Raw genomic sequence first — 72,089 nt, 5'->3', positions numbered from 1 at the left:
CGCTTTCTTCAGCACTCGAGGAAAAAAATAATCTAGGAATGCTCTTTCGAACTCATCCTAAATAATAGAGGACTCTCCTCCCCATTGATTGTACATCTTTGAGCTAATATGAAATAATCTTAACTCCATTTATCTCATTCACATGCATATCTTTTAGAATCGTCCACATCTTATCTATAATGTTCTGGGATCCTCCTAAACTCTGGATGCGGTGAACATTGGTGGGTTTTTCTGCAGAAAGTCCCTAATTCTAGTAACAGGTGGCTCTTCAGTACAAGAGCTATGGAATGGACTATTCTGATGACTAGACTAAGCATCCATCAACTAGGTGAGCATTGTGATCAGTCCTCTAAACTTGGCCTTAGAAGTCAGAGTAGGCTGAGCATTTTGTGGAACTTCCTGAGTTCCATTCTAATTTTCTTATTCTGCTATTCTAGCTTGGTTTCTTGTCTACATTCCAAATGGTGGAGGCATGGAAGTCTGTGTGACCTCACTGTCAGCAACATTTCTCTGACGAAGAGAGCATAAGTGTCTCTTATAAGTATGTTATCAAATCATGATATGTTGAAAGAACCTACTCTTATAATTTTTAGTGTGTTATGAGGAACTTGATATTATTAGTTTTTTAGCATTTTCAAAGACTATAATATGTTTATACATGATATTCCATTGAGAGTTTACTTAGCACCTAGTGGACTTTGGGATGAAGGCCCACTCGTTAGTAGAGGCAGAGTTCTTTAGAAGCAATTCCCTAGTTCCATAACTATATGGCCCCATAGGAATTAGTTTTAATTGATGCTAGCTAGTGGATTGTAAAACCCCAGAAGTTTAAAAGTCAGAACAAGAAAGATTTGGGGAAAGATTTCTTCACTGTGTCAGTCTACGAATAGACCTACAACTCATAGAAGTTCCTACGGATCGTAGGATGGATCTGTAGAAATGGAACTAAGGAAGGAATTATGGTTAATTATGAGAGGGGTTTACAAGTCAAGTTGATGACTCGTAGAATTTGGAAAACCTATGGAAGTGATCCTAAGGAAGGTTCAGTGACTCAGGTTTTGCAGGTTTTCAGAGTAGCTAGTTAAATGGGTCTTATAACCCGTAGATACTTCGATGAATCATAAAATGGACTCGTAAGAAAAGTCCTAAGGCATGATTTTTGGGCTAAGTACCATGACTCGTAGAAGGGTTGATGACTCGTAGAAGGGTTGATGACTCGTAGACCTGAGTCGTAGGATCTTCTGGGAAATTTAGAGCCTATAACTACCCCATTCTTCAAACTTCCCTTCTATTTCCTCATTCTCTCAAATTCCTCAACTCACCTTCTCCAAATTCTCTCTCAAGGACAAAGAAAGAAAAGATAGGATTTCAATATTCAAGTTCTTCAAGCTTCACCATTGTTAGGGATTTGATAGCCAAGGTATATGTGTATTGATTCATGAATCCTTTCATCCATGAAGCCCAATCAATTTCTCAAGTTTTCTATTAAAGTCAAGTATTGGATTTTATGGGTTCCATGATTTTTTTCCAATTTCATGAATTAAGTTTTATTACATGATTCGCTACTCAAATATTCTATGATTTTCCAATAAATTTCCTTACATGCTATGTAGGGTTCATGATCTCATTATGGTTTTTTTTATTATCATTCAAATGCATGAATTAAGATTATATTATTGTTTATTACTCAATTAAATTATAAGATTTCTATAAAGTATTACCTAGACACATGGATAATGCTAACTTCAAGTATGAATCTATGAATGTCTTTATGGGTTCTTTCAATTATGATTTCAATTGACCTAATTTGATATGATTTTGTATGATTCATGTTAAATCACATGATTTTAAGTCAATTACATGATTTTTAAAATGATTCCGTATAAATTCATGTATGAGACTATATTTTTCAAGGACAAGCTTTATGTTATGATCATGTATTTACAAGGCTTTCAAGCAATTCTTATAAAAAGAAGGAAATAAGCTTTTATGATGAAATTTATGTCAAGTATGAATGATGGTGAGTTTTCTCTCCTGAGTATGAATGTGTAATGAAGAAAGTCCTACACTCACATTAAATGAGATACGATTAAAGAGCTATTCTATGATTATGTTTCTATGAATGGTTGATGGGTAGTAGTTATGGCCCTTTCCACATGATGTTGACTTTATGACTTATGATTTGTCTATTCAATTGAGATCTTACCTAGACTGAGTGGACCTTGGGAAATTCACTTTCTCCCATAGTTAAGGAACAAGACCCGTAGTAAGATCCTATTATCCCATAACTATATGCCACCGTAGGATAAAGGATCACCCGTAGTAGAGGCTCGATTCCTTAAGGGTCACCTGTAGTTGAAGCTCGATCCTTCATGTAGCTTAGTGAATCTACTTTGGTATATAATTGTCTATCTTGGAAAGTAGTCTCTCCCTTTCCTCTGGTGTATGGGTAAACATCAGGACTCCATGTTATGGCTTACATAGTTTATGTCAGTTAACGGTATCTCTCACAAAGTAAAGTATGTGCTCTCACAAGGTTAAAGGTTTAGCTCAAAAGATTTATGGTATACTTCATTGAGATTAATGGTATTTTCAAAGTATATGGTTTCCAATAATGATCATGATTACCATAATAGTGCTTAAGTTCTTTTATGATTCATGATGGTTCCTATATTTCCTTGTCCAAGTTTCATGATTCCAAATAGTAATCCGAATGATTTCATGGTCTTACCATGGTTTATTGTATCACTTTATTTTATCGTGACATATTGCATTACATGCTCACATATTTAGTACATTTGAAATACTAACGTATACTTCTTTTGTTTGCCTACATTGTCTTGTAATAAAGAGTTTGGAAATCATCCTACACACTCTCGTGGCTAGATAGAAGACTTATTCACTTGATTTGGTAAGTCCTCATGCTTCGTGGACTACCTATCGAGCTTATATTTTCTTGCTACCTCTAGACTATGTTGTTATTTTGAGAACGTTTCTTTTCTTGTTTGGATGAGCTAGTGGCTTGTTCTATGCTCCCACCTATGTTAGTATAGTATAGGCATGTTTAGACAAAGAAAATGTGTAAGTTTGTTTAATCGAGCCTAAGCTTCATCTTTATCTTTAGATTTTATTTTGAGACTTACCCATTACGTTACTTTCTATTGTTGTTTTACTTGACCTTATGAATGCAATCTATGCTAAGAGGCTTGGTTGGGATTTCCTTGGGAATCTTAATCATTGTGTCACAGCTAGGCCCTAGTCCTGATTATGACATGGATCCATAGTAGCTCATGTTAATGGTCCTTACCTTGGCAAGTAAGAAAATCTCTTTTCGTTATGGAAAAGACACTAGACTCCATGTTATAGCTCACATGATTTATATCGGTTAACGGTATATCTCACAAAGACTTTTGATTGTCTCTTATGTTATGTTAAGCTTATGATTTTCTTACGAGTATTGCATTGACTATGTATTATGTTTTAACTCAAATTTCTCAAATTATGTCATATTTAAGCCTGATCATTGTATTATCATATTTTATTTCAAGCATTGTATATTCTTAATACTTAGTATATTCCATAGTACTGACTGCATACTTCTAGCTATATTGTTTCATAATATAGTTTCTGACGCTTCATCTTACTTCCGCGGCTAGTAATGAATCTTATCAGCTTAGCACAACTTGGTGAGTCCTGATGGTTTAGAGACATGCTGCTTATGATTTCTTATGATCATTTTAGACTAAGATTTTAGTTTCAGATTTTTGAGTTACCTAGGGACATGTCCTAACAACTAAGCTATATTTGTATAGGCTTATGTTAGAAATTAGACTTCGCGTTATGTCTTTTGTTCAGATTTTCTATGCTATGTTCAGATTGTCATTTGAGATTTATATCTTGCTTTTTCGATTCATATGACTACGTTTGATTATCTTAATGTCATTCTTAAGTCAATTGGCTTGTTTAAGATCTCTCGGGATTCTATTTGTCATGTCACACCTATAGGATAGTTTGGGTCATGAAAATGATCAATACTTAAAGACTAGCGACCAAGTGTGCTTTACAAAAAAGATTTTATATATTGCACTCTCAATATCTACGCAATAATATTTGATTGCCTCCTTATTATATATTTGATAAACTTTTAATATGGATACTAAATTGTGAATGTCTGCCAACTTTGTCACGACCCAACCCTGTAGGTCGTGACGAGTGTCCAAACTGGACACTCGTGTACACCTATGGTAATCATAGGTAAACCTATCGCCTATTTGGGTCACAACATATCAATAGGTAACACAACTTATAAGACAATGAGTCTATCATAGCATGTGGGATCATCCCATTATAAACATATACGCGAGCCGACAAGGCTGCCATGACAAAGAGTACGTCCCAAAGCATAAGTCATAGAGACATAACTGAACACACATATATAAACAACCCACACACGTATCTACAAACCTGTAAGATTATTAGTGATAGCATATGGCAGGACAGGGCCCCCGCCATACCCCTGAATAAATAAATATATACACTAAAAGAGCAGTACCAAAAAACTAGGCTCCGATATAATGGAGATTTTCCCAAACCACTAGGTGGAGTCCTAGGCTGGCGGATCTCCAAAGTATGCATCTGTACCTGCGGGCATGAAACACATCCCCCAAAGAAAGGGTGTCAGTAGGATACATGTACTGAGTATATAAATCATAACATAGCATAAGTGAGATTGCAACAAAATTAGAGATGCAGGAAGTAAGTATAACATTTAATAACTTACTGCACCTGCATCTTATAAAATAAAGGCATGTATATCATGCTCCCATATCATACCCGGCCCACTGTGGGACTCGATGTTATCATATCCTCATATACGGAATCATACCATCGTATGCGGCATCATCTAATATGTGACAAATACATCATTATATTTTCATATGTATGCCTATATACTGTATTCGGCCCTTTAGTGAGGGACTCGGTGAAGAGAGTAGTGTACATATAGCGTATAGTTATACTGTATTCGGCCCATCATGACACTCTGTGTCACAAATGTTGCGTTAGGTCATCCTATACATATATGTGCCATACCCGACCCTCTAGTGAGGGACTCGGTAAATAATCATACTATCATAATAATTATACCATCATATATCATACCCGGCCCTTTATGGGACTCGGTCGTACCCAGTTTTTTATGGGACTCGGTGAGTGCTTATATCATCATATATCATACCCGTCCCTTTATGAGACTTGGTCATACCTGGCCCTTCATGGGACTCACTGAATAATCATGTCATCATTTATCATACCCAGCCCTTTATGGGACTCGGTCATACCCGGCCCTTTATGGGACTCGGTCATACCCGGCCCTTTATGGGACTCGGTGGAAGATGTATTAACATCATGCACGAGTAGAGTAGTGAGTCACCATATACAATTTGCTTATCATCTAAGACTCGGTATAACAATCATCATGAACTACCATTTGAGGATCAAAATGGTCATCATCTTAAGTATCCTCTAAATGCCATTAGGGGCCATATCAAATGGAGTCTCAACAATCATAGACTTGCATCAAGATAATGCTACACATCTTATGCAATCAGAGACATTTATCATCACAGAGTCTTTAGAAATAGGAGCATACGTACTTAGTCACTACTCAATATATAGATGGCTCGAGGGTAGTAGTTCAACTACTTTAGGACTTCTAGTATTCAGGAGTGAACACGAGTCTTGAGTTATGTCCGAAACTTATGAATGGAACTCCCTCCAAACTCATATCATATATCAATTTACTTACATTTAAGACATTCTAAAAGAAAGGAGAGATAGGCTTTAGGTATACTACCCTTCATCATATAGAAGCCTTAAAAGGCAATAACTCGATTATTATAGGAGTTCTAATACCAAGAAGTGGGTAAGAATTACGAGTCATGCCTGGAGTTTTATGAATGGCATTATCCCCACATTTCATATACAACCCACTTATGGCTAAGATATTCTAAGATAAAAGAAGGATAGCCTCACACACTCATCACTTCCTAACATATGGAAGGCTTGAAAAGCCCTAGTTCAATTACTGTAAAAGTGCTTTCATCAAGAAGTAAGTAAGGACCGTGGATTTCGCCTGGCATTTATGAGTAGATTTACCCTAAAGCTCATATCATTCATTACTTAACTTGAAGACATGCCAAAAGAAGAGAAAGATAGCTTTACATACCTGTTATGGATTACTCATATCCAAGCTCGCTTTGTTACTCCTTTAACCTATTTAACACAAAATTAATACTAATATTAATAACCTTTCACTTTCCAATTTCCAAACCTACAACCAAGTACCCATAGGAATCATTTCCTTATCCATTTCCTTCGACTAGTTCATTACTAGTTTCGAAGTTAGCAGAAATCGGGCAGCATCTCCCCTATAACTTGCCCTATCTAAATTCTAATCTTAGAATACATATTACCAACAACAACCAGCAGCTATATACAATCAAATCTGTAACATCCCCTAAAAACGTTGTATACGGTGTTTCAATTCTCTCCTAAAAATAATACAACCTCTGTATTTTGGGCATAACATTTTATAGAATTGTTCAAATTGGGTGATTCAAATTTCTGAGTAACCACAATATCATTACCTACAATGTTTGTGAAGACTATAATTTAATTTTCATAGGTTAAGTAGATAAAATAAATTTATTATTATAAGATAGTGTGTTGTGATGAAATAGAGTATTTATAGAATAAAATTCATATCTCACTGTAGGATGCTCCAAATTGGTTGATTCTTGAATGACATAAAACTAGACTTCTATATCTAAAATTCTTATGAAGACACTAAATCCTAATAAGGAATTTATCTTGTTCAAAAGCATCTCCAAAAAGGAGTATTCTGTCAAAGATAACTCATTTCACCTACCATGGAAAGATCTAGATACATTTGACATCACTCATTATATAAATTGTCCTCCAATTAACATCATCCATGACATCATAATTTTCTATTAAATTTTCAGATTTTTCTTTATAATTATTTTATTTATTGTTAGGTCCCTCTTTCCCACCTATAAATACCCACCTTATTTCCTCATTTTATTCATCAAGCTTTCTCAAATAAGTCTTCTCTCTATACACTTCTTTACTCATTCTAAAATATAGTTTTAGTTCTTAGTAGTGAAGAAATACTATTCCGGTAATTCATATACTCCGAGTAGTACACAAAACATTCCGGCGAGGAAAAAAGTTAGGACTCAAGAGTGTTCATTAAGTCCTTCGGTTCCGACTAAAGCTCGGATTCCAGGTATGTAAGGCTTCAATGAGAGTATTTCTTCCACTCTCATGCCTAAAGTATTTTAATTATATGATAAATTATATTTATTTTCTTTAAGCTTTACTCTAAGTTATGTAGGTTTTTATCCATGGGTTCTTCCACCCATGTAGTCCAAAAACTCCTTCAATTAAATCTCTTAATTTTAAGTAATATTTTCTTATGGTAATTCTTATTTTTACTTAATAGTATGAATCATGGTTAAATTAGTGATTATTGATCTATTTTGATGCAACATAATTTCATATGTATGAATTGATGGTTTGCAAGTAATTCCTCTATTTATCTATTTAAAAGTTCTTGAAATTCATGGTGGGTTGTTTAAAGCATGATTTTTAATTAATAAATTTTAAAGTATTTATGTATATTTATTTACATACATATTTGTAAGTTGAAGTAATTTGAACCCACCAAGTCTTACTATGTTTTTAATAAAGTTTGACTTGAAAGCTTTGACTCCAAATAAATGTTTATAAAAGCAATATCTATGATCAAAAGGGAGTCTTATGAAATGAAAGAATGATGAAATGATATGAATAATGGATTCTTTATGCAAAAAGGACAATTCTTGCATATTTGAATTATCAAATGTTTTAATGAGCTATTCTACCGAATATGATGTTTGAATTCTCAAGTTATATGCTATGAATATTTTGAAGTATTAAACTATTCTGTGGGATTAACTTAGCACCGAATGAGGCATTGAGGTGGGATTCGGTAAGGAAATCCTAGTAGCAACCCCTTGTCTCATTAACTATGTGCCAACATAGGAGCCCTTGTAGGCTTAGGCTAATGGATCCATAAATAGCCCTTAAAGTTAAAGTTAAAGAAATGAATGAAGTTGACAGAGTTCTACCAGGCAAGTAGTCTCTCCGGCCAATGTAGGGGGTTATGTTGGATTCCATGTAATAGCTCGCATGGTCTTAAATGTCGGTTATGGTTATTTTCCTACAAAATGAATGTTTTAAAGGATATCTATATGATTTATTATGCATGCATTACATTATGTTCCATATTACATAAATATTATAATGTTTCCTCAATGTTCATGCATCCTTACATACTTAGTACATTCAAAGTACTAACGCATACTCTTTTGCCTACATGATATCACCATGTAGGGACCAGTGCTCCTTCTTATTCTCCTCCACGTGGCTAGTTGAGATTTTGTTGAAGACTACTTTTGGTGAGTTCCCATATTCCGGGAACAATACTCCTTTACCTTTCTAGCTTATGATATGTTAAGAAATTTTACTATGGTATTTCTTCTATTATGATTGAGGGTGAGCTAGGGACTTGTCTTAGCCCCGTTAAATCTAATAGTTAGAGGTATTGTTGGACATATGTAAGTTGAAGATTTACTATTATGATTTTCGCTTGTTTATTTATCATAATTACCTAGGAAAGGCTAAAAGAATGCTAAGAGGCTTGTTTGAGGTACTTTCGGGTTCCTTATTCGCCATGTCACTTCTAGGCCCTAGGCTTGGATCATGACAAAATCACTCCAATATGATGCAATACAAGTTCTACAAAACTCATCCAAAACCACGATACCAAGATAAGGTTTTCTATCTCTCTTTCGTAAAACCTTTAACCACACTAATCAAAGGGCTATGTGGCTGAAACCAGCAGCACCCACACCCCTTTTAGAACACTTTCCAGCCCTGCAATGCATAACCAAACTACCTCCAATCTGCAGCACCACAATCACACCACACTATGCGACTTCGATTTAACTTAGAACGACTTCAATTTAGTTTGTTTCTAATGTCAAGCATCTTTATGCATTTTTTCTTACCTCCAGCTTCTTTTAAGACATGTAATACACTTCATAACAACATTATTAAATCCACTTTGAAAGGGAAGTCCTTACCTTGTCCAAGACTTGCCAAAATTTGCCTCGAAAGTCCTTTTAACGTGGCTGAAACTTTGTGGCTGTTTGTTATCCTTTTGGTGCTGCTCCAAACCATAAATTTACATTATTAAGACCTTCATTTTATCATGGTACACTGTAGATAATTAATTCACGGAACGAAATCGGAAGACTTACCTCTTTTCCTCTCTTGGTCGCCACTACTCTTTCTAGCTCTCTAGGGTTTCTTTTCTTTTATCAAAGTGTAATTGCTGCTAAGAACTGCAGTATTAGTCATCTTACATACATATATAGGCTGGATTAGAAGGTGACATGTGTCATCCCCTTAGGATGACACGTGTCCAGCCCTTATTGGGCCAATGTATCTATGCAGCCAATCCGGGGCTGCCACGTGGCAGGTGGGGTCCATCCCAAGCAGGTGCATCACGTTATTCCATGTGTCAGCTTCCTCGGCTTCCATGTGTCATTCCCTCTTGCTTCCATGTGTCACTCTTTTCTCCTCCTCGTGGGTTCATAATCTCGTCTTACTTTAAGAGCTTGTGTATTCCTTGCTACTTAAGCTCGACGTGTTCTCAAGTAGGTTAATTACGTAGGACATCCAAGTTTGTAGCTTATGCAAGTAGGTGGAGTACCACGACTCCTTATTTGTCCTCCAACTCCTTCCAAAGCCTTCTAGACCTATTTTCAACCGTCACTACTCACGTAAAACTTCATAGATAACATGGATCACATGGCAATCTTTTAGCAAAAAACAAGATATCCTCCAATGTACAAAGGTGCGGGGTATAACAAATTTATGGTTGAACTAATTATTGAAACTTGAAGGAAATATGATACATCTCGCTTGTTTTTTATTTGATGTGTATTTTTTTATTGTGTAAACTAAGAAATATGATCTGTTACTAAATGATGGATGTTGTGTTTTTGAAATTATGGTTATTTTAAAGTGTTTATTGCTATGTATGATCTTGAACATATTTCTTAAGTAGATCAAAACACAAATAAAATTATATCAGAATTTAACATGTTGGGTGTTGAGACCCATCTAGTGTGTATGTGTATGAGTGTGTGTATATATATATATAAATTAAATTTTGGAGGTTATGAACATGAAAATTATGAGAGTTATGATATTATTAAAAGTAAAAACATTAAAGAGGTGTACTAAGTCATGGGTAATTCTCCTTGTAAATAAATTAATAATAAAGACAAAAATACTTACAATATTAAAATATATTGTTATTTTATAATTGAAAAAATAACCAAATGCTCCTCCAACCTATTATCATATTTTCAACTACATACTTATATTTTGCGGGAGTCCTATATCATTCCTAAACTATTCTAAGTTGAAATAAATTACTCCTTAAATGCTGAGTTGGCACAAAGAGTGCATTTCACTCTCTTTGAGAAAGTGAGAAGCAAAAAAATATATAAAAAATATTTTATTACATTTCTTTATAGTTAAATATTCTAAATTTTGTTTTTCTATTTATTTATTTTTTAAACAAAATGACCACTTTAATGGAAGTAATTACTTTCCCTCATCACTTTCATGGTAAAGAAGAAAGCCAAAATACTTCTATCTCTGATGGATTGACTATGCTGGTGATGGCGAGAAAATAATCGATGCAGAAGAGGAAGCCAAAAAACTAAGAAGATGAATTTGTCGGTAATTTTTCCGATAGATTTTTCATCTTAGTTTACCTCACTTTTTATCTTTTTCATATATACAAATCAATATTTTAAGTTGCTCAAAAACAAACATTAGATCTGTAACTTTATTTACACACAGTTTACTATCAGAAAAGAAATAAAATAAACCCAATTTCTTGTTCATCCTTTGCAAAAATGTTGATTTTTTTTCTTCAACCCATTTGATGAATTTGTATTTTCAGCAATACCCATTAATAATTTTTGTTCGAATTCATCATTAGAAGAAGATTCTTGTTAAGATTTTAAAGAAAAATATTTTATTTATAAACTCAAATTTTTTTGAATCTTACTACAAGATCTCTCTTGAGTATATTCTGTATTTTTCTGTATATTTTAATATATTGAAAATAACATAGCAATATCACTATTTATGATATTAGAAACTAAATAAAACTAGTACTAGAAAACATGTTCTTATATGAACTAGGACAAGCAAATTCTAACTAGACATTAATTAAATAAATATCAAAAATAACAAATCCTAAACAACTTAGGATTCCTACTCCAACTTTGAATTATTATTTTAACATTCTCTCGTAATTTAAAGTTATATACTCCTGTCCTTTTCTTCTTGTCATTGTTGTTGTATTGGAAAACATTTTTCTTTAATCTTCAATTTCATTCTTCTTGTTGTTGTTGTATTGAAGAACTTCTCTTCAATCTTCAATTGTTGGAGTACTTCTTTTCAATTCGTATTTCTTTTCTTGGTTGTATTGGAACACTTTCTCTCCAACTTTCAAGTGTTCCAGCACTCTGTCTCCAACTCACAATATTTTTTCTCTTGGTTGTATTTGTCATGACCCAACCCCGTAGGCGTGACTAGTGCCCGTACTGGACACTTGCACACACCTTTTAGCTATAATCCATTCGAACTGAACATAATATGGAAATTCTTAGGAACAATATGTCATCTCAGAACTGCCACACAAATATATATATATACCAAGGCAACATGTCTCCAATAGAGTCACACTATCAACTGATAACATTGTACATAAGTCGACAAGGCTATCATAACATATGAGAACGTCTCAACCATACACATACGCAAGCCGACAGGTCCGCCACTATATACAACATCCCAAAACATATATATACGCAAGCCAACAAGACTGTCACTACGAATGGGGATGTCCCAAAACACAAGTCATACAAACACAACTAAATAATATCTATATACAGTCCACACATATGTCTACAGAACTCTAAGAGTATCAATAGTAATATATGACGGGACAAGGCCCCGTCGTACCCCTGAATGAACATATACATATATCAGTAGATTTGTGCCAAAAGTCTAGACTCTGAAACAATGGAGCACTCTAAGACAGCTGAGTAGAAGTCCTAAGCTGGAGGGTTACCAAATCAAGTATCTGTACCTGCGGGCATGAACTCAACTCCCCGAAGAAAGGGGGAGTCAGTACAAGATATGGATTATGTATGTAAGGCATGAAATACAATAAGAAATATCATATCTCAAGTAGAGAGTCCAGGAGACAAGTATGATAATCAGAACTCACTATACCTGTGCCTTACGAAACAAATCATGCATATCATTATAGTATACCGTACATGACCCATTATGGGATTCGGCTCCATAATCGTGTCATCATATTATCATATCATCATATACATATACTATACAATACCCGAGCCTCTAATAAGGGACTCGGTGAATAAAGTCATGTACACATATATCGTACCTGGCTCATCATGGGACTCAGTGCAATAACCATATAATTGCATCATCATATCATCATATAGCGTACCCGGCCCTCTAGTGAGGGACTCGGTGGATAATATAGTAAAATGTATATAATAAGATACCTGGCCCATTATGGGACTCGGTGAAAGATGTAATAAAGCTGTACATAATAACATACCCGGCCTGGGACTCGGTGAAAGATGTAATAACAGTATACATGAGCAGAGTAGTGAGTAACTATATATATTTAGGTCATTGTTTGAGACTTAATAGTAAGTAGGTTCAATACTCCTTAAATGTCATTATGAACTATATTAAATAAATCTTCGGGGATCATAGACATTTATCAAGATAATGCGAGACTGCTTATGAAAGTTAAGAACATAATCATTATCGAGTCTTTAAGAATAGGGACTTTCACAAATCAACTACTGTCCAACGTATAGAAAACTCAAGGAAAGTAGCTCAACTACTTTAAGAGTTTTAACGTCCAAAAGTGAATAAGAGTCATGAATCATACTCGAATCTTATGAACGAAATTACCTCAAAGATCATATCATATATCACTTATAGCTAGGAAATGCCAAAAGAAAAAAGAGATAGCTTTATATACCTTTAGCGCTTATTCACAACACAACACGTATACGCTGCCCGAAGCATCTCAACCTATATTAAGACATCAAGAACTATGATTAAGTTACGTGAAGGTCCAAAATGTATTCTAATGTTAGTAACTCCTTTCTAGAAAATTAGGCGACGTTTCCCTTATATTCAAATCAACTTCATAAAAACTAAGCCAACATCAATACCCGCACGTTCATGTATTATATCATATCGAGGCTATTCAAGACGAGACTCAATAATACCCCAAACAGCCTGCACAATATTCCAAATAGCCCACATTCACAACACTCGATAACAATCCACATACGGCTACTACATATTCAAGTTATCCGTAATAATCCATAGCCTTAACATTTTCATCAAACGATCTTCTAACAGCCCAACCAACATAATACCATAATGTATAATCTTAACTATACTTGATCTTTAAACTCAACAAGAATAAAAAAATACTCAAAACAGCGCCTAACTAGCAATGTAAGGATGTCTGATAACCTCACGAATGTCTACGGACATGCCAACAAACCATTTACGTTTATTATACATTCCTTAACACATTCTTTACATCCAATTTCATGAACTATACCAGTGACCACATGTTAACAACATCACTCTCTTATATGCAAGAAAATTACACTAACATCATATTAACTTCTACAACAACCCACAAACAATTATAAATTCAACTTTAACCATTTAATTCTTTTATTCTCATCCATAATCTATAACAACAACAACCAAAATATTAATTCAAATTAGTTCACCAATTTCAAATAAAATGGCCCCTTTACACGGCCTAACAACACTTCAACATCAACATACATAATTCCATGGATTCAATTCATATTTACCAAGTTACAGCAAGTTCAAACCGCTTCTAAATCACATAGGAAAGGATTAAATCGTACCTTAACAAGTTGACTCCTTAATTTGTTGAATTTAGTAAATTAAAATCACAAGTGTTCTTGATGCCCCAAATGATCAATTCACGTTACCATGACCTTCAAAATCCGCTTTCAAAGACATGAACAACTTCCTTAAAATGGAGTATACTAATTGGATTTGGTTGCTGCCAATGTTTTCTTGCTTCAAAGCAAATTTGTTGCTGCTCAACAATGGAGTTCATATATTGTTGCCCCCTTCCTCTCAAGATAACCCTCTTCCTTGTTCATTTAGGATTGATGGAGGAAACCACGGCCATGAGCTTGATGTTGCTGCTATGGCCATGGCTGAGAGTATCTCTCTTATCTTTCTAATTCCATAAATTATAGAAGTTGAATTATGAAACATGAATCATCCATTTAACTTATATATATTGTCCATGGGGTTGACACATGTTCAGCACCTGACATGCGTCCCACTATCATCCATGAGCCAACCATATTCAGCCACATATTATGGGACCCATTTAATGGTCTACTTAACTTAATTAATCATAATTAATCACTAATCCCTACTTAATAATCTAATCATAGTAAATTAATCTCAAATTTCCATTAATATTTCTATACCAATTAAAATTTATAAGTAATTCACGTATTAATTAAAATCGGGAATAAAAATCTCTATCTCGTATCCCAGAATAATCTTGTCCATTACTTTAAGAAGTAGGTGCATCACCTCATTAATTCTATCACAAGTTTATAAATAGTTGCATCATCTACTTGACCTTTTTATTTAAAATGCAGTCCACATATTCTAAGTAGGTGTATTACCTACTTGTTCTTTTTAGTAAGTTAGCAATTAGTATTACCTTCAGAACCTGTGTGATCCTTGATACTTAAGCTAGATGTGAAATTAAGTAGATTAATTATGTAAGATATCCAAACCAGTAGCTTAAGCAAGTAAGTTGATTACTATAACAAATTATTTGGCCTCGAATCCTTTTCAAATCCTTTCCAACCCTATTTCAATCCATCACTACTCACTTAGAACTAGTCTATGAAAAATATGGCGCATTGCATCCTCCCCTCCTTAGGATTATTTGATAATATCATTCGATAATATCATGGATAACATGGATCATATGGCAGCTTTAGAGGAGCTTAAAAATGTTCCAATGTACAAAAGTACAGAATATAACATCCTTCCTTCCTTTAAAACATTCTTCCTTTAATGTTAACTAGCCTCATAAAGTCTTACAAGGATTCTGGGAAGTGTCTATAATAGCTGTCACATATAGTTTTCTTATTAATCAATATAACCAATTTTTGGGGTTGAAAATACCTGTTGGTATAGGGAACAAGTGAGGATACTTGTTCTTCATCTCCTTTTCATCTTCCCAGGTTATCTTTACTCTATTCTTGTTTTACCACAATACTTCGACGGAAGCCACATACTTGGTACGTAACCTTCTGACTTGGCGATCAAGTATAGTTATAGGGTTTTTATCATAAGATAACTCCTTCGTCACTTGGACATCATCCATGGGGAATACTTTAGAGGGATCACCAATACATTTGCGAAGCATCAATACATGAAAGACTAGGTGCACCACTTCCAAATCAGATGGTAGGTCCAACTTATAGGCAACCTTGTCTACCCTACGAATGATCTGATAAGAACCAATATATCTCGAGCTAAGATTCCCACTCTTGCTGAATCTCATTACCCCCTTCATGGGTGACACCTTCAAGAATACCCAATCATAAACTTGAAACTCTAAGGGTCAACGTTGATTATCTGCATATGATTTCTATCGACTTTAGGCTACTAACAATCTCTCTTGAATGAGCTTTACTTTATCCACAGCTTGTTGAATCATGTCTGGGCCTATTAGTTTAGTCTCACCAACATCAAATCAACCAATAGGTGACCTACACTTCCTGCCATACAAAGCCTCATACGATGCCATGTGAATACTAGAATGGTAGTTATTATTATAAGAAAACTCAATAAGTGGAAAATAATTATCCCATCTACCTTTGAAGCTAATAATATAGGCTCGCAACATATGTTCTAGCATCTGAATAGTACGCTTAGTCTATTTGTTAATATGAGGGTGAAATATTGTGCTGAGACTCACCTGTGTCTCCAATCCCTTCTAGAATGATCTCTAAAAGTTATCTATAAACTGAGCTCCTCCATCCGACATAATAGATTATGGGAACTTCATGAAGTTTCACTATCTCTTTAATATATAACTTCGCATAGTTCTCAGCTGAATAGGTAGTCTTGACTGGAAGAAAATGGGTTAATTTTGTCAGCCTATCCATAATAACCCATTTAGAGTCATACTTCTGTGAAGTGCGAGGTAAGCCTATAATGAAGTCCATATTCTAGGATCTTCAGCCTCATATATTACTTTTTGACTTCTTAAAAGACTTTAACTGGTATTCTACCTTTTGGCATTTGATCTCAATCCTTTGAGTTGACTACCGAGTAGTGATGAAGTTCCCCCATATAATAACTCTACATAGTTGTTCTGTTCTTTAACTATCTTTAATTGGTATCATTCCAAAAGAATTTTGATTCCACATATAAGTTTACTGTTGTCTAGTAACGAACTTGTTCTGATCATCTTGCTTAAATCATTTCACAATCTTTCTTAATCTAACTTGTAATACTTTAGGCATATTATCTCATGTCGTTTCTTTATTTTTAATTTAAACCCTTCTATTGTCTCTTTACTCAGATTTTTCTCTTAGTTTTTTTGTCACTTATTATGTTGCAGTCTTTATAAGAATATGCGGAGATACTTAAATTAGCTAAAATATACCTTAGTGTCATTTCACTAATCTTTATGCTTTACCTTGCATTCTCCTCTCGTATCTTACAATCAGTATTGTAATAAATATTCGGCTCAATCATGGCCATGTCCTATTTTCCCTCTGTACCAATTCTATTTTGGTAATTTAGCTTAAACCATCTTTATATCTTTCATTAATGTAGTTAAAATGTCACAACTACGTTGTTATTACTGAATCCTTACTCTTCTCATCAAGTATTCAATTGGTCTCATTCTTAACATACAAACATTCGTAGGTTGAAAAACCTTTCTGAGTTTTATTTATTTATCGCTGGCTTCCAGATCTTACTAACCTATTTTAGTAAGGAATCTCACTTGAAGTTTAAGCATCCATATTAAATATATTGCAGTGTCGATTGTCTCCATCTTATACTTGCATTTCTCACACCCGCTTCCCCCCTTAAGGGTGTACTTATCCATTATCCGTTTATACTTTGCTCTATGTCCCATTTCAGATCTCCAATTCATCTAATTTCTTTTTCCAATCCACTTGGTATTGTACCATATCTATATCTTTCTTTATAATTTATAACTTGATTATCCACATACGAAACCTTGACTAAATCATGAAGTGACAAGAACCTTTTCATATATAGTGCGAAATTTCATCTGATAATCCGTACTCGAGTGATGCGACCAATCTAACCGCTTATCCAAGGCCACATTCCACTCATTCCAATCAATAGTTAATTAGTAATTGTAGTCGTTCCAATCTCAATTAGGCAAAACTTATATTCTGACGATAAGTGTTCAAAGTTCTCTTAAAATAGTATCTTTATCCCAACCTATATCATCTGTTTCTTTTGATGAATTTATATTGCACCATTTGTTCCTCAAGCCTACCGTCTTTGTCCCTTAAAGATTCTACTATTTTTGAGGTGAGTTTGTGTGCACATAGTACCCCTTTATGCCTTATGCCTTTTTACCCCTATTGTGTACCCAACACAGGCTTCTAACTTACTTAACAACATACCAAGTTCGCCTAAATAATGGTCTTACCTTATAACCATGTCGTCATACTACACCTTTAAGTTCGTAACTATATATTCCCTTTTCTTCCCATACTCGTACTCAATTAATTACAGTTATCTTGGGTACTTCCGTTAGAATTCCCTTGTCATTTCTCCCGTCTATGTCTATCTTTTATTCTGCACATAAGGAATCTTATGCTACCCCTGTATCATTTGGAGAGAATTGCTTCTGGATGGCTCCTTTCTTATTTTCAAAATGTATTTCATTCCCTATTTGTTCTTATCATATTAGTTATTCTCTAGCACTCACTCTACCCCGTTGCTCATCTTCCTATCACTGGGTCTTTCACAGTTCCGAAACTTATAGTACTCGTGTCCTTAGTTACACATGTCATGATCTATTACAACACTGTTATCTCGCTCTCTTCATATTTCCTTCTTTCAATTAACTCCTTCTTTTATAGTGCTCGCTGTCATTCCCGTCATATCATAATCTTTATTCCAAACATTCCCTATAGAAGAACTTTATAAATCTTCCTTATTCGTTCTATAGCTCGCTTGTACACTTTAGTCACATAGGTCACATCATATCCTTTAGTCACTTTCCCACGATCCTCATTATATTCACATTATATCTTGTTCGTATTCAATCCCATAGTATAACACTTCTTAACCTTATTCACGATTCTTACTATAGGTTAATTATACTCGGTAGAATAAGCGTACTTAACCTTTTACCCTTTCTAGTCAATCTTATCCTTAATATCTCACAAGCTGTCTTATTAATACATTCATATCCGTCATAATTCTTTTTCCTCTATACTTTTATGGCAATCATACTATTACTTCTTTTAACTATAGCTCGTCACAATTTATCTCTACTTATCAATTTAGTTAGTACTTTAATGTAATACTCTATCAAGATTTGCCAGCCTTTTCTAAATCATCTCTTAGTATTACAAACCCTTTCCAAATTCCTTTTTACCCTATTGATATCGACTTACTATTACCATTTATTCAGCAGTTAACTTATTTCTTGAGGTTAGCCATACTCGCAGCTTAATCAAATCTTATCATTACTATTGGCATGACCTTTCAAGATATATTACAAACCTATATCTCGTTCTCTTTCATTCTAGGAAAATTTTGATAGAATTTCCTCTATATTACTTACTATCTCAGAACCTGCACGTAGAAAATACCAACAATGCCTCACAGGACCAACATATATATATATATATATATATATCATATCACAGCCACACAAGGCTCCTAATATCAACCACAGTATGAAAATAATGAACTTACCTCTTATGTCCAACTCGAACTGCATCTGTTACACTTTCCTATTTACTTTTCCTTTCAATTTTCATCTTTACATTTCAGTCATGCTTTCAAATACCTTTCCTGACATACATCTTTTGTACTGTTGCTTACCTGCATACTCTTGTAACCCCCAATATCATTAGTCGCTTTCTTCTATAAATGTCATTCTTTTGCAGAAATCAAGGGTTAGTATAAGGAATCTCATTTCCTATGGCTTGGCTTATCGCACGATCTTAAATATGAAAGAAAAGTAACATCATACATGTACTGTAGCCTTCTGTTTATAGATGAGGTGCACAACACACCGATAAAAAAGACTCTACCAGAGATGGTTTGTAGACACTCTGAGGATGAACTGCTCTGATACCACTTTTGTCACGATCTAACCTCGTAGGCCGTGACTAGTGCCTGTGCTAGACACTGCACACACCTTTTAGCTATAATCCATTCGAACTGAACATAATATGAAAATTCTTAGGAACAATATGTCATCTCAAAACTGCCACACAAATATATATATACCAAGGCAACCTGTCTCCTGTGGAGTCACACTATCAATGGATAACATCATACATAAGTCGACAAGGCTATCATAATATATGGGAATGTCCCAACCATATACATACGCAAGTTGACAGGGCCGCCACTACATACAACATCCCAAAATATATATATACGCAAGTCAACAAGGCACGAATGGGGACGTCCCAAAATACAAGTCATGCTAACACAACTGAACGACATCTATATATAACCCATACATATGTCTACAGACCTCTAAGAGTATCAAAAGTAACATATAATAGGACAGGGTTATTTCATACCCCTGAATGAGCATATACATATATTAGTAGATTTGTGCCAAAAGTTTAGGCTCCAGAACAATGAAGCACTCCAAGATAGCTGAGTAGAAGTCCTAAGCTGGAGGATCACCAAATCAAGTATCTATACCTGCAAGCAGGAATGCAGCCCCCCAAAGAAAGAGGGAGTCAGTACAAGATATGTACTGTGTATGTAAGGCATGAAATACAATAAGAAAGATCATATCTGAAGTAGAGAGTGCAGGAGACAGGTATGATAATCAAAACTCACTATACCTGTGCCTTACGAAATAAATCATGCATATCATTATCATATACCATACCCAGAATATTATGGGACACGGTTCCATAATCTCATTATTATATTATCATATCATTATATATATATATATACTATACCATACCCGGCTCTCTAATAAGGGACTCAGTGAATAAAGTTGTGTACAGGTATACCGTACCCGGTCCATCATGGGACTCAATGACATAACCATATCATTGCATCATTATATAGTGTATGTAATGACCCAACTCCGTAGGCCGTGACTGGGGTCTGACCTGGACCCCCGTATACATAAATCTCAACTATAAAAACTATAAACAAGAATCCAGAGGGTGATAGCAAATTCGTCTGCATATAGCCTCTTTCATTTACACCATGTTATGTAAGGGCCGACAAGGCTGACTTAACATAATAACATTTATAATATGTCATATAGGCACAACTGAATCAAACTCGTAAATAACCCACCTACATATGTCTACCGACCTCTAAGAATATTAATAGTGACATATGACTGCACAGGGCCCTGCCGTACCCCTAAATAAACAACTATATACATTATACGATCAGTACCAAAAGCTAGGCTCTGGAATAGTAGAGCACTTCTGACATAGCTGAGTGAGAGTCCTAAATAGCGGATCTCCAAAGTAAGTACATGTACCTGCTGGCACATAGTAAAATATACTAAGAAACATTCGGCCCGATCTATAATTTAAAACAATAATGAGGAACGTATGGCTCGATCCATATTTTCATCATCTCATCATATATATATATATATCCGGTCCGAGACTCGGTGAATAACTTCATCGCATACGATATCATTGTATGCTTCAACTTCATCGGATACGGCATTTCATCATCGTATACTTCATATATACATATACATAGCTGGCCCGAGACTTGGTGAAGGAGTAATAGAGCTGTGCACAATAACATTCCCAGCCCATCATGGGACTCAGTGAAAGAAGGGTTACCATATATACGAGTAGAGTAGTGAGAAACCATATGGATGGTGACACTTGTCAAGCCCTAAATGGTGACACTTGTCAAGCCCACATTAGACCAACACATCCCTTCCTCCTACCATAGGCTGCCACATGGAAGGTGGGGGTCCACCCCTTTCTCCAGCTGTTGCCATATGTCACTCTCCCTTTCTGCCATGTGGCACTCTCTCATGCTTCAACGTGTTACTCTCTTTTCCTCCTTGTGGATTCATAATCTCATCTTACTTTATGAACCTATGTAATCCTTGCTACGTAAGTTTGGTATGAGATGTAGCTTAAGTATGTAAGATTTCCAAGTTGGTAGCTTACGTAAGTAAGTCGAGTCCTATGACTCATTATTTGGTCTCCAACTTCTTTTGGATTCTTACACCGCTATTTCCAATTTTCCCTATCATGAGGTGTCACATTCTCCCTTTCTTAGAGTTGTTTGATAGCGTTATGGACTATCCATCTCCCATGGTAACTTCTAAAAAGCTTGAGAAGCTTTAAAAAGCTTTAAGAAACTTAAGAATCCTTCCAAAAACTTAAGAACCTTTCAAGATACTTAAGAAGATTAAGAACCTTCCAAGGTACAAAAGTACGGGGTGTAACATCCTTCCCCCTTTAGAACATTCATCCTCGAATGTGAACCACAACCCTCATCAAGATCTTATACCGACTATATAGAGAGTTTATATGTTCTATCGCAATAACACATACTTTCACCGAGGAATCAATATCAGAGTTTCAAAGGTTGGGATTACTTGTAGATATAGAGAATAGGTACGGATACTTGTGCTTCATTTCCCTTTTAGCTCCCCAGGTCATTTTTTCGTGACTCTCATTTTGCCATAACACCTTGGCAGAAGCTACGTCCTTAATTCACTACTCCCTACTCCACTAATCCAGGATGGCGACCAGTTGCTTCTTATAGGATAACTCCTCAGTGAACTGGATATCCTCTATGGAATATACTTGGGATGGATCAACAACACACTTGTGAAGCATCGATACTTGGAAGACTAGATGTACTGCTTCTGGATCCACCGATAAGTCCAACTCGTAGGCAACCTTGCCTATTCGGTGGAGGGTCTGATAAGAGCCGATATATCTCGAACTAAGGTCCTCTCTCTTGCTATCTCTCATAACTTTCTCTGTGGATGATACTTTTGAGAGTGCTTAGTTATGACTTGAAACTCTACATATCGACATTAATTATCCGCGTATGACTTCTGTCGACTCAGAGCTGCTAATAATCTCTTCCGAATAAGCTTCACTTTCTATACCTCTTATTGAACCACATCTGGGCGTATTAGTCGTGTTTTACTACCATCAAACGAATCAATTGGCGACCTACACTATCTGCCATACCAAGTCTCATACGGGTCTATCTAGATACTACAATAATAGTTAATATCATAAGTACTTTTGGCAGGTGGTAGGCAATTATCCGAGCTACCTTTGGAGTCAACCATATAGGACCGCAACATATCATCTAATGTTTAGCTAGTAAGCTTAGTCTATCCATCAGTTTGAGGGTAAAATGGTGTACAAAGACCTATCTGTCTTTCCAATCTCTTTATAAACTAATCTTCGATAGTTAACTGTAACTTGGGCTTCTTCATCTAAGAAAATAGCTCTGGGAACTCCATAAGGTCCTACCACCCTCTTGAACTATAATTTCACACCATCTCGGCTGAGCAGGTAGTCTTTGATAAGAGGAACATGGGCTGATCTTGTTAATCTGCGGATAATATTCCATATAGAATTATCTGTCTAGGGAGTGCAAAGTGAGTGTTCTAGACAAGTTCGTGTTGTGGAATCTTCGACCTCATATATTACTTCTTTCCTTCTTTAGATGATATCAACTGGTACCCCCACCTTTTTAGGTTTTGCTTTTTGCTTATCAGAGTCGGCTACCAAGTTGTGCTGAAGTCCCCTCACACAATGACCTGTATAGCCTTTCCGTGGTTTGCCTATCATTAACTAGTATTATGTTGAAGAACTGTAGCATACAAATGCCCCATATGTTAGTAATCAGCTAATCCTGCTTGCTTTGCTTAAGCTCTTTTATAATTCCCTTAATGTAACTTATAACACTCTAGGTATATAATCTTATATCGTTACTTCGCCTCTAGTTTGGATTCTTCTATCTCATGCGATCATAGCAGCACTAACGCACCAGATCCCACCAGAATTTTGAAGTTAAACATGCTTGGGCGAGAGTTGTACTAGGATGGGTGACCCCCCCGGGTAGTCCTCATGTCATGTTCTATTGCAATCCTTGCAATAATGTGCAAAGGCACTCAACCTAGCCCAAGATTTACCTTAGCGTCTTCTTGCTAGTCTTCATGCTTCGCCTTGACCTCTCTGCCCCTATATTACACTCGATGTCAGGATAGATCATTGGTTCAGCCATGGCTAGGTCCTATTTTTCCTTTACTACTCACCCCATCTCGGTAGTTTGGTCTAACCCATCTTGACATCTCTCTATAATGTATGAATAACATCCTAGCTTCTTTTCTCGTTTTCTTCTCACTTGACCCTATACTCAACATATACATATCCATAGGTTGCATAACCATTATGATACAACCTGTATAAGATAGACATAATCTTTTCATTTCCCGGCCCATCTTACTTTACATATCGACTTCACACTAGAACTTGGTCGTGCCAATGCTATTTTGTCCTACTCTTTTCTTTTGTTCCTTTACGTACTCCTTGGTCTCCTCTTTTTCTACCGTAAGAGATTTTCTATTCTTTCTCCTTACTACTTATATGTCACCATATCAGTGGCTAATGATGTTGTTGCCATATCTTAATCTTTACCTAAACACGGCCCTACTACCCTTTACATGGTCCTTAGTTTGCTCAGTCTTACTCTCTTATTATATTCACCCCTTGTGGTAGGAACCCATCCCTTAGGGTTCTACCAATGATTCTTTGTATGGTCTCAGATACCGCGGCTCCTATTTATTTATTATTGGCCTCGATCTCCTACTAACTTATGCCAGTATGGGATCTTGCTTGAAATTTAAGCGTTCCTGTCAATATGTGATAGTGTCAGTTGATTTCATCTCACGCGTGTATTTCTCTCATCCACTTCCCCCCTTTAGGTCATACCCATGCCATCCTCTATTTATTTTCAACTATTCATACGCATATGATTCTGTTCCAACATATTTGACATACTGCACCATGTCTACACCTTCTCTTAACTCATCTATACTTTAGGTTGCCCCTGTAATAAACCTTAATACAACCATGGGGTGCTTAGAATTCTCAATAAATAGTACACAGTCTAGTCCAAGTACTAGTACTCGAGTCATGTAACTAATGTAGTAGCTTAGTCGAAGCCGCATTTCCTTCATCCCAATCAGTACGACACTAGTGCTTATAATCGTGTCTGATTCTCCATTCAGAGCACTTATACTCTGATGACACGTGTTTCTATCTTTGCTATAACACTATCTTTATCCCAATGAATACCACTTGTTCCTCTTAATGGACTCGCAACGCATCAATGGTCTTGCAGATCTACCTTCCTCATCCTTGAGGGGTCTTACTATTTTCCATGGTGGAGGTACATATACACAATACCCCTTTCTTCTTCATGCGCTTTCATCCTTATCGTGTACTCAATGCTGACTCCTAATCTTACTCACAATCACATTCTTAAATTACTTCGTTACTAGGCCCTACGTACTTCCATGATGATCCTCATTATATTCACACTATATTCTACTCATGGTCAATCCTGAAGGGTAATATTTCTTAACCTTTATTCAGATCCTTACTCTGGACTAATTCCACCTAGTGGAGCAAGCGTACATAACCCCCTTATCCTTCCTCGTCATTCTCATCCCTAATACCTCACAGAAAGTCTTAAGACGTTCATATCCATCACCATTCTTCTCACCATATCAGTATCGACCTTCTAATTACCACCCATACCACAATTTACTTATTTCCCAAAGTCAGTTGTACTCCTAGTTTAGTCGGATCTTATCATTACCGTGGATACAATCTCTCAAGATATACTACAACCTTATATCTCATTCTCTTTTTATTTCAAAAAAATTCGGTAGAGTTTCCTCTATATTCCTTACTATCCCAAACCTGCACTCAAGAAATACCAACAATGCCTCACAGGGTCAACATATACATATATTCATATCACCGCCACACAGAGCGCCCAATATCAACAACACTATAAAATAATGGACTTACCTCATATGTCCAACTCGAATTGCACCCGTTATACTTTTCTATCTACTTTTCCCTTCAATTTTCGACTTTACATTATAATCATATTTCAATATTCTTACCTTATCCAGCATGCCTCCTTCACACCATTACTTACCTGTATACTGGGTAGCTTCCAATATCATCCGTCATTTTCTTTTGTCGATATCGTTCTTCAGCTGAAACAAGGTTAGAAAAAGGAATTTCATGTCCTATGGCTAGGCTCTATTGCACAATCTTAGATATGAAAAAAAATGTGACATCCTAAATGCCCTGTATCCTTCTATTTATAGATGTGGCACACAACACACTGATAAATAAGACTCTACTAGACACGGTCTGTAGACATTCTGAAGAAGGACCGCTCTGATACCACTTCTGTCATGACCCAACTCCGTAAGCAGTGACTGGGGTCTGATCTGGACCCCCGTATACATAAATCTCAACTATAAGAACTATACACAAGAATCCAGAGGGTGATAGCAAATTCGTTTGCATATAGCCTCTTTCATTTGCACCATGTCATGCAAGGGTTGACAAGGCTGCCTTAACATAATAACATTTATAATAGGCCATATAGGCACAACTGAATCAAACTCGTAAACAACTCACCTACATATATCTACAGACCTTTAAGAATATTAACAGTGACACATGGCGAGACAGGGCGCCCGTCGTACCCTTGAATAAATAACTATATACATTATACGATCCACACCAAAAGCTAGGTTTCAGAATAGTGGAGCACTTCCGACATAACTGAGTGGGAGTCCTAAGCTGGCGGATCTCCAAAGTAAGTACCTGTACTTGCAAGCATGAAATGCACCCCCGTCCCCCGAAGAAAGGGAGGTCAGTATGATATATGTACTAAGTATGTAAAACATAACACATCATAGCTGAGACCATAACTGAAACAAGGATGCAGGGGACAAGTGTAACAATTAACAAATTAATGTACCTACACCTTAGGACACGTAGTCATATACATCATCATATGCTGTGCCCGACTCGCTAAGGAACTCGGTATCATAACTATTTCATCATATTACCATATCACCATATCATCATCCCCCCTCTCATCATGTATATTATTTTATCAGGTCATCGTTTATGACATCATATCATCGTATACGACATAATCTTATTATATATGTCATCATAGTACATCTGGTGCACTATGGGGCTCGGGGTCACAAGTGTATCCCTATATTTTCATATGCATGCCTATGTAAGTATCCGTCCCTTTAGTGAGGGACTCGGTGAAAGAGTAGTGTATATAACATACCGCACCTGGCCCCTTTATGGGAATCGGTGCCATTATCATATAGTAAAATATACTGAGGAACATTCGGCCCGATTCATAATTTAAAACAATGTCCAAGAATATACGGCTTGATCCATATTTTTATCATATCATCATATATATATATATACTCGGCCCGGGACTCGGTGAATAACTTCATCACATACAGCATCATCGCATGCTTCAACTTCATTGTATACGGCATTTCATCATCATATACTTCATACACATATATACATAGCTAGCCTAGGACTTGGTGAAAGAGTAATAGAGTTGTGCACGATAACGTTCCCAGCCCATCGTGGGACTCGGTGAAAGAAGGGTTACCATATGCATGAGTAGAGTAGTGAGAAACCATATACAACTAGGTCATCTCCTGAGACTCAATGAAATATTCAAGTGAACCATCACTTGAAGACTAAGGAAGTAATTCTCCGAGGTACCCTTTAGATGTTATTAGGGATTTCATCAATTAGGGCCTTAGGAACCACAAGCGTGTACCAAGATAATGCCACACAGTTTATGCAATCAAAGACACAATTTATCCAATCAGACACATAGCTTATGCAATCAGAGATACAATTTATGCAATCAGAGATATTTATCCTCTCAGAGCCTTTCAAAAAATGAGCTTATATTTCCACTTATTATTTAACATATAGGTGGCTCGGGAGTAGTAATCTAACTACTTTAGGACCCTTAGTATTCAGAAGTGACTACGAGTCACGAATTACGTCCGGAACCTCTAAATGGAATTATCTCTAAACTCATATTAGACATCATTTCCCTTACCTTAAGCCCCTTTCAAAGAAAGAAATAGGCAAGCCTTATATGTACTACTTATCATCCTACAGAAGACTTGAAAAGAGAGGACTCCACTTATCGCAGGAGTTCTAACATCCAGAAGTGAACAAGGTTCTTGACTCCTACTCAACTCTTTATGAATGGAATGACTCCCAAATTTTGTATACATATAACTTAAGGCTAAGGCATGCCAAAAGAAAAGAAAGGGTAAGCTTCACATACCTTTTGTGGATTAACTGTAATCCATATCGTCCCATTACCTCCTTGACCTAATAGCATGAGAGTAATACTGAGGTTAATGACCTTTTGCTTTCCGATTTCCAACTCTACAACCAAGTACCCATAGGAATCATTTTCTTATCTAATACCCTTGACTAGTTTGTTACTAGTTCCAAAGTTACCAAAAATTGGGCAACATCTCTCCTATAACTTCAACATCCCCGAGATTTCACTCGGCCAAAATGTCAACAACCATACCAACAACAACAACCAGCATCATATATATAAATAAATCACTTCAACATTACCCAATACAACTCCAAACAACTAGCTCAAAACTACGATACCAAAATAGAGTTTTTAACCTTTATTTCATAAAGCCTTTAACCATACTAAATGGAGGGACGTGTGGCTGCAAACAGAAGCACCCACACACTTTTTAGAACCACTTACATACTTGCAACACACAACCACACCAGCTACAATCGCGGCCCACAATCACAACACCCTACGCGACTTCGATTTAGCTATGACGACTTCAATTTAGTTTGTTTCTAACGTCAAATATCCTTATGCAATTTTTCCACTTCAAACCTTATTTAATACATTTAATATAGCTTATAACATCATCATAAACTCCAATTTGAGATGGAAAACTTTACCTTGCCCGAAACTCGCCAAAATTTGCCTCGGAAGTTCCTTTAGCGCAACTAAAACTTTGTGGCTGCTTGCTAACGTGTTGGTGCTGCTCCAAACCATAAATTTACATTACTAAAATCTTCATAACATCTTGTTATACCCTATATAATTAATTTACAGAACAAAATCAGAGGCTTACCTTTCTTTCTCCTTGGTCGAACCTACTCTCTCTCTAGTTCTAGATTTTTCTTCTCTTCTTTTTTTCTCTAGAAGTCTCTTGAACTAGAATGATAAATGACTTCCTTTTATATAAGAATGAGTCATAACATATATATATATATAGGCTACTTTAGGGGGTGACACATGTCAAACCCTAAGTGGTGACACATGTCAAGCCGTAGGTGGTGACACGTGTCAAGCCCTCATTGGGCCAACACATCCCTTCCTCCTACCATAGGCTGCCACATGGTAGGTGGGGTCCACCCCTTTCTCCAATTGCTTCCATATGGAACTCTCCCTTTCTGCCATGTGGCACTCTCTCATACTTCCACGTGTCACTCTCTTTTCCTCCTTGTGAATTCGTAATCTCATCTTACTTTACGAACCTATGTAATACTTGCTACGTAAGCTTGATATGTAATCACATAGCTTAAGTATGTAAGATTTCCAAGTTGGTAGCTTACGTAAGTAAGTCGAGTCCTACGACTCATTATTTGGTCTCCAACTTCTTTCGGATTCTTACACCGCTATTTCCAATCTTCCCTATCATGAGGTGTCACATTCTCCCTTTTTTAGAGTTGTTTGATAGCGTTATGGACTATCCGTCTCCCATGGTAACTTCTAAGAAGCTTTAAGAAACTTAAGAATCCTTCCAAAAATTAAGAACCTTCCAAGAAGCTTAAGAACCTTCCAAGGTACAAAAGTACGGGTGTAACAGCATACTCGGCCCTCTAGTGAGGGACTCGGTGGATAATGTAGTAAAATGTGCATAATAACATACCTGACCCATTATAGGACTCGATGGAAGATGTAATAAAGTTGTACACGATATCATACCTGGCCCGGGACTCAATGAAAGATGTAATAACAGTATGCACGAGCAGAGTAGTGAGTAACGATATATATTTAGGTCATCGTTTGAGATAGGTAAGTAGGTTCAATACTCTTAGAATGTCATTATGAACTATATTAAATAAAGCCTCGGGGATCATAGACATGTATTAAGATAATGAGAGACTTCTTATGAAAGTTAAGGAAATTAATCATTATTGAGTCTTTAAGAATGTGGACTTTTACATACCAACTACTATCCAATGTATAGAAGACTCAAGGGCAGTAGCTCAACTACTTTAAGAGTTTTAACATCTAGAAGTGAATAAGAGTCATGAATCATACTCGGAACTTATGAATGGATTTACCCCAAAGCTCATATCATATATCACTTATAGCTAGGACATGCCAAAAGAAAGAAGGGATAACTTTACATACCTTTAGCACTTATTTGCAACACAACACACATACGCTGCCCGAAGTGTCTCAACCTATATTAAGATTTCAAGAACTATAATTAAGTTACATGAAGGTCCAAAACACATTCTAACGTTAGTAACTCTTTTCTAGAAAATTAGGCGACGTTTTCCTTATATTCAAATCAACTTTATAACAACTAAGACAACATCAATACCCACACATTCATGTACTATATCATATCGAGGTAATTCAAGACAAGACTTGAAAACACCTGAACAACCCGCACAATATTCCAAATAGCCCACATTCACAACACTTGATAAAAATCCACATACAACTACTACATATTCAAGTTATCCGTAATAATCCATAGCCTTAACGTTTTCATCAAACGGTCTTCTAATAGCCCAACCAACATAACACCATAATGTATAATCTTAACTATACTTGATCTTTCAACTTAACAAGAACAACAACATACTCAAAACAGCCCCTAACTAGCAATGTAAGGAAGCCCAATAACCTCACGAACATCTATGGACATGCCAACAAACCATTTACGTTTATTATATATTCCTTAACACATTCTTTTGATCCAATTTCATGAACTATACCAGCAACCACATGTTAACAACATCACCCTCCTATATGCAAGAAAATTACATTAACATCATATTAACTTTTACAACAGCCCACAAACAATTACAACTTCAACTTTAACCATTTAATTCCTTCATTCTCGTCACATAATCTATGACAACAACAACCAAAATATTAATTCAAATCAGTTTACCAATTTCAAATAAAATAGCCCATTTACATGGCCTAACAATACTTCAACATCAACATACATAATTCCATGGATTCAATTCATATTTATCAAGTTACAGCAAGTCCAAACTGCCTCTAAATCACATAGGAAAGGATTAAATCTTAGCTTAACAACTTGGATCCTTAATTTGTTGAATTTAGTAAATTAAAATCACAAGTGTTCTTGATTCCCCAAATGATCAATTCACGTTACCATGACCTTAAAAATCCGCTTTCAAAGCCATGAACAACTTCCTTAAAATGGAGTATACTAATTGGATTTGGTTGCTTCCAATGTTTCCTTTCTTCAAAGGAAATTTGTTGCTGCTCAATAATGGAGTTCATACGTTGCTGCCCCCTTCTTCTCAAGATAACCCTCTTCCTTATTCATTTAGGGTTGATGGAGGATTCCATGGCCATGAGCTTGGAGCTGCTTCCATGGTCATGGATGAGAGTCTCTCTCTCATCTCTCTAATTCCATCAATTGTAGAAGTTGAATTATGAAACATGAATCATCTATTTAACTTATATATGTTATCCATGTGGTTGAAACATGTCCATCCCCTGACATGTTTTCCACTTTCATCCATGAGCCAATCATATTCAGCCACATGTTGTGGGGCCCACTTAATGGTCTATTTAACTTAATTAATCATAATTAATCACTAATCCCTACTTAATAATCTAATTATGGTAAATTAATCCCAAATTTCTATTAATATTTCTATACCAATTAAAATTTATAAGCAATTCGTGTTTTAATTAAAATCGGGAATAAAAATCTTTATCTCGTATCCCAAAATAATATTGTCCATTACTTTAAGAAGTAGGTGCATCACCTCCTTAATTCCTGCCAAAAGTTTATAAGTAGTTGCATCACCTACTTTTCCTTTTTATTTAAAATGCAGTCCACATATTCTAAGTAGGTGCATCACTTGTTCTTTTTAGTAGGTTAGCAATTAGTATTACCTTTAGAACCTGTGTGATCCTTGCTACTTAAGCTAGACGTGTAATCAAGTAGCTTAATTATGTAAGACATCCGAACCAGTAGCTTAAGCAAGTAGGTCGATTACTATAAAAAATTATTTGGCCTCGAATCTTTTTCAAATCCTTTCCAACCCTATTTCAAACCATCACTACTCACATAGAACTAGTCTATGCAAAATATGGTGCGTTACATCCTCCCCTCCTTAGGATCCTTCGATAACGTCATGGATAACATGGATCACATGACAGCTTTAGAGGAACTTAAAAACGTTCCAATGTACAAAAGTACGGGATATAACAGTGTTGGAGCACTTCTCTCCAACTTTCAAGTGTTGCAATACTTATGTGTTGCCCCGTAGGTACAGCCTGCCCGTCCCATAGGTATGGTCTATCCAGCCTGTAAGCTCGGTCTACCTGTCCCGTAGGATAATTGATGCCCTTCCAATCAGCTTCTTTTTAAAAAAAACTTTCTCCAATTTTTAATTAGAGAAAAACTTCTTCATTTTGTGACATGTTTGCTTGCACTTCTTTAACTCTTTAATATTTTTGTAAGTCCTTCCTCCTAGCATAATGTTTTCATACATATATCATTCGTTTATCGCTTGTCATCGTGATCATTGGCCTGACGGAAGGCATATATGGGTCATTACCGTCGGCCCGCAATACAAACCCTTTAATTTTTTACCAGAATCGTACAAACTCTGATACCAATTTGAATAAAAATATTTTATTTATAAACTCAAAATCTCTTGAATCTTACTACAAGATCATTCTTTAGTATATTCTATATTTTTCTGTATGTTTCTGTATATTGAAAATAACCTAGCAACATTCATATTTATAATAGTAAGAAACTAAATTAAACTAGTATTTGAAAACCTATACCAATATGAACTAGGACAAACAAATCTTAAATAAATTAGGATTCCTACTCCAACTTTGAATTATTATTTCAAGAGAATTTTTAAAAATTTGAATTTTTTTCAGCTATCATTAGAAGAATCTTTGATATTATTTTAAGGGTGAAATGATAGTGAAATGTGATTAAAAGAAGAAGAATAAGAAAGAAAGCAAATAAAAACAAATTTAAATAGAAAATACACATGTTAAATATTGGTTGGTGCGTGTATTTCACCGCACACAATAAATATGGATATTGCATTTTAGGGTGACGTGAATTTCATTTTGAAATAGTCTATGGGGGTAATAGGACTCTTGTGAAGTATAAGTGTATAGTTGAGAATTTGATAATAAGTTATAAGGAGGCATTTGACTATTTTCTCTTTTATAATGAGAAGATGTTCTAAAAAAATAAAAATAAAAGCAAAAATATTAAGAGCAGAAATTAGAAAGGTGTGAGTCATGGATAATTAGTTTTTGTAAATTGGCATGTGAAGAATCTTCGTTGTAAATGTTTCTTAATTAATAAAATATTTTATTAATAATAAATTAAGTAATTTATTTTTATAATAAAATAATTCATTTAAATAAGAAAAAAATCAAAAAAGCATAAAAAAGTTAAATATAAATGAAGGTTATAAAATTGTAACACATTACCTCGTCTATGTTTGTTATGTTATATATAGTTTTTATACCAAAGTATGATAGTGGTGGCTCAATTAATCCAAAAGTACGATGGAAGAAAAGTATGATGGAAGGTACGTGCTAAACAAATTTTGCATTTTCGGAGGTATACCTGACCCTTTGAAGAAAAAACAGAGAATCTTCTTCTTTTTTTTCTTAAAAAAAAAGAAAAAAGCAAGAAAGAGGAAAAAGACAAGTTTCACATGCAATATTTATTGAGAAAAAAGTTAATAAAATATTCATGTCTGGAGTGTACGTGGATAATTAATTCTGGAAAAATCGTTCCACGCAAGGGAGTATATAGATCCAAAGAGTGTCATCATTTTTCAACGTGACATGACCAGAAGTTAACAAGCAATCATTGTTTTAGTTTTTACTTCCTTCCTTCTTCACTCAAAGGAGGTTTGCATTCCCTATTGGACTGCACTTCTGCTCACCCCAAAGTTTCTTCTTCTACTTTTAAGGTGAGTTTTCTTTCAAAGGTCTAATTAGCTCCTTCCTTCTTCCTTACTTTTGCTTTTTTATGGTAATTTTCGTTCAATTGTTTGAACCGCGCGCGTGTCAACTGTTATTTTTATGTGAATTTAATATTCGAAAGTGTGATTTCAGGTATAGTTTTGTTTTTGGTGAATTTATTGGAAAATGATTGTACGTTCAACTTCTATTTTACCTTCGTATCGGTGCTCTTTGTTTTTGGGAAAGAATTTGAGACGTACACGAGGTTATTCTTCATCAACCGTACAATCTCATCTCACTAATAAATGGCTTTGAATTTACCATTTTGAGTTTTCGATCATTCATTAAATTTTGGTTGATTGCGGCCTAAATTACCAATTTAAGAGATTGATTTGACCCCAAGTCCCTTTCAAATATGCCCCCTTTCCCTTGTTCAGATTGAGAAACAAATATTTGAGTTAGTTATTCTTTAGCCAATAAGAATAGAGCGCTTATTAGTGTATTTTACATTTTCTGTTTTTTATTTTACTAATATGCTTGTATATTTACATATCAAGCAGAAAATTGCCCCAAAAATCTTCTTTTTCGTTTCTATATTTTCATCATCTTTGGTGGTGATTTATGAAGTTGAAGGTAGATAGAATTCTATGAAAGAGTTGGGGCAGCTGGCAGTTTCATACAACCAACTTTTTCTTTGTGCTTAGTTATTATTAATTTTAATTAGCGTGGAACGAGGCTCACATCTCTTTGGGGACAACAATATATATATACATATATGCGGCAGACTTAGCTGGACTAATGTGATTATGGTGACCAAATAAGCAATTGACTTAAATCTTGCAGATAAAAAGTCAATACTTATGTCTGTCTCAAATGTTTGACCTGATAATTTAATGTATTGTATTGTATTTCATCATCAACTTAACTATTTTTCATTGTTGTTCAAGTGCAAGGACTGGCCTATTAGTGTTAGATTCTCTAATCCGATTTGTCCGTATATATAGTTGATACATATAAGTTGATTCTATGGGTATTTGGCGTTCATGCAAAAGATTCATTAATGCATCCCCACAAATTCGACTATTGAGATAACAGTGTGCTTTTGTGACTCTTCCCTCTACAGTTAATTGTCAAACATCACCTACTCGAAAGAAGATGACAGTCACACCTAACATCTCCATCAATGATGGCAACCTCATTGTACATGGCAAGACCATACTGAAGGGTGTGCCTGACAACATTATCTTGTCTCCTGGATCTGGGGTGGGGCTTGTTACTGGTGCATTTATTGGAGCAACAGCTTCAGAGAGCAAATGCTTGCATGTTCTCCCTGTTGGGGTCTTAGAGTAAGCACTTAATTGTCCTCAGACTTTGTAATTACAGTGGAATTCACTTCAAATATTTTGTTCGTTGGGAGTCTACATTTTAATGTTCCGCTTTCTCAGTTGATGGCTTCTCTCTCGAAAGGAAAGATACAGAAGTTGTTAGAATGACACAACACATTTCTTTGAAATCCGTTGCCAGTGGAAGTGACCAGACCACTCTTTTTAATTTATTTTAGTAGAAAGCATACAGCATGCACAAATGACATGGTCTGATTAACCATCTTTTGTCCATGCAAGATAATATTTTAAGACAAGTTATACTTTTTGCCTTCTTTCACTGTTGCACGATAAACATGCTAAACTAATTTTATAATTTATCATAACATTGATATATGGATTTTGATTTTGGTGAATAGTAAGCTAATTGGGTGAAGGTATTGTGCTACTAATTCCACTGCTTTATTACGAGAACAAATTGATTGTGGGTAGGATGTAAGTGACCTTACGCTCATGAAGTCCATCTTTGGTGGTGAAATACTTTCTTCACATTGTTTAAATTTCTTACGTCGTGCTTAGAGGATGAAGGTTGACTTGAGAAATGGCATGCAGAAGCACCACATGTGTATCATATTTCAGAAGATCTCAGGGTATTGAGTTGCAGAAGAGTGAAACATGATGTGCATGTCAGAATGCTACTCCTTTTATAAAATATCATAGTTCTTTGTTATCTGTTGTTACAGGGATACTCGGTTCATGTGTTTATTCCGTTTCAAGCTGTGGTGGATGACTCAGAGAATGGGGACATGTGGAAATGATATTCCTTTGGAGACCCAGTTCATGCTTGTGGAGAGCAAAGACACCACCGAGGGTGAGCATGACCATGACCCAACTATTTACACGGTCTTCCTCCCTCTACTTGAGGGACAGTTTCGTGCTGTTCTTCAAGGCAATGAGAAGAACGAAATGGAGATTTGCCTTGAAAGTGGTGAGTTTCCATCTAGGCTCTAGCCATCGAGAAATTGATAAATGTTATACATTCATCCCAATTAAGTATACTTCTTGCATCCATTTTTGCTTTACCTTTTGAGGCTACATGCAAAAGTACACTGCTATGTGGGTGCTCTGGGAGACAAAGTCGTCTCTCTGTGGACCAAGTCTTTGGTTTAGCCTTTTAGGGTCATTCAACCGTGTACGGGTGGCCTAAACCTGTTCTTCTCTCCGGGTACAATACGACAATGTCATTTCTCGTTTTACGCACTGTTTTTTCACCTGTTATGAACTAAGCTGTGCAAATAATCCTTCAGGATAAGCTGCAAGTCCTATTCCTATTTCCACAAAAGGAGGCTATATTAACCTGTTGGGCTGGACCTATAGCTATAAATGTGATATTGAGCAAGAAATGTCAATGTTGACAGAGTTACTATTAATCTCATGTAGATCATCAGTAGCAGTCAAGAAAGTCATATAAACGTGAAAGAACCAATACATCTTGTATGCGTTATTTTGCAGGAGATAATGCTGTTAAAACCAACCAAGGGCTTCATCTTGTCTACATGAATGCTGGGACCAATCCCTTTGAAGTCATTAAACAGGCTGTGAAGTAAGCTCCAACTTCTTAAGATATTTTTTGTTTGAATCACAAAATAACTAAAGTATGTTTGCAGTGTGAAGTAATTGTTGAATAGCGGTCATTGGTACTCGACTAGCAAGACTCCGACTAGACTTTGATGAATCCATTTCTAGATTGTGTAAATAATGTGTTTTGTTCTCTCCCCCCCCCCCCCCCCCGCCCCCCTCCCCTCCTTCTAACAGATCTGTTGAGCAACACTTGCAAACTTTCCATCACAGAGAGAAAAAGAAGGTTAGTATTTCCTTCCTTAGTTATTTATTGTGAAATCTTGGTCGGACCATTATCTGAAAGGGGCCTGTTAATATCTTCTGTTCGATTTCATGTAGTTGCCCTCAATTATTGATTGGTTTGGGTGGTGCACATGGGATGCCTTTTACACTGATGTCACAGCAGAGGGTGTCGAGGATGGCCTCAACAGGTAATTTGGGTGTTTCTTAGTTTTTGTTTGGAGATGTCTTTCGGGTTGAACTATTCATGTTAAATGCTTTTACGACAGCTTATCCAAGGGTGGTGTTCGCCCACGTTTCCTGATCATTGATGATGGTTGGCAACAGATTGGTGATGAAGCATCCAAGGACACTAATTGTGTAGTACAAGAAGGAGCACAGTAAGATATCTTGATATGTTTAATAATTATTTTACCGTAATTTGCAGATCTAGTAAATACAATTGCATGTATGTTCTCCCATGTTTGTTTTGTAGGTTTGCCAACAGGCTAACAGGAATTAAAGAAAACAAGAAGTTCCAAACAAAAGGCCTGAAGCATGTAGTGGAGGAAGCCAAGAAACAACATAATATCAAGTAAGTTTGCAACTTCTGATCGTTGTATTTTATAAAATGTCTATAAATTGCACACACCACAATTCCTTTTTACTTATAATTGAAATTTTAGTTTTCTGTTGAATTTAAAGGACTTCTCAGCACTTAAATATTTTCCTCTGTCCCAAAGGATCTACTTGTATTGAAGTGATACATATCATATTTAAAGTTTATATTTGCTATGTAGGTATGTGTACACATGGCATGCCCTAGCGGGTTACTGGGGTGGAGTACACCCTGCTGGTCCTGGGCTCGAGCACTATGACACTGCATTGGCGTATCCCGTTCAGTCCCCTGGTGTGATGGGAAACCAACCTGACATTGTTATGGACAGTCTTGCAGTTCATGGCTTAGGTTTAGTGCACCCAAAAAAGGTCTTCAACTTTTATAATGAACTACATGCCTATCTGGCATCTTGTGGGGTTGATGGAGTCAAGGTTGATGTCCAGAACATACTTGAAACACTTGGAGCTGGCCATGGTGGTAGAGTTTCCATCACGAGAAGCTATGTCCAGGCCCTTGAAGCATCCATTGCTCAAAACTTTCCTGACAATGGCTGCATTGCCTGCATGAATCACAACACTGATGGGCTCTACAGTTCTAAGCAAACTGCTCTAGTTAGAGCTTCTGATGATTATTATCCTCGTGATCCAGCTTCTCATACCATCCATATATCTTCTGTTTGCTACAACTCGTTGTTCTTGGGAGAATTCATGCAACCAGACTGGGACATGTTCCACGTTAGTGTCTGACATTTAATCTACCTTTATTCATATTTTTTTTTGACTATTCCATGTGGGTGTTTGATGTTTGCATATAATGGTTAGTTGAAGTCAGTTATTAATGAATGCATTAGATGTAAAATGAGCTAATTTAATAACTGAGATGTTTGTTGCAGAGTCTTCACCCAACTGCTGAATATCATGCTGCAGCTAGAGCAGTTGGAGGATCACCAATTTATGTGAGGTATTTTCTGTCCTCGTGTCTGGTTCTTCCTTGTTTCTTATTTTAACTTGGAACTGTTACCTAACAATGTCTCTTTTTATGTCATTCAGTGACAAACCCGGAAATCACAACTTCGAGCTTCTGAAGAAGCTTATCCTTCCTGATGGATCAGTACTTCGCACTCAGTTGCCTGGCCGACCTACTCATGATTGCCTATTTGTTGATCCAGCAAGAGACGGGACAAGGTCTGCAACTTTCTCTCTCTCTCTCTCTCTCTCTATATATATATATATATATATATATATATACTAGTGGCTGTGAACATGTGTTGCATGTTTAACCCTTATCATTATTATAGAACTTCTATATATTTAAAAGGTTGAGTTATAAAATAGGAAATGCTGAAATTAACAATATTAATTTTACCATTTACATTTTATTCATTAAATAAAATCATGAAAGTGGGATAATGCGTTTGTCATCATATAAGAAATATGTGAAGGTAATTAAGATAATATATATGTCCAATGGTATGGATATAGCGATGAATCCTACTTGAAAAATTAATGAATGCATGTAAATGTCTTAAACTAATGCAGTTCAGGACTTGATTTTTACTTTACTCGTTTTTTCTTCCCTTGCTGACATTATTTAATTTCTCACAATATCTTGCTCTTTCTAGTCAATACAAGTTACTTGAAGGTTGCATATGTTCATTTTCGGTGTTTGATTTGTTCCCATAGTGTGAATGGAGGCTAAGAAACTTTAAAAGATGTAATCTAGAACTTTTCCCTCTAGACATGCCCTTCCATCCCCCCCCCCCCCCCTAGTGATATAGTTCAAGAGCAATTTTTTTTTTTGGCATCTTTATCTATTTATATACTACTAAATGAATGTTTGTGCTTTGTTTTTAGTGGGAGTTCCAAATTGAATATAGGCTTTCTATAGATAATGAGGAACTATATATTTACAACTACCGAAAATTTTCGAAGATAAATAAGCTAGTGAATGAAAGTTGCAACCCGTTCGAAGTTATATTTGAAAGAATCCTATCATTCCTTGAATATTAACATTGTAAATTATACATCTATAAATAAATCTGCGTTAAGATAGAACAATAGAAAAAGAACATACCTGATAATTTTGGAGCTTTCTTCTAATGTTTCTTTCAATGGTGAAGGTTATGTATAGTCTCATTTGTAAGTTTTTTTATTTAAAATAATTATTGAGAATTATACATAATGAATAAGAATCCATCAACTTTTAATAGCGAAAGAAAACTAAAACACCAAAAGCTTTGAAACGTAGGAGGTGACATGTTAACCGATAAAATAAATATTAACTTTAATGGGATGTAATGTTACACATAATAATGACAATTTAAAGCAAATGTTAAAAATTAACTTTTAATGGAGAGTTATCTTGGGTATTTTTGTAATATGACTTTACACTACTTTTAGAGTAGTATAGATAGTAATATAAGGGATAATTAGGCAAAGTGGCCACTCGGCCATTTGATTTAGGAAAAATTACTTGATTGATTGCTTTTTAAAAATTAATTACTGATTTTAATGATATTTTTTATTTATTACCATACATAGCAATACTATAATAAATCTATACTTGTATTAAAAGTGAATTATGCATACAATATAAATGTATTATAAGTGTTTTAAAATATATATTATGTTTGTGTAGTAAGAAACCGACATAATGTATTATAAGTCTATTAAAGTATGTGATAAATGTATTATCCATCTATAAAACTTGTATTATATATGTTTTATAAATAGTTCTCTGTAATATGTATTAAAACTGTATTATAAATGTATTGTAAGTGTTCACTGAAAAAAATTTCTTATTGCTATAGATGGTAAATATTTTCTTAATATTGTATATTTATGTAAGTTTCCCTTTGATTTACGAGAAAATTGGCCCAAATTTTTAAAACTACTTGAACTGGCTGAATCCGCTTCTTCTTCTTCTTCTCCTTCTCCTTCTTCTTAAAAATTTGACATACGCAAACGTGAATCCTTTTGAACGAATTATTTATCAAAAGACTCGAAACATCGAAAAGATTTTATATCTAAAGTTTGGGACTGTTTAGTGGAGATTTTGAGTTGGTTAGAATTGAATAATCAATGTATACGTCATGTATAGTCAGTGTATAACTCATTTATAGTTAAGCTATATCGACTTTTTTGAGTGTATCATAATGTATAGTCAATGTATAGATCATGTATAGGTAAACTATATTCAAACAAATAAATATTTAGCTTTCTGAATGTATCATAATGTATAGTTAGTTTTATACTTTTACGACTTCTGGTTATTTTTTATGTAAATAAAAATATCGCTATATTTTTTATAAAATAATTATTTTATTATATATATTTGAAACTATCCCATACTATAATTAATATGCTGAAAATCCTTTGAACCGTTTAAATTATCCATGTTTTGAGAGAAATGGCAAAACCTTTGTTGTAGTAATTAAGAGCCTTTATTAAAATTAATGGTGATTTGTTGTTATAAATTGCTTATTTACTTTGTAATTCTCACTTACCATGGTAATACAAATTTATTAGTGGTATATTTTGTACCTTGCATGTAGCAATTAAGAAACTTTATGGAAATTAAATGTTATAAATTGCTCATTACATTTCTATTCTCATTGACCATGGTAATTATGATTTGTTATTTTTTGAAAGGTAATTAAAACATTATTGTTTAATGTTTAATTAGATATTTTATTATATTTTGATTTAGTGTAGGGGTAAAATGGTATTCCAACTTTGTACTTTGAGACTTTCCACTTTATATATATATATATGATGAAATATTAGAACTACCACGATATAGTGTGATCATTCTTGTAATGAGCATGGAAACTTAACCTTCACGTTTTATGTTGGACAGCTTACTTAAAATATGGAACGTGAACATATGCACTGGAGTGGTTGGTGTATTTAACTGCCAAGGGGCTGGCTGGTGCAAGGTCATAAAGAAGACACGTATCCATGATGCATCCCCCGGCACACTTACAACTTCTGTCCAAGCAACTGATGTTGACAACATTGCTCAACTCGCTGGCATTGATTGGAATGGGGAATCTGTAGCCTATTGCTTTAGATCAGGTAAACCAATTCCTTAACGTAGCATGACTGGTGTTAGATTAGCAATTAACGGTCCATAATTCAATCTACAGGGAAAGTGGTTGTCCTACCGAGAGGTGCTTCACTGCCTGTAACACTTAAAGTTCTTGAATATGAAGTATTCCACTTTTCTCCTGTCAAGGTAACACATTTAACATGTGGTCCTTTTTGTACTTAACTTGCTTCTTGAACACATTTTACTAAAATAAAAGATGGAGAAAATAGAAGACCTTGATAACTAAACATTTTATTGTTGCAGGAAGTTGTGACAAACATCTCTTTTGCTCCAATTGGGCTGATGGATATGATCAACAGTGGTGGTGCCATAGATCAATATGAAGTCCATCAAGCTTTTGAGAAGAAACCCCAACATTCTGATGATAGAAGCCAATCTCCTACTGCAACAGTCTCACTGAAGGTCAGGGGATGTGGCCGTTTTGGCGTTTACATTTCCCAAATACCCCTGAAATGTTCAGTAGATGGTGCAGACACCGTCTATAACTACAACAAAGAATCTGGACTGCTGACTATGAATATCCCAGTTCCACAAGAAGAGATGTACAAATGGAATATCGAAATTCAGGTCTAAGTAGAGAATTAATTGTTAGACAGGAGAATCTATTGTAAGTGGCTCAAAGCTTTGTACGGTGTAGGATCCAGAATGAGTCGTGGGATTGAGTCTCCTCATCAAAATTCTAGTCTCTGTAATAACGCTATCTAGATAGTGTGCACTGTTGAATACATATGGTGTTTTCGACGGTGTCCATTTATATATATATATATATATATATATATATATATATATATATAAATATATATATATATATAGTCTTTGATCTATAATTTCCTAACGAATGCGTCTTTTAAATCATCTATCATCTTCTCTCATGTCTTTACGAACTTGTTGTTTCTTTTTGGATAGTTGTTATCAATTGTAAATGGCATAATATATAAATTCGACCCTTGACTTAGCTTTAGATTATAAGTTTGATATTTAATTTTGACAGTGTACAAATAAATATTTTAATTATTCAATACTCTGAATTAAAAAAAAACACTTGAATCTTACCTGGCAATATGTATGAAAAATACCCTATTTACGCGCGCAAAGGTATAATTCGAGGGCCCTGACAATTAAAAAAAAGGGCTGAAAAGAAATTATATCTTAATAAATCCCCCCCCCCCCTCTCTCTATATATATATTTATTTTTTTTAAATTAAATTTTTAATTTATTATCTTTTTAATTTGTCCAACAATTTTTTCCTCTTTTTGGCACTATTTGCTGCTCATTACAAATGCAAGTGGCACTTAAACTTTTTTTTTTTGGTCACTGTGAAAAAAATTCTATAATGAAGATTTTTTGATCGGTAAATAATCTACTTATTGTATTTTTTTTCATCATTGTCAAAATTAAAGGTATTTTTAAAATTCATGTGTATTTATTTTAATTAGGTGAAAGTCATTGAGTGACTCATAATTCACGTCTGAGTGTCTACATATTATGCGTTTGGGCTGCAATATTCGAGTGTTTTTTTGGTTAAAGTGTTGGATAGTTAAAGTGTCTACTTGATCACTGTCAAAGTTAAAGGTGTTTTTAAAATACATGTGTATTTATTTTAAATTAGGTGGCAACCACTGAGTGGCTCAGTAATCCACGTTGGAGCGTCTGCAGATCACGCGTTTGGGCTGCAATATTTGAATGTTTTTTAATGTAAGTGTTGGATAATTAAAATGCCTACTTATTTACTATCAAAGTTATAATTTGAAGCCAAATTAAGGATCCTATTTATGTATTATGTCATTGTAATATTATTGAGTAAGGGTTAAAAAAGCATTGAAAATATTTTAATTTTTATGAGCTTCATACTGATGAGTAGGAGATTTTGGACTTATTTTAGGCTATTAGTTTACCAAAAGTATGTCTTCAATGCTTGTTTACGTTCATTTCTGACAAAAATGAGTTTGAATTTCACCTATGAGAGCTCAAGGACAAAATGAGGACAAATGGGAAGCAAAAGACGCCAAAACATGAAAAATGGGTGATTGGATGAAGTTGGTGTTGGGATATACCATTAACCATGTAATTAAACTATAGTATTTTATTTAATCCCTTGTAAAAACTTTTATTTTATTTGGTTTAATATAATAAATGCTTTATTTGAATAGTTCATTATGTTTATATGTGTGTCCATTACTTATATAGTAGATGATTTTTGTGCATGGAGTTATTTAACTCATACACGAAAGATTAAAATTATTGTTTCTTATAAGTTATAAATTATATGTTCACAGTCAAAGATGAAATTGGACAAACATCTTAATAGTTATAGCATAAGATTAAATATAATTTAATCTTAATTATGGAAATGTTAAAATTCCAATTTCTTGTGCTAGTACATTTTGTATGTACTGGACGGACCAATAAGAGATATTTATTCATGTTCTGGATATTGATAAATAAATTCTTTAGTCCATTACATATACTTATATTCTTTGTAATTTATTTTATTATTTTAATCTATTAAAATGTGAGACTTTTTAATGAGTCAATATATTCCTAATGGATTGGATAATTACAAATGACATTAATGAAATAATAATTAGTTGATAAAATTGTGTCTCGATCTCGAGATAGAAGGCACCCCTTTATGGTTACTTATAAGTTTTCACGTGAAAACTTTGCATGTGGATTTTATATCCGTCATGTGAAATAAGTTAATTATGATAAATGATTAATTTAGTCAATAAATTAAATTTTTCAGAAAATTTGATTTAAATAATTGGTATCAGTAATTCTAACACGAGGGTTAAATAAGATGTAGTGATGAATTTCAAAATTAAATCAAGAAGTGTAATTACATATATTCAGTAGAATATTTTATAATTTATTACAATGTGATTAATTCATTCATTTGCGAATTAATATTGTAATTAGAAGCGTCTGTTAGTAAGTCTACGGGCCCTACTATGCCTGACTAATTAACCAATTATAAAAAAAATATATATTATGAAAGAAGTATTTTTACTGGTCTTCTAGAAGGAATAAAATCAGATATTTTAATGAAAAAGAATCAAAACATTTGCCTTTTATGGGTTTTAATGGGTCTTTGTTATCCTTAATTCCCCATTAAGGGATGATGAATGTTATGTACCCAGAACATTTTCTCTCTTCAGTGAAAAATTGAGAATAAATAGGTGGACTTCTTGAGAGAAAAATCAATCAATCTTTTCTCAAAACATTTGTCCAGACAAATTACTGGTTGTTAAAGAATTAGAGAGGAATTAGTAGAAGACCAGAGTTCTGGATTCCTTGTCCATAAATCAGTTGGCTGAAAGCTTCAAGAGGTTATAATGTCTCAATTTCGTATTTCTTGATTTATATTATGATGTTAATATAAGTTTAAGATTCAATGTTGTACTTCTGCTGCGTGTATGTTTTTACACTATAACAATTGATATTAGAGCTTTTCTTATATATATGACAAAATCTGGATTAGTTCTTGTTTGATATAGATTACTCATTGAATCTTGATATATATTTGATATTTATGTTCTATAAATTGTAATTTGGTTCCTGAATTTGTTCACAATGGATGTTTCATTATATAAGAGTGGCCTGATAACTCAGATTTAAGCTTTTCTGTTTGTTGTTGGATTGAATAGTCTAGATATGTCTTTTTGAATTTAGGAAAGATTTGTCATGAATTTCAATTCTACCCCTACCATTGTTGCTACACTGATATTATAACAAGATTTGTAGTGATTAGACAATTCTGTTTGAGTTTATACTTTCTCCCTAAAATTACAATTTGTTGATACCTATGTAAATTGATTTTATCGATTGAGGGTAAATCTAAATGGTTTTTGTTATTTTTCCAATCATTGCTATGTTGAGTGCACTGCTTGTATGATCCTCACCAGAAACCTTAGCGGTAATTGTCAAATTGGTCGGTATTGTAGTTTTTCAAATTTTGACGAACTTTAGTTGACCTGATTTTTAACTGATTCATTAGAAATGACCCACTGATCAATACTCACAGCTCTGCTATGATCTAGGCCCTTTTTTGACTATTCGGTGTCGTTTTGATGAATTTTTGGCATTTTTTTTGTTTTCTAAAATTTTTAAAAAAATCTGAAAAATTATTTTATGAAGTCCAATGACATAAGGGTTTATTTCTTATGGTTTTAAATTATTTTTTACAGTAAATATATATTTATATATTGACATTGGTCCTCTTCCTCATCGGATAAATTTGTGTATTCTAAACTGTTATTGTTTCTTTTAATTTGATGACTTGTTTCATCCTACCAACTAAGTGACTTGTTGAATCACTGATCAAAGGATTGGGAATATATGTCTGACTAAACTAAACATATTACTCTCTAACTGAGTTGGACATGTTTTTGTTTTCTGTGGTCATACACTTGAACATGCTCATGTATTTGCTGGAATGGTTAAGTTTCACTGACGAATCTAACAATTTATTTGCATGATTATATGTGTCTTGTTGTTTTAACTCATATGTATTGCATATATCTAATGATTTGTATGTATTTTTTCATCTCTCAGATTAACTATGTCTCATTTAAATCCCCTATCCTCTATACTGAATTAAAATAAGCTAGAGGGCCCAAACTATATTAACTGGAAACGAAATTTAGATATAGTCCTAAATTCTGAGGGTTACAAATTTGTGCTGGTTCAGAAATGTCCAATCAAACCAGCAGATCCTACTGAGGAGGAGATCCAACCCTATAACAAATGGGTCAAGGCTGATGAGATGGCAAGATACTATATTTTTTCCTCAATGGCAAATTTCTTGCAGCATCAACATCAGTCAATGACATCTGCTTATGATATGCTCGCATCTCTCAAGGAGATGTTTGATGAGCAAAATCATGCTTCAAATCAGACTGCCATGAAAGTCCTTTTAACCACAAAAATGGCTGAAGGATCTTCTGTCATAGAACATATGCTGAAGTTGATGAATTACTTGAATGAGATGGAGATACTTGGTGCTGAGATTTATAAGGAATCTCAAGTTGAGATGATCCTTCATACTTTGACGAACAATTTTCAATAATTTTTCTTAAATTATAACATGAACAAGATGGACTTGTCATTAGCGAAATTGTTGAATGAGTTGTAGGCGGTAGAGACTATAATCAAGCACCAAACTCCTGCGGCATTTTTGGTTGACAAGGCTGGACCCTTATCTTCTAAGCCAACACAATACCAGAAGAAGAAGAAAAAGGCACACAAGGCTGTGTCTCCCCAGAGATGCTAAGAGTGGTATGGCAAAGCCGAAAGACAAGTTCTTTTATTGTAAGAAGCTTGGACACCACAAAAATCAATTGCCCAGACTTTCAAGCTAAGATGAAAAACAAAGGTACTTCATTTTTAAATGTCGTTGAACCCTGTTTAGCGACTGTTTTCTACCCAATTGTGGGTAGTAGGAGAGCCACTGATCATGTCTGCACTTTTTTGCAGGGATTTTAGAAAACGCGGGTGACCAAGTCAGAATGAAGTTTGTATTTTTCAAGCAAATGGGGAACGAGTACCCTTCCTAGTTGTGGGAATAATTTCTATTTCGTTTAGTAGTTCCAGACTTCTAGTTGTGAATAATGTTCTTTATGTTCCTTCTATAAGGAGGAATCTATTATATGTTTCCAAACTTCTGGATGATGGTTCTGATGTTCATTTTGTGAATAATAAAGCTGTTATTAAACATAATAACTATTTTATCCATAGTGCTCCCAAAATACAAAATTTATTTGTGTTTGAAGTTTTCCATAACATGCTAAAATAATCTGAACTAAATAACATTGTTGTTTCTAATAAAAGAAAACGTATCTCTGAATTGAGTCAAACTTACTTATGGCATCTACGTCTATGTCATCTCAATATAAGTAGGATTTCAAGGTTAGTTTCTGATGGACCTCTGAGTTCATTGAAATTGGAGGCACTACCAATTTGTGAATCTTGTTTAGAAGAAAAGAAATGACAAAGAGACCTTTCCTTTCTAAAGGAAATAGAGCTAGTGATAAGTTAGAATTAATTCATTCTGATTTATATGGTCCTATGAACATACAAGCAAGATGTGGTTTTGAGTATTTTGTAACTTTCACAGATGATTACTCAAAATATGGTTATATTTATTTTGTGCATCGTAAATCTGAATGCTTTAAAAAAGTCGAAGAATTTAAGATAGAAATGAAAAAACGACATGGTAAACCTGTCCAATCATTACAATTTGATCGTGGTGGTGAATATCTTTCTGCCGAATTCATTAAATACTTATCCGAATCATAAATTACATCTCAATATTCTGCCTAGGAACACCACAACAAAATCGTGTGGCCGAAAGAAGAAATAGGTCTCTTTTAGAAATGGTTAGATCCATGTTAAGTTATTCTAATTTGCCTTTTAGTTTTTGGGGATATGCTTTAAAAATTGTGAATTACATTATGAATTTAGCTCCTTCCAAATTTGTTTCTTTTACCCCATCCGAATTGTGGAATGGACGCAAACCTAGTCTACGGCATATTCGAATTTGGGGTTGTCCAGCATATGTGCTAAAAGGAAAGACAGATAAGTTGGAATCTAGGACAGAAGTATGCATTTTTATTGGATATCCAAAAGGTATGAGAGGTGGTTTATTTTATTTTCCTAAGGAACAAAAGGTGATTGTCTCAACAAATGCCAAGTTTCTAGAATAGGACTATTTAATTAACCATATTCCAATAAGTAAAATTGTATTACAGGAACTAAGCAAAAGCATAACTAGAAATAAAGTAGCAACAGAACAGTAATTGACATACCATTGCCTCCACATAGTGGGAGAAATGTCAATACACATGAGGTTGCACATGAGCAAACTCAAGACATCTCACGACCACAAAGTAGTGGGAGTAATATCGAGCAGCCTCCAATTGTGGAGGAAGCAGTTCTGGATGCTCCCTTGTAAACATGTGTTCGCTACCACTTTCCTTGAAACCTTCTGGTTGTATTTTATTTAATCCCTTCTAAAGACTTTTAATTTTATTTGGTTTAATATAATAAAATCATTATTTGAATAGTTTATTATGTTTATATGTGTGTCTATTACTTATATAGTAGACGATTTTTGTGTATGGAGTTATTTAACTCATACAAGAAAGATTAAAATTGTCAGTTCTTATAAGTTATAAATTATACGTTTACAATCAAAGATGAAATTGGATAAACATCTTGATGGTTGTAGCATAAGATTAAATATAATTTAATCTGCTTCATCATATCCGCTTCTGCTTCCCATGTAGCACTTTTGACTTGTTGGTTCCTCCAAAGGACTTTAACGGATGCAACTTTTTTATTCCTAAATCTCTTAACTTTCCGTCCAAAATTTCAACTGAAACCTCTTCATAGGTCAAGTTTTCTTCAACATTCACTAGTTCCAATGATACAATGGAACTAGGATCACCAACACATTTTCTCAATATAGACACATGGAACACCAGATGAACAATGACAATTTTCAAAAGCAAATCCAACTCATAAGCAACCTTGCTAACACATCTTAAGATTCTATAAGGCCCTACATACCTAGGGATCAATTTCCTTTTCAAATATACTCAATCATTCAGATTAAACTCAAGATCCCTTATCATTGTATCAGAATAGGACTTTTGGCGACTTTGGGCTGTATTCAACCTTTCTCTAATGACTCTCACCTTCTCCAAGGCATCAAACACCAAATCACGGCCCAACAAAGTCATCTCATCCACTTCGAACCAACCAACCAGAGACCTACATTGCCTCCTATACAAAGCCTCGAACGGTGCCATCACAATACTTGAGTGGTAGCTATTATTATAGGCGAACTCAATAAGAAGTAGATGGTCATCAAACTTTCTTTGACATCCAACACACAAGCCCTTAATATATCCTCTAGTGTTCGAATTGTCCGTTTGGCTTGTCCATCAATTTGAGGATGGAATGCGGTGCTTAGCTTCACCTTAGTACCAAGACCCATTTGAAATAATTTCTAAAAATGAGAGGTGAATTAGGTACCATAATCTGAAATGATTGAAAAAGGCACACCATGTAACCTTACCAATTCCCGAATATACAACTAAGTATAATCCTCGGCACTATATGTAGTCTTGACCAGTACAAAGTGAGACGACTTAGTCATTCTATCAATAACCACCAAAATTGAATCATGACATTTTTGAGTATGAGGAAAACCCACTACAAATTCCATGTTCACATCTTCCTACTTCTAAGTGGGGATTTCAATGTCTTGTGCTAGGCCACCCGACCTTTGAGGTTCGGCCTTAACTTGTTGACAATTTGCGCATTCGATCACCAATCTTGCTATGAAATTCTTCATGCCACCCCACCAACACAACTCCTTGAAGTCTCGGTATATTTTAGTTAAACCGAGGTGAATAGAGTAATGAGCCTCATTCAAGATCAAACCCCTCAGGACATCCACATCCAGAACACAAAATCGACCTCGGTAGTATAGTACCCCATCTTCTTGTGAAAAGACTTCTACTTTTTTTCCTTCACCAACTTCTTTAAACTTCACAAATGTCGAGTCAAGGTATTGTTTTGACTTCACATCCACCATCAAAGATGATTCAGACTCGTTATAAACAAACATAACACCATCATCGGAACCACTTAACTTCACCCCTAATCTAGTCAACCGATAAAGATCTTTCACCAATTCCCTCTTGCCTTCATTAACATGAGCCACACTCCTCATAGATACTCTACTAAGAGTGCATCGGCAACAATATTGGCCTTACTTGGATGATAATGCACACTCATGTCATTGTCCTTGAGGAGTTCGAGCCACCTCTTTTTCCTTAGATTGAGGTCCTTTTGAGTGAACACATATTGGAGACTTTTATGATCGGTAAACACATCCATATGTACCCCATAGAGGTAATGTCACCAAATATATCAGGAAAATATAACGACATCCAACTCAAGATCATTGGTAGGGTAGTTACGTTCGTGCACTTTCAATTGCCTAGAAGCATAAGCTATAACATTGCCGTTTTGCATCAAGACACAACCCAAACCAATATTTGAAGCATCAAAATAAACCACAAACCTTTTTAAGCCCTTCAATAGAATCAAGATAGGAGCGGAGATAAGTCGATCTTTTAAAGTTTGGAAACTCTTTTCACACTCATCTGTTCATAGGAACTTTGCCTTCTTTTGAGTCAACTTCATCATAGGAGATGAGATGGAAGAGAACCCTTTAATAAATCTTCTATAATAACCGGCTAGACCCAAAAATCTCTTAAAGTCCAAAGGAGACAATGGTCTAGGCCAATTTCTCACCTCCTCTATTTTATTTGGATCAACCTTGTAACATTCCTCAAAATCCTCACAAGTATCTTAAGAATGCCTTGGGAATAGTCCACTCAAGTAATACATTATCCTTACTCTTTTTGGCAAATTCGAGTCTAAAATATCGATTAGGGGTTAAAACCTATGAGAAAATGGCCGCGGTGGATTTTTAGGACCAATATATCAAAAGATAGATTGTTTGAAGAAACTGCACAAAATATTAAAGTACGCGGCAAGTGCGCATCACAGAATTGATCCCGTTCAGTGCAATTTTTTCCTAAGTCAAAATTTGACCAAAATCTCATTCTCTTAAAATTGGCCTATCGGAGAACACCTTCGCATCGCGGACCTAGGCAATATTTTTGTCGGTATTCATTTTTAAGTAAGGGAACTTTAGATTTTTTTCTAATTGTTAGTTAATGAACCTAGACATTTTTAGGACCTAATTCAGCTCTATAAATTAACCTAAACTTCTAATTCTATTCATTCCTATACAATTCTCCTACTCAAATATTTCTTTCTCTACAAAAGACTCTCAAGTCTCCATTGAAAACTTCAAATAAATTCACTTAAGCTCTGCATCAAAACTTTCAAGTTCTTCCAAATTATTTGGTTTTCTCACTTAAGGTATGTGGGTACTCTAAGCCCTTCCCTCCTAACGATTGTTCTTCGTGATTTTTAGAACATGCCTCCAAGAAGACAAATCCCTCAAGCTAGTGGTCCTCTTCCTGATCAAGTAACTAATAAGGAGTTTTTGACCGCTATCACTATGCTAGCTCGCATAGTGGCCAAAAAAGGAGTAATGGTTCCTCCAATTATGATCACACCGGCTTCAAGAGTTAGAGACTTCACAAGGATAAACCCTCCCAAGTTCCATGGTTCAGAAGCGAATGAGGATCTCCAAGACTTTATTTATGAGGTATATAAGATTAAGGATATTATGGGGATGTCTTCTGAAGAGAAGGAGGAGATGGAAGCCTACCAACTTAAGAGTGTTGCTCTTGTCACGACTCAATCCCGTAGTCCGCGACTCATGCCCAAGTTGGACACCCATAGGTACCCTTAGCCCAAATTAGCGTATTAGCAGAATAAACAAATATAGAAATTAATTAAGGTCACTAGATAGCACACAAAAATAGATCCAGCTCACGAAAGCCGATAAGACCATCACGGAACACAAAAGACCAAAACATATACAGAACCCTCAAATACATATCTACAGACCTGTACAAAATGATATCATAATCATATGACGGGACAGTGCCCCAACGTAAACCTGACCAATATATACATATAGGCTACAGAAAGGTCAGTACCAAAATATGGGCTCCAGACAAAGGAGCACTTTAAAATAGGAGAGTGGATGTCCTAACCAAGTGGATCGGCAACTCAAATATATGTACCTACGGGCATGTAATGCATCTCATGAGGAAAGGAGGTTAGTACGAAAATGTACTAAATATGTAAAGCATGGACTGTAATAAATAAAGTCATAACCAGAACAGAATGTGCAGAAAATGAGTGAACTATCCAAAATGTCAAAATACTTATCACAAACACAGATAATGCATGCGGAAAATCATATGTCATATGCGGCCCCATTAGGGGACTCGGTGAAAAAAATGTGGTAGCCCTCCCGTCACTGGCACCACAGCACAACATACTCCAGAGTAGGAAACATCTCTGTAACAGATCATATCATATCAGATGACCATATCATATCATATCATCAGACATCAGCATATGTGTACATTGTACAACATACACCACAACCCATGTACATGTCTTACCTTCCCTCTCACATCGAGGCACGACAAACAATGCAGAGAAGTATGTTTGATAGCATATCCTGGCCCGAGCTCAGTGGAAAAAGTATTGAGGCATCCATCAGTGGAGTATAGTGAGAAACTAAATGCAATTTAAAACATTATCAAAGACTCAATGAAGTAGTAAAGAAGAATTGTTATTTGAAAATTAGGGCGATAGTCATATCAATCATCCCTCAAATATCACTATTGATCATATCAAAATAGCCCTCAAAATCATAGACATGAATCAAGACGATACAAAATAACTTATAAAAGTCAAGGACATTAACTACCGGAGAATCTCTAAGAACAATAAGCATGAATTATCCTCGAGACTTATGAATGGAATTACCCCCAAAGATCATATTAATCCTTACTTAATTCTAAGACATGCCAAAAGAAATAAGGGACAACTTTACATACTTATACCAAAGACATGCCAAGAGAAAGAAGGTAGCTTCACATACCTCTTTAGGGATTAATCTTAACTACGTTCTCCTCGTCGTCTTTTGAACCTATTTAATATGAAAGAAATACTAAGATTAATAACCTTTCACCATACAATTTCCAACTCTACAACAAAGTATCCATAGGAATCGTTTCCTTATCCATTTCCCTCGACTAGTTTAGTACTAGTTCCGAAGTTACCGGAAATCAGACAGCATCTCCCCTATAACTTGCCCTATCCAAACTTCTAACTACATCCTTAATTAACACATCCAACCAAAAACAAAAAAAAAGTAGCATATATAAAAGTAAAATCACTTCAACATTACACAATATAAACTCCAACCAACTCGCTCAAAACTACGATACCAAAATATCAATTTTAACCTTTGTTTCATAAAACCTTTAATCATATGAAATGGAGGGTCGTATGGCTGAAACCAGAGGAAACCACACCCTTATTATAACACTTTCCATCCCTTCAACACACAATCAAACCAGCTGCAACTGCAGAACCACAATCATAACACACTACTCAACTTTGATTTAACTCTAACGACTTCAATATAGTTTGTTTCTAATGTCAAGCATCCTTATGTAATTTTTCACTTACAGACTCATTTAATACATTTAATATACCTCATAAAAACATCATAAACTCCAATTTAAATGGAAAATCCTTACCTTGTCTGAAACTCGCCAAAACTCGCCTCAGAAGCTCTTCTAGCGCGGCTGAAACTTCATGGTTGTTTGCTATCCTTTCGGGGCTGATTGAAACCATAAATTTACATTACTAAAAACTTCATACCCCTGGTGGTATACCCTATATAATTAATTCACGAAACAAAATTGGAGAACTCACCTTTTTTTCTCCCCAAATCCGAGGCTCTCTCTTTCTCTCTAGCTAGAGTTTCTTCTCTCTTCTCTCCTTGAATTTTTGGATGAAGATGTAACTTATGGGATAAGGATATGTTGAAAAGTCATAAAACATATATATATATATACGCCACCCTAGGGGTGACATGTGTCAACCCCTAAGTGGTGACATGTGTCAAACCCTTATTGGGCCAACACACCCTCCACCCATGGGCTACCACATGGCAGGTGGGGTCCACCCCCTTGCTTCAGCTGCTGCCACATGGCACTTCCAGCTTCTGCCACATAGCACTCTCTCTTTCTGCCACGTGTCACTTTATTTTCCTCCTCGTGGATTCGTAATCTCATCTTACTTTACGAACCTATGTAATCCTTGCTATGTAAGCTTGGTATGAACTCAAGTAGCTTAAAAATGTAAGATTTTTAAGTTGGTAGTTTACATACGTAATTCGAGTCCTACGACTCATTACTTGGCCTCCAACTTCTTCCGAATTCTTATAACCATATTTCCAATCTTCTCTACTATGGAGTGTCACATTCTCCTTTCCTTAGAGTTGTTTGGTAGAGTTGTAGATTATCCGACTCACATGGTGACTTCTACGAAGCTTAAGAACCTTCCAAGAAACTTAGAGCCTATCAAAAAACTTAAGAAGCTGAAGAACTTTCCAAGATATAAAAGTACGGGGTATAACATTTTTCCCCCCTTTAGAACATTTTTCCTTGAATGTTAACTCGTCTTATAGGGTTTTATGGGGATTTCAAGAGTTCTCTGTAACCGTTGTCTTCCAATCCTTTTAGGAGTTTAGACTACCTTTGGATATAGGGAACAAGTATGGATATCTCTTCTCTACCTCTCTGTAATGTATCCAAAATATTATAATTGTATTCTACTTATTAAACCCTTATTCCTTTTACCACGTACTTACTCACTTGGCCCTATACATAACACCTACATATTCATAGGTTGCATAACCCTGCCGGTACAACTTATATAAGGTAGTCGTAGTCTTTTCATCTTTGGGTTCATTCTGCTTTACCTATCTCATTCACATTGAAACTCGCTTGTCCCGTCTTATCATACTTCTTTCTTTTCTTTTATTCACTCCTTGGTATTCTCACTTCCAATCATAGGAGGGTTGCTGTCACTTTTCCTTAGTTATTTATCTATCGCAGCATCATTTGCGACCAATGCTATAACTAACATCTTGGCTTTTGGCCCCGCATGGTATCGTTATCCTTCACATGGTATCTTTAGTTATTCGATACCTTTCCCTAATCGTACCCTTTCTTTTTTATACATACCCATCTTCTAATGTTATGTCGTGCAGGGTTTTGCCAAAAACCTCTTGACACCGCCTTAAATACCATTCTGACTTCTATCCCATTATTGTTGGCTTTCAGCCCTTCTAACTTTCTTCAGCATGGTATCTTCTTGAAGTTTAAATATCCATGTCCGCTATATTGTAGTATCCATTGTTTCCATCTTTCCCTTGTATTCTTCTCACCCGCTTCCCCTCTTAAGGGGGAGGGGGCACTTATATCTTTGTCCAATCTCAAAACTTATCCAATCTCTTTTCCCAATCTGCTTGGTACTATACAATGTCCATCTCTTTCTTCATCCTTTATAACTTGATTCTGTATGTACGAAACCTTGACTAAGTCATGAACCAAAGAGAACCTTTCCATACATAGTGCAATATCTCATCTATTAATCTGTACTTGTGTAATGTAACCCATGGAACAAATCATCCAAGGCCACACTTCACTTTTCTTTATCAAAAGTTAATTAGCACTTTTAGTCGTTCTAATTTCAATTAGGCAATACTTGTATTCCAACGATAATTGTCTAAGGTTCTCTTGTAAGAGTAGATTTATCCCAACTTATATCCTTTGTTTCTTGGGATGAATGTATATTGCACCATTTATTCCTTAAGTTTACTATCTTTATCTCTTAAGGATTCCACTATTGTCGGGGCGACGTTGTGTGAATGCACCACCCCTTTATACCTTATACCCCTTTCCCTTACTGTGTACCCAACACCGACTTTTAATTTTCTCAATAACATATCAAGTTTGCCTCAATTAGGGCCTTACCTTATAACCATGTAGTCGTATTGCACTTTTCAGTTCATATTGTACGTTCCCCATTCATTCCGTATCTGTATTCATTTAGTCATATCTATCTTGGGTGCTTCCGTAGATTTCTCTTATCATTTATCCCATCTATGTCTATCTTTTATTCCGCACAAGAGGGATCTTATACTACCTCTGTATTATTTAGAATGCATTGCTTCCACATAATCCTTTTTCTCATTTCCAAAACGTATTCTGTCCATCCATGTTTATTCGTATCATATCAATCATTCCCTAACACCCATTCTATCTCGTTGCTCATCCTTCTACAGCTTGGTCTTTCGTTGTTCTGTCACTTTTAGCATTCGTATCTTTGGCTACACATGTCATGACCTATTTTACACTGTCATTTCGCTTTCTTCTTACTTACTCCTTTTGGTTACTCTTTCTTTCCTTGTGCTCGCTATCATTTCCGTTAATGCATAATCTTTATTCGCAACTTTCCCTATGAAACTTGATAAGTCTTTCTTATTTGTTCCCTAGCCCGCTTTTTAATTTCACACTTACCCTTATATTCTTATTACATAGACCACGTCCTATCACTAGCCACTTTCTCACTAGGCTTTACTTATTTTCATAACGATCCTCGTTATATTCACATCATATCCTATTCGTATTCCACCCCATAGTGTAACACTTCTTAACTTTACGATTCTTACTATAGGTTACTTACCCTTCTTAGTTAGTCTTATCCTTAATATATCCCAAGTTGTCCTATTAATACTTCATATCTGTCACAGTTTTATTTCCCTTGCACTCTTGTCTTAATTATACTGTTACTCCTTTTAATTATAATTCGTCACAGTTTATCCCTATGTATCAATTCCGTCCTTAATATATCGTTCTATCCAGAGTTACCAGTCTTCTCTAAATTATCTCCCTAGGGTCACAAGTCATTTCCAACTTTGGTTTACCATATCAATATCGACCTCCTAATTTTTATTACCATCAATTCAATAATTAACTTATTTCTCAAGGTCAGCCATATTCGTGGTTTAGCCAAATCTCATCATTATTGTGGGCATGATCTTTCAAGATATACTACAGCCCTGTATCTCATTCTTTTTTTATTTCTAGGAAAATTTAAGTAGAGTTTCCTCTGTATTTCTTACTATCTCAAACCTGTACGCAGAAAATACCAACAATGCCTCATAGGGCCAATATGTATAAAGTTACATATATATGTATCATATCACATCATATCGCAGCCACACAGGGCGCCCACAATCAACAATATGAAAATGGACTTACCTCGTACTCCTACTCGAACTTCCCCTATTACACTTTCCTATCTACTCTTCCTTTCAATTTACAACTTTACATTTCAGTTCTACTTCAATACCTTACCCAACAGATATCTTTCGTGCCTTTGCTTACCTGCGTACCTCGTGACTTCCAATATCGTCAGTCACTTCCTTCCGTTGCTGTCATCCTTCTGTTAACATCCAAGGTCAATATAAGGAGTTTTCCTATGATTCAGATCTATCGCACGATCTTAGATATGAAAGAAAGGTAACATCCTAAATGTCTTGTAGCCTCCTGTTTATTGATGTGGTGCGCAACACACTAATAAACAAGACTCTACTAGACACAATATGTAGACACTCTAAGGAAGGATTGCTGTGATACCACTTTTGCCACAACCTAATCTCGTAGGTCGCGACTCGTGCCCAAGTTGGACAACCATACGTACCCTTAGCCCAAATTAGCATATTAGCAGAATAAACAAATATAGAAATTAATTAAGGTCACTAGATAGCACACGAAAACAGATGCAGCTCACGAAAGCTGATAAGGCTATTATGGAACACAAAAGCCTAAAACATATACAGAACCCTCAAATACATATCTACATACCTCAACAAAATGATAGCATAATCATATGACGGGACAGGACCCCATCGTACACCTGACCAATATATACATATAGGCTACAAAAAGGTCAGTACCAAAATATGGGCTCCAGATAAATGAGCACTGTCAAATAGCATAATGGATGTCCTAAGCAAGAGGATTGGCAACTCAAACGTTTGTACCTGCGGGCATATAATGTAACCCCCAAGGAAAGAGGGTAAGTACGGAAAATGTACTGAATATGTAAAGCATGGGCTGTAATAAATAAAGTCATAACCAAAACAGAATGTACAAAAAATGAGTGAAATATCCAGAATGTCAAAATACTTATCACAAACACATATAATGCATGTGGAAAAACATATGTCATATCCAGACCCATTAGGGGACTCGGTGAATAAAACGTGATCGCCCTCCCGTCACTGGTGCCATAGCACAACATACTCCAGAGTAGGGAACATCTCTGTAATAGATCATATCATATCAGATAGCCATATCATATCATATCAGATGACCATATCATATCATATCATTAGACATCAGCATATGTGTACATTGTACAATATACACCACAACCCATGTACATGTCTTACCTGTCCCCTCACGTCAGGGCATGACAAAAAATGCAGAGAAGTATGTTTGATAGCATATCCTGGCCCGAGCTCAGTGGAAGAAGCATTGAGGCATCCATCAGTGGAGTAGTGAGAAACTAAATACAATTTAAAACATTATCAAAGACTCAATGAAGAAATAAAGATGAATTGTTATTTGAAAATCAGGGCGATAGTCATATCAATCATCCCTCAAATATCACTATTGATCATATCAAAAGAGCCCTCGAAATCATAGGCATGAATCAAGACGATATAAAATAACTTATAAAAGTCAAGGACATTAACTACCGGAGAATCTCTAAGAACAATAAGCATGAATTATCCTTGAGACTTATGAATGGAATTACCCCCAAAGATCATATTAATCCTTACTTAATTCTAAGACATGCCAAAAGAAATAAGGGACAACTTTACATACTTATACCAAAGACATGCCAAGAGAAAGAAGGTAGCTTCACATACCTCTTTAGGGATTAATCTTAACTACGTTCTCCTCGTCGTCTTTTGAACCTATTTAATATGAAAGAAATACTAAGATTAATAACCTTTCACCATACAATTTCCAACTCTACAACAAAGTATCCATAGGAATCGTTTCCTTATCCATTTCCCTCGACTAGTTTAGTACTAGTTCCGAAGTTACCGGAAATCAGACAGCATCTCCCCTATAACTTGCCCTATCCAAACTTCTAACTACATCCTTAATTAACACATCCAACCAAAAACAAAAAAAAAGTAGCATATATAAAAGTAAAATCACTTCAACATTACACAATATAAACTCCAACCAACTCGCTCAAAACTACGATACCAAAATATCATTTTTAACCTTTGTTTCATAAAACCTTTAATCATATGAAATGGAGGGTCGTGTGGATGAAACCAGAGGAAAACACACCCTTATTATAACACTTTCCATCCCTTCAACACACAATCAAACAAGCTGTAACTGCTGAACCACAATCATAACACACTACTCAACTTTGATTTAACTTTAACGACTTCAATGTAGTTTGTTTCTAATGTCAAGCATCCTTATAAAAATTTTCCACTTCAAACCTCATTTAAGAAATTTAATATACCTCATAAAAACATAATAAACTCAAATTTAAATGGGAAAGCCTTACCTTTTCCGAAACTCACCAAAACTCATCTCGGAAGCTCTTCTAGTGCGGCTAAAACTTCGTGGCTGTTTGCTATTTTTTGGGGCTGATTGAAACCCTAAATTTAAATTACTAAAAAATTCATATCATCATGTTATATCCTATATAATTAATTCACGAAATGAAGTCGGAGAACTCACCTTTTTTTCTCTCCAAATCCGAGGCTCTCTCTTTCTCTATAGCTAGAGTTTCTTCTCTCTTCTCTCCTTGAATGTTTTGATGAAGATGTAACGTATGGGATAAGGATGAGTTGAAAAGTCATAAAACATATATATATATATGCTATGTTAGGGGGGTGAAACATGTCAACCCCTAAGTAGTGACATGTGTCAAGCCCTTATTGGGCCAACACAACCCCTCCTCCACCTATGGGATACCACGTGGTAGGTGGGGGTACACCCCCTTGCTTCATCTGCTACCACATGGCACTTCTAGCTGCTTCTATGTGGCACTCTCTCTTGCTGCCATGTGTCACTTTCTTTTCCTCCTCGTGGGTTCATAATCTCATCTTGCTTTATGAATCTATGTAATCCTTGCTACGTAAGCTTGGTATGAACTCAAGTAGCTTAAGAATGTCAGATTTTCAAATTGGTAGCTTACGTACGTAATTCGAGTCCTACGACTCATTACTTGACCTCCAACTTCTTCCCAATTCTTATAACCATATTTCCAATTTTCCCTACTATGGGGTGTCACATTCTCCCTTCCTTAGAGTTATTTGATAGCGTTATAGATTATCTGGCTCATATGGTGACTTCTAAGAAGCTTAAGAACCTTGCAAGAAACTTAAGAGCCCATCAAGAAACTTAAGAAGCTTAAGAAGCTGAAGAACCTTCTAAGGTACAAAAGTACGGGGTATAACAACCCAAGTGTGGTATGACCAATGGAAGGATGAAAGGGATGAAAGAGGCCCTATAGGTTGGGAGGATTTCAAAGTTGCTTTTCTTGACCACTTCTTTCCACTTAAGTTGGGGGAAGAAAATGTGTTGGAGTTTATCAACCTCAAGAAAGGTAATATGAGTGTGAGGGAATATGCCCTCAAGTTTACAAAGTTGTCCAAGTATGCTCCTTCTTTGGTAGTTGATTTTCATGCCCGAATAAGTAAATTCATTTTGAGGGGGTCTGACTTAGTTGCTAGAGAATGCCGAGATGCTATGCTTGTGAAAGAAATGGACATATCTCGGATCATGGCCTATGCTGAATAAATAGAAGGAGAAAATCTTAAAGAGAGAAAGACGACGAAATCCAAGAGGGCTCAATTTGAAGGCAGATTATCTGATGCTAAGACTGGTGAGGATAATGGCCATTTTCAATAAGGACAAAGATTCCAAGTCAAGGTTCCCCTCAAAATTTGGTTCAAAGATTTGATAAGGATAGGGTGCCATACCCTAAGGATCAAGGTGGAGGTATGAATTCTAGCGGTACTACTCTCCCTACGTGCACCAAGTGTGGAAGGAATCATGGGGGTAAGTGTTTGATGGGAATGGGTGCTTGTTTCGGATGTGGTAAAATAGGACATAAGGTCTCCAAATTCCCTAACAAGAGGACAGAAGGACGTCCTTAAAGACAAGCTACTCAATATGGACAAGCTCAACAAGTTGGCGGCTCACACCATAGTAAGTTCTATGCACTTCAAGCTAGGCAAGATATTAAGGAGTCTCCCGATATGATTATAGGTAAGTTGCGGGTGTTTGACTTTGATGTTTATGTTTTAATTGATCCAGGTGCCATATTATCTTTTGTTACTCCTTACGTTTCTATAAGATTTGATGTATGTCCTAAAATCTTGCTAGAGCCCTTTTTGGTTAATACCCTTATGTGACTCGGTATTTAAGGGTAAGTTCGAGTGACTCTAATGAGGTTGGTGTTCTTATTTGAGATGGTTAGGAATTATGATTGGTAGTGCATCAGAACTTGGTGGTTGATGAGATGATCGAGGTTCTCTCACAAGGGGGAGATGGAGCATTTTGTTACCAAGGTTTCTTAGGAGTTTTAAATATAGATGGCCTAAGAGAAATGATATTGAGTAAAGTTCATAGATCTCGATGGATTAGTTAGGGAAGATTGGGGGAAGAGTGATGTTCCGTATTATGATAATTGTGGTATGCTTCGTACATTTAAGGTTATAGACATGGAGAAAGAGCTAAATGAGACCTTATTGTATGTAATAGATAGGTAAGAGTATATTGGTGTGTGACCTTTAGTAGGAGTGAATACCAATGAGGATATAGAGATGCTAAGGTAGGCACGAAAATTATTAAGTGATGTTGACTTCAAAGGAGCCATAAAGTGGTTAGAATGGTAGGTTTGAATGTGTGGTTGTAGCTATGTGAGTGATTGTAGTAGGCTATTGATGACTTCTTGTTAAGGGTTTCAAGTGAGTATATTAGAGTGGTTATAGAATTAGGCTTGAATGTAGTGTTGATGGCATATGGGTGAATGTATGATGTATTATGTGTTTCTTTATTAGGTTTCGAGGTTTGTTGAATATGGTGGTAATGGGTAGTACTCTTGGGATAGAATTTCCTTTAGAGGTAAAGGGCCATACGGTGTATTAGTGGAATGGCATGAAGAAGGACATAGCATAGTTATGGCTAAGTGTCCTAATTGTCAACAAGTTAAGGTTGAGCATTAAAAATTATGAGGTTTAGTTTAAGACATCTTATGGTGCCAATGATTATACTAAGTTGTATATTCGAGAAATTGTGAAACCTCATGGTGTTCCTTTGTCGATTATATCGGAAAGAGGTACCCAATTCACTTTACATTTTTTGTTGAAGTAATTTCAAAAAGGTCTTGGTACTAGATTCAAGCTATGTACCGCTTTTTATTCTCAAATTGATGGACAGGCTGAATAAATGATTTAAACTTTGGAGGATATGTTAAGGGCATATGTGATTGATCCTAAAGGAAGTTGGGATGAGCATTTTCCATTGATTGAGTTTGCATATAATAATAGTTATTACTCTAGCATCCAAATTGCTCCTTTTGAAACCTTGTATGAGAGAAGATGTAGGTCTCCGGTGGGATGGTTTGAAGTGGGTGAGATGGAATTGATTGGTCCATATTTGACAGTTAATGCAATGGAGAAAGTAAGGCTCATAAGAGAAAGATTGCAGATGGCCCAAAGTCGTCAATAGTCCTCTATAGACACTAGGAGGAGAGAGCTTGAATTTGATGTGGATGATATGGTGTATCTGAAGATTTCACCTAGGAAAGGGGTAATAAAGTTTGGTAAGAAAGGGAAGTTGAGCCCTCGATATGTAGGACCCTATAGAATAATGAAGCATATTGGCAAAATGGCATATGAGTTAGACTTGCCATTAGAGTTGGTTATGGTTCATCCGGTATTTCATGTGTCAATGTTGAGGAAATTTATGGGTGATGAAAATTACAGTATGCCAATGGAGAATGTGAGTATTGAAGAGAATTTGACTTATGAGGAGATCCTGATTGAGATTTTAGACCGGCAAGAGAAGACGTTAAGAAATAAAGGCATTGCGTCTGTCAAAGTGTTATGGAGGAATCAAAAAGTAGAGAGTGCTATGTGGGAAGCGGAATTGGACATGATGAAGCGTTATCTATATCTCTTTCCTTCTACTCAAGCCTAAAGGTACTAGGTTGTTCATGATCAAACCGATTAAGCTCCTACGTTTCAATTCCATATGTCATTCATATGCATGCATGATTCATGAAAATGATTGTTTTTCTAAAAGACTATGTCTTATGTTAACTATGAAGTTTACATGTTCTATGCATTTTTCAAAGTGTCCTCATGTTCATGTTGGGTTTCTAGTCCTGTTTCCATGTACTTCCTATATTAGTTGAATCATTCGAGGAAGAATATTCCCAAGGGGGGGATATTGTAATATTCCTCAAAATCCTCACAAGTACCTTAAGAATGTCTTGGGAATAGGCCACTCACGTAATGCATTATCCTTATTTTTTTTGGCCAATCCGAGTCCAGAATATTGATTAGGGGGTCAAAACCTGTGGGAGATTGGTCTCAGTGGATTTTTAGGACCCATATATCAAAAGATAGATTTTTTAAAGAAACTGCGTAAAACAGTAAAGTGTGCGGCAAGTTTGCGTCGCGGACTTTCTCCTATTCAGTGCAATTTTTTCCGGAGTCAAAATTCGGCCAAAATATCATTCGCTCAAAAGTGGCCTATCAGGAAATACCTCCACATTACGGACCTGGGAAATGTTTTGTCTGAATTTAGTTTTTAAGTAAGGGCACTTTAGACTGTTTTCTAATTGTTAGTTAATGAGCCTAGACATTTTTAGAACCTAATTCAACTCTATAAATTAACCTAAACCTCTAATTCTATTCATTCTTCTATAATTTCCCTACTCAAATATTTCTCTCTCTACAAAGGACTCTCAAGGACTCCATTGAAGACTTCAAATAAATTCACTCAAGCTCTGCATCAAAACTTTCAAGTTCTTCCAAATTATTTGATTTTGTCACTTAAGGTATGCGGGTATTGATTCATGAATTCTTTCTTCCATGAAGCCCAATCAGTTTTTTAAGTTTTCTATCAAATTAAAGTATGGTATTTTATGAGTTTTATGATTTCTAGTCCAATTGTATGAATTATGATTCAAATTATGATTATGAGTATATTTTAATATAAATTGATAGTTATTGCATTGAATTGAAGAGTTTTTCCATAATTTTTCTATATTGATCTTTAGGGTTCATGTTATGAATTATGATATTTTCAATTATACTTCCAAAATATATTATCTTTATGAATTATGTATGGGCTGATAGGAGGTACATGATCATGCATGTTTTCAAGCCAATTTAATAGTTTTTAAATCAATTGATCATGCATTAATGTCTTACCCTAATTTCAAGTATAAGCTGTGATCATGAATTTCCAAGTATGAATTATGTCTATGTATGTATGATTTGTAATGTAGAAGGACAATACATGCATTTCACTTATGTTATGAAAATGAGCTACTCTATGATTTCAAACATATGATCATGACTATGATGCATGTTCATTACTATTTCTATGCTATATATGTATTTCGTGGGATTTGACTTAGCACCGAATGTGGACTTGAGGTAGGGGCTTGAAATATGGGGTCCTTATATAAAGTCTCTTGTCACATAGCTACGTTCCACCGTAGGATTTCCCTTTTTGGCCTAGCTAGTGGATCCACATATAGCATATGTATGACCCGCCTAGCGGGGTAGAGTCTACCTTGGCAAGTACATTCCCGTTTCCTTTGATGTAGGGTTAACATTGAGATTCCATGTTATAGGTCACATAGTCTTATTGTCAGTTATGGTTCTTATCCCACATATGTATGATCGCATATGTATTTTCATGATCTCAATTATGCTTTTCAAATGCTTTGGTTATTATGATTTTCTCATGAATTTACTTATCTCATCTTATCATGTGTTTTACTTGACCATTGCATCCCATGATTTATGTTGCTTGTCATTCCCTCATACCTAGTACATTTCAATGTACTAATGCATACTTTTACCTACATTGTCTCATAATGTAGGAGTTGAGGTTGAAGATCATATTCTCCACATGGCTAGTTAAGCTTTCCTATCCGGCGGTGTTTGTGGTGAGTCCTCATTTGTCAGGGACTAGTCATCGAGTTGACTATTGCTTTCAAAGACTTTTGTTATATTTCATATTGAAGGTGAGCTAGAGACATATCTAGTCACCCACCAATGTTCATGAGTAGAGGCATAGAGTTGGAAAAATCTTTCAAGTCTATGTTGTCATGTGACATTCTTCATTTTCTATTCATGGTTTAGATTCTCCTATGATGTTTCCGCTTTTACTTTACCTTATGTATGCTTATGATATGTACAAGAGGATTGGTTGGATCCCTTTGAGGTTTCAATTACCGTGTTATGACTAGGCCCTATCTCGGGTCATGACAAATCTTGATTCCATCATCGGACACTATATGACCAAGAAACATCACCTTTTCAACCAAAATTCACATTTGCTAAATTTGGCAAACAATTGTTTATCTCTCAAGGTTTGAAGCTCAACTCTCAAGTGATCTTTATGTTCTTCCTCACCGCGAGAGTTAATCAAAATATCATCAATGAAGACCACCACAAAAGTATGAAGGTAGGGTTTGACCACCCTATTCATTAGATCCATAAACTCCACCGGTGCATTTGTCAGCCCAAATGACATCACCATAAACTCAAAATTACCATACCTTATTTGAAATGCCATCTTGGGAATGTCACACTCCCTTACCCTTAATTGATGATAGACGGATCGGAGGTCAATCTTGGAGAAGTTACTTGTCCCTTGCAATTGGTCAAATAGATCATCTATCCTAGAATTGGATATTTGTTCTTAATGGTCACCTTATTTAGTTGCTGATAGTCTATGCACATCTGAAGCGACCTATCTTTCTGTCATGACCCAACCTCGTAGGCCACGACTAGGGTCCGACCTAGACCCCCGTGTACCTGCCTATCAACTTTAGTCAAATTAGACTATGTATAATGTGATACTGCTCACAAAAACCTCAATAGGTTAAAGCTTTTTCATATTCATGTAGCCTCCTTCATTTGTATCATATCATGAAAGAGAATGGAAGCCGACAAGGCTGCCATAACGTAAAAACATTTACAACGTGCCATATAGGCACAATCGAAATAAACTCATGAACAACACACACATACATGTCTACAGACCTCTAAGAATAGTATGGTAACATATAGAAGGACAGGGCCCCCACCGTACCCCTGAATAAACAAATATATATATATACACATGAGGACCAGTACAAAGAAAACTAGGCTCTGGAATAGTGGAGCACCTCCAATCATAGGTGAGCGGAAATCCTGAGCTGGCGGATCTCTGAAATGAACATCTGTACCTACGGGCATGAAACGTAGCCCCCAAAGAAATGAGGGTCAGTACGATACATGTACTGAGTATATAAGCATAACATAAATGAGATAACAACTGAAACAGGGATGCAAGAAACCAAGTATAGCATTTAATAGGGTACTGTACCTGCACCTCACAAAATAAAGTCGTGTATACCATTATCACGTACCGTATTCGGCCCACTCGGGGACTCGGTGTTAAAAACACATCATCTATCATGATAGGCATATATATTCTATTAGCTCTATGGAACATATAGCCCAATCTATGTATACAGCAAGTACCTACCGAGGAACGACAGCCCGATCCACATATCATATAATAATGATAATAATAATGCCGAGGAACAATAGCCCGATCTGTATCTCATATAACCATACCGAGGTATGATGGCCCTATCTGTACAATGCATAATAATGCTGAGGTACGATGGCCCGATCCGTACAATGCATAATAATGGCGAGATACGGCAACCCAATCTATATAATGCATAACAATGCCGAAGTACGATGGCCCGATCCGTATAATTCATAATAATGCTGAGGTACGATGGCCCGATCCGTATAATACATAATAATGCATATACATGCACATAAAATCTGGTAACCTAACAACCATCTCCCGAATATCATCATAAAGCATGTTCAAGAGCCCCTAGGTATAAGAGTTTACACATCCCATCACTAGTCAGCCTATAGAAGGCTCAAGGGTCGTAGTTCAACTACCTTAAGAGTTTTAGCATTTAGGAGTGAACACGAGTCACGAGTTATACTTGGAACTTACAATTGGAACTGCCTCTACACTCATATCATATCTCAATTCACTTACATTTAATACATTCCAAAGGGAAGAAGAGATAGGTTTTACACATACTACCTTCCATCATATAGAAGCCCTAAAAGAGCAATAACTCAACTATTACAGGAGTTCTAACGTCATGGGTGAATGAAACTCATGGTTCATGCTTGGAATTTATGAATGGAATTACCCCAATCTCATATACATATCATTCATTACTTACGTCTAAGACATGCCAAAATAAGAGAAGAATAGCTTTACATACTTATGCCAAAAACATGCCAAAAGAAAGGTTCACATACCTCTTATGAGTTACTCCTTTTCACGTTTGCCTCGTCGTCCTTTGAACCTATTCAACATGGAAGTAATATGAATATCAACCACTCTTGACTTTCTAGCATCTTAAGTTTCACCTTAGTATTCATGGAATCTATTTCCTTGTTCGTCTCCTCGACTAGTTCTTTAATAAGTTAAGACGTTAACGAAAATTAGACAGCACCTCTCCTATAACATGCCCTATCCGAATTTCCAATTACATCCCTAATCACTATAGTCAACCAAAAACAACACCCTGCAACATATATACACATAAAACATGGCAACATTACACAAAACAAGCTCCAAACCACTTGCTGAAAATTACAATATCAAAATAGGGTTTCTAGTCTTTACTTCGCAAAGCCTTTAATTATACAAAATGAGGGGTCGTTTGGATGAAACCAAAAGAAACCAAACCCCTTTTAGAAAAAATTTATTCCCTGCAAAAAAAACCCCACACCTTCAGCAGTACACCACAAGCACAACACTTTACTTCGACGACAATTCAACTATAGCGACTCTAATTTAGTTTGTTTCGAACGTCAAGCATTTCTACGATATTTTCACATTTACAGACACTTAAACAACATATAATACACTTCATAACAACACCATAAACCCCAATTTGAAGGGAAAGGTCTCACCTTACCCGAAATTGGCCAAAGCTTGCCAAAACTGCATCTCAGAAACTTCTTGGTATGCTAAATTGGGGCGGACTGTTTGTGTCCCTTTTCCGCTGACCAAAATTGGAATTTTATGTTATAAAAAATCATTATATAACCTCGGTATACCTTAAATAATTAATTCATAGAACGGAACTCGGGCCTTACCTTTCTTGGCATCAAACCTGTAGCCCCTCTAGCTTGGCCCTTTAAGTTTTTCCTTCAACTTTGTTTCAAGTTTCTAAGCGTAAGGTTAAATAAACGACTCCTTATCATCATCATATACATATATATAGATATATATATCTCCACGTGCTTGATTAACACCGTAGATAATTAATTCATGGAGGAAAATGTTGGAAAACTTACCTTGAACTCTTTCAAGCCATGACTGCCTCCTTCTCTTCTCTCACGTTTTTCTCTATTTTGGCTGAGTTTTTTTTGGATAGAAACAGAACTTAAGAGTCACTTAACACATATATATACCTCTTTAGAAGGTTCCACATGGTAGCCCCTTAGGTTGACACATGGCAGCTTCTTAGGGTGCCACCTCAACCTATGCGGCCAATCACATGCTGCCATGTGGCAGTGGGGTCCACCCCAAGCTGCTGCATCACCTACTTGACCCTATGTAGGTGCATCACCTACTTGCTTCGAGTAGGCGTGTCGTTTCCTTATTTCTCTTTCGTGATCTTGTAATCTCGTCTTACTTCAAGAGCCTACGTACTCCTTGCTACTTAAGCTCGACGTATACTCAAGTAGCTTAAGTATGTAGGACTTCTAAGTTAGTAGCTAACGCAATCAAGTAGAGTTCCATGATTTATTAGTTGGCCTCCAACTCCTTTCAAATACTTATAACTCTATTTCCAACCTTCACTATCACGGGGCATCGCATCCTCCCTTCCTTAGAGTTATTTGGTAACGTGATAGATAATAGGGATCACATGGCTATTTTCAAGAAGCTAAAGAACACGTCTCAAGGTACAGAAGTACAGGATATAACACTTTCTTTCTCACAAACAACATGGGGGAACCCCATGGTGAAATGCTTCCTTATGAATCCTTTTTCTAACAAGTCCTTTAATTGTTCCTTCAACTCCTTTAATTCTACTGGAGCAATTCCTAGAGGAACACTAGAAAGGTCATCGAGAAAGACATCAGGAAACTCATTAACCATAAAACTGGCTCAAGAGAAGGACTTTTGGATTCGATATCCCTAACCCTCATAATATGGAAGATGCAACCCTTAGCAATTAAACTTTGGGCCTTAAGACAAGAAATGAACCTACCCTTCACTACCGAATCATGACCCTTCCATTCTAGAGTAGATTCATTTGGGAATTAAAACTTGACTCTACGAGTTCTACAATCTATAGAAGCATAAGATGCATGAAACTAATCTATTTCAAGAATAACATCAAAATCTACCGTGTCAAGTTCAATGAGATCACAAGGAACAACTTTATGAAATATAAACATGAGACAACCCTTATAAATTTATATAGCAACAACTGCCTTACCAACAGGTGTAGACACCAATAGGGTTGTAACAATATTTTTGGTAACACATCAAACCTATTAGCAAGGAACGGAGTAACAAATAACAAATTATCACCCGGATCTAATAATGCATACACATCAAAAGAAAAGATCTTTAACATGCCGATAACAACATTGTGTGCTTTATCAACCACTTATGTCCCATGCAAGGCATCAAAGCGATTGGTGCATTGGCCACTTTGTTGAGCTTGTTGATAATGAGAAATTTTTCCTTGAGGCCTACCACAACCACTTCTACAATCCCTATCATGATGATCTGGTTTACAACACTTGAATCATGTATAGGAGCCGGCTAATCACTCTTCTTGGTGAGCTGTTCCACACTTCTTGCAAGCGGGGAAAGCTTAAGAACCAACATTCTCTTGGAAACAGCGGGTTAGCACCCTTGTCCTTGTTGAACCTTGGAGGAGGAGCATTGGTGAAACCTTTCCCCATGAATCATTTCCTTCCTTGGCCATTTCCACTCCCACTATAACCAGAACTTTGAGGATTGAACCATCCACCGTCAACTCTAGCCTTTTTGAACCTTCTTGTCCTCTCCCTAAACTTCTCTTCCTCAATTTGTTCTGCATAGGTCATGATTCAGGAAATTTCCATCTCTTTGAGCAATATGGATCTCTTGGACTCCTTGGATACCAATCTAGAAACGCTGGAAATGAACTTGCTCATCCTTTCCCTTGGGTTGAAGACCATGAAAGGAGCATACTTAGACAATTTGGTGAGTTTGAGGGCATACTCTTTTACACTCACGCTCCTTTGGCGAAGGTTAATGAACTCTTGGATTTTTGCCTCCCTTAGTTCCAAAGGAAAGAAGTAGTCTAGGAAGGCACCCTTGGACTTTTCCCATTCTATGAGTCCCATATCTTCATCCCTCTCAACAACCCATTATTCATAACAAACTCTCACCACACCCTTGAGTTGATAGTCATTAGCTTGGCCTTTTTATTTGGAGGCATACCAATGATAACCATAATTCGATACACGTCCTCATTGAACTCCATAGGGTCCTCATCCACTTTAGAACCATCAAACTTGGTGGATTCATCATCTTAAAGTCCTAAATCCTAAAAGCTAGAGTAGTCACTTGAGGAAGAAGAGCATTTCCTTGGTTAGCTTGGTTGGCTATGGCTTAAACCAATAATGTGATCATATTTCAGAATTTCGCATGGGTCACTCCTTCCTTAAGATGTGGAGCTTTGGGAATCGGAGGAACTTGGTCCTCATCTTCAAACCTTTGTCTAAGTGGAGGTACTCTTCTTAGAGGTATGATCTAGAAGACATGAAATGGTTCATTAGTTAGAGAAAATCTTAGGACACTCTAGGGCACGACATGAATCATGAAAGAAGGGAAACCTTTCCAAAATGCCCCATAGTCTCCTATTCATAGTTATGGCACACTTCACATATCACGCCCCGAGAGGGTACCCTAGACGTGACCGGCACTCAGAAACCATTTCTGGCTCCCAAGCAAACCACATAGCCTGATCACACATCTGTTCATTTATTCAATCAGCGAAAGACTTAAAATAAAGAGAATATTTGGTGGACAAATCCCAAATCAACAATCTAACTCAAGAAAGAAAGGCCATGGGCCAAAAAATTAAACTTCAATCTTTGTCATTAAAATAGTTTGACAAGAATAATTTCAAGGAAATAAAATATTCAATCGACCCATCACTATCTAGTCTATGAAGCCTCTGTCACTACTATCTGATTGGTGCCAATAACATATTCATGGCTACCTTAAATCAAAATGAAAAGGGATAACAAGATGCAAGAATAACATAAGCGGTGTCCTCCGAATGTAGGGGAGGACTCACCAAT

General features: G+C 35.7%; 2 protein-coding genes across 2 annotated transcripts; both read left to right on the top strand.

The window, feature by feature from the left end:
• Positions 1 to 33,710: 33,710 nt before the first annotated feature.
• Positions 33,711 to 42,558, top strand: LOC129891147 (probable galactinol--sucrose galactosyltransferase 2). Its single transcript, XM_055966418.1, has 14 exons — positions 33,711 to 33,914; positions 35,030 to 35,252; positions 35,972 to 36,216; positions 36,741 to 36,831; positions 37,044 to 37,092; positions 37,188 to 37,279; positions 37,358 to 37,468; positions 37,564 to 37,662; positions 37,868 to 38,420; positions 38,579 to 38,646; positions 38,736 to 38,870; positions 41,545 to 41,762; positions 41,834 to 41,922; positions 42,040 to 42,558. Exons 2-14 carry the CDS (start codon positions 35,062 to 35,064, stop codon positions 42,367 to 42,369), a joined length of 2,271 nt encoding a protein of 756 aa, XP_055822393.1. The 5' UTR covers positions 33,711 to 33,914; positions 35,030 to 35,061; the 3' UTR covers positions 42,370 to 42,558.
• A 1,258-nt stretch (positions 42,559 to 43,816) lies between these two features.
• LOC129892856 (uncharacterized) lies at positions 43,817 to 47,069 on the top strand. The gene is made up of 3 exons (XM_055968392.1): positions 43,817 to 43,861; positions 46,488 to 46,823; positions 46,932 to 47,069. Exons 1-3 carry the CDS (start codon positions 43,817 to 43,819, stop codon positions 47,067 to 47,069), a joined length of 519 nt encoding a protein of 172 aa, XP_055824367.1.
• Positions 47,070 to 72,089: the final 25,020 nt, after the last annotated feature.

The sequence above is a fragment of the Solanum dulcamara genome, chromosome 6 (genome assembly GCF_947179165.1).
Source record: "Solanum dulcamara chromosome 6, daSolDulc1.2, whole genome shotgun sequence".
Taxonomy (NCBI): Eukaryota; Viridiplantae; Streptophyta; class Magnoliopsida; order Solanales; family Solanaceae; genus Solanum; species Solanum dulcamara.
The sequence above is the reverse complement of the archived record's forward strand: the minus strand, read 5'-3'. Positions and strand labels throughout refer to the sequence as shown.

What these genes read in the sequence shown, in the direction of transcription:
- LOC129892856 (XM_055968392.1), top strand. Translation starts at nt 43,817, where the DNA reads ATGGGTGATTGGATGAAGTTGGTGTTGGGATATACCATTAACCAT. An exon ending in TGGGATATACCATTAACCAT is followed by an intron (nt 43,862 to 46,487) that starts GTAATTAAACTA and finishes GTGCTGGTTCAG; the next exon opens with AAATGTCCAATCAAACCAGC. An exon ending in AGATTTATAAGGAATCTCAA is followed by an intron (nt 46,824 to 46,931) that starts GTTGAGATGATC and finishes AATGAGTTGTAG; the next exon opens with GCGGTAGAGACTATAATCAA.
- LOC129891147 (XM_055966418.1), top strand. Translation starts at nt 35,062, where the DNA reads ATGACAGTCACACCTAACATCTCCATCAATGATGGCAACCTCATTGTA. An exon ending in CCAGCAAGAGACGGGACAAG is followed by an intron (nt 38,871 to 41,544) that starts GTCTGCAACTTT and finishes TATGTTGGACAG; the next exon opens with CTTACTTAAAATATGGAACG. An exon ending in TCCACTTTTCTCCTGTCAAG is followed by an intron (nt 41,923 to 42,039) that starts GTAACACATTTA and finishes TTATTGTTGCAG; the next exon opens with GAAGTTGTGACAAACATCTC.